General features: G+C 40.0%; 3 protein-coding genes across 3 annotated transcripts; all 3 read right to left on the bottom strand.

Moving 5' to 3' along the window:
* Nucleotides 1–22,535: 22,535 nt before the first annotated feature.
* Nucleotides 22,536–27,250, bottom strand: syt19 (synaptotagmin XIX). Its single transcript, XM_076262214.1, has 7 exons — nucleotides 27,119–27,250; nucleotides 26,530–26,712; nucleotides 26,296–26,372; nucleotides 25,211–25,708; nucleotides 24,851–24,970; nucleotides 24,607–24,718; nucleotides 22,536–24,199 (listed from the first exon to the last, which is right to left on the bottom strand). The coding sequence occupies exons 2-7, from the start codon at nucleotides 26,696–26,698 to the stop codon at nucleotides 23,892–23,894; spliced, it is 1,284 nt and encodes a 427-aa protein (XP_076118329.1). The 5' UTR covers nucleotides 26,699–26,712; nucleotides 27,119–27,250; the 3' UTR covers nucleotides 22,536–23,891.
* Nucleotides 27,251–27,573: 323 nt separating this feature from the next.
* On the bottom strand, nucleotides 27,574–32,917 carry LOC143099117 (C-signal). The gene is made up of 6 exons (XM_076262204.1): nucleotides 32,664–32,917; nucleotides 32,175–32,226; nucleotides 31,900–32,087; nucleotides 29,134–29,292; nucleotides 28,862–28,972; nucleotides 27,574–28,262 (listed from the first exon to the last, which is right to left on the bottom strand). Exons 1-6 carry the CDS (start codon nucleotides 32,808–32,810, stop codon nucleotides 28,149–28,151), a joined length of 771 nt encoding a protein of 256 aa, XP_076118319.1. The 5' UTR covers nucleotides 32,811–32,917; the 3' UTR covers nucleotides 27,574–28,148.
* A 4,586-nt stretch (nucleotides 32,918–37,503) lies between these two features.
* got2a (glutamic-oxaloacetic transaminase 2a, mitochondrial) lies at nucleotides 37,504–50,927 on the bottom strand. The gene is made up of 10 exons (XM_076262203.1): nucleotides 50,782–50,927; nucleotides 47,929–48,085; nucleotides 47,542–47,670; nucleotides 47,275–47,334; nucleotides 46,750–46,911; nucleotides 42,939–43,043; nucleotides 41,981–42,131; nucleotides 40,906–41,071; nucleotides 39,760–39,910; nucleotides 37,504–39,241 (listed from the first exon to the last, which is right to left on the bottom strand). The coding sequence occupies exons 1-10, from the start codon at nucleotides 50,862–50,864 to the stop codon at nucleotides 39,119–39,121; spliced, it is 1,287 nt and encodes a 428-aa protein (XP_076118318.1). The 5' UTR covers nucleotides 50,865–50,927; the 3' UTR covers nucleotides 37,504–39,118.
* Between the last annotated feature and the right edge of the window lie 19,226 nt (nucleotides 50,928–70,153).

Raw genomic sequence — 70,153 nt, 5'->3', positions numbered from 1 at the left:
CACCTCTCTAAATTAGCCTAACTGACTGCTCTCAATAACAAAAACTTGATCTGAGACTCTTCCAGTGCAGTCTTGTTAAGGTGCTGAGGCATTGCATTAGCTCTGTGCCAGCTGGTCACCAGCACTATGCATGTATATGATGAAATGTACTATAAGGAGAGGAGGAGTGCCCCTGCATTATCTTTATCTGTCAGTGAGATACAGACTGCATGATAGAGATAACAATGTTAAGCCTGCTGGAGATGTTCAGACCATCTCTACCCTCTCACCTTTTAACAGAAATGGATGTCAGATAAGAATCCCTTGTACAAGTACTGTACATGTGGGTGAGCAATCAGGAATAGGACGCTCCAGGATGAGTCCAGAGATGCCTTCTCCTTACGTTTACAGAAGTGCTCTCGTACGTTAAAAGAACTCATCTCAAAAAGAAAAGAATGTGCAAAACAAATGAACACATATAGCTGAAGTCTAGGAGGAATTATATAAAATAGTGGGAAGAGTGAGATACAGGCATGTTATGGTTTGCTCTCCCCATGCTGTGGATGAGGTCCCTCCACAGGGCAATGCCCTCCTGTGACCCCTGGACCCCAGAGACAGCTGTGTGAGACGAAGGAGGCGATGTTAACTGCAGGTGGCTATCTCCTTCTCAAACAGTGGATGCAGAAAGGGAGAGGAGAGGGGGAAAATCACTCATTTCCAAGGCCTTCCAGCTCATTTTCACATGCTTAGTTGCTTTACTCTCTCTCTCTCTCTCTTAATTGGTAGACCGGGAGGGAGGGACAGCCTTAGATGAGGAGAAGATTTGGAAACTACCTCTGCTTCCAGGAAACCGGGGGATGGTAATGTGGCCAAACTGTTGCTGAAGTTAAGACGCTTTGAAACAAAAAATGATGCACTGAAGTTTTTTTTGCGATCATTAGTACCTTGTGCACATGATTTATGTGCTTTTAGAATACTTTTTTCTATATTCATGCAGTATATTTACAAAATGATGAAAAGGTTGTCCCCACATTAAACTTCAACCCTTAGCAAACAGCCCAAGAATCAGAAGTACAACACTCTTCGGAGTAGACCTGTGTTTATGATGCACAAATACTCAACAATAATGCAAACACTTTTGTATCTGCTCCCAGTTTTTTTGATGCACACATTTTTTTATATATATATATATATATATATATATATTTTTTTTTTTTTTTTTTTTTTTTTTCAAATGTTGCTTACTAGTCCATGTTAGTGAGCAGTGTGACTTTTGACTGTATAATCTAGCCACCTGGCAGGTGTGGCATGAAAGTGCTTATCTAAAGATGTTTTTTTTTTTTAACACAATGCCACATCATAAGTTTTGAGGGAGTGTGCAATTTGCATGCTGACTGCAGGAATGTCCACCAGAGCTGCTGCCAAACAAAATGTAGGGAAATAAACCTTTTGTTTTTGTGTGCATTTAGATCCCTCACTTCTAGTCACGATGAAGTGGAGTGAAAGCTTATGTGTTCTATTTTTGTACTTTATTTTTGTAGTGTATACTGTGCATGCTTTCAAAATGACTCCAGCATAAAAAGGGCAGTTATTTTAGATTCTCCTAATTCAGTCAAAGTGTCCCAGATGTGTTTGTTACGGTGATGATACAACTTTTTCAACAATGTTGCTGGCCTATCACATGACAGGTTCCTAGTGTTATGATTGTTATGATTGTGGTAAGCTGCCCACTGATGATGGAAGTTTTGGAACCATAAATGTTGCCTGAACAACACTCGGCAACATCACATGGCAACACCTAAAAGTGGTGATACGTGGGTCAACTTTCTTGGCAATCACATGATCTCTGATTGAAGGTCTGATTGGAGAAGCGTTGGAGAAACATTTGGTAAAATTTGGTTCTTCAAAATTTCTCCAGATAATAATATGTTACCCAACACCAGTGGTTAACTGCCTGAACCACATTGTTCATTAACATACCCTCTGACATGGCCTCTAAAGGTTGCTGTGAATCACCATGTTTAGTCTGCAGTGCCAGAAGTGACATGCTGTTATGTAACTGCTGGTATGCCACAGGACCACATGGTCTGCCATGGGGCCAATGATGTTGCAATGCAGGTCTGATAAACTGGGATGTGACACTGGCAGACAGGCCTAGTTATACTCTTCATTTCCTTAATCAAATATTTTGTACAAATGCAGGCTACCTAGGAAAGTACATTTGCACAAAACATTTGATTACTTTGCAGCTTGTCATTCACACAATATGTCTTTGCTATTGTGTGATCAATGTATCTCTAATTTGATATTTTGGTATTACTGGTTGGTATGGCACTAGTGACAGCTGTTAAAGTAGAATTCCGGTGTGATTTTGACCTAAAGTGTTTTGAAACATGATACCGAGTGTGAACGTATGTCTCATAGCCCATCTCGGCTTGTCCCCTGCACTCCGAAATCTGGCGCTAGTTAAGTGTGCTTGCAAGCACACTTATTAGGGGTCCGAGCAGCGTAGCTGCAGGGACCCTATTGTTTCTGTACCGTTCATTTTTTGGCCAAAATTCTGTAAAAGTCATACTGCAGCCTAAACCGTAACTCCAAAACTCTTGAAATTTTCAGGTATGGTTACCAGTTCCCCCCTCTACCCATAACCCAAAATTTGGGGTACTGCACCCAAAGGTGGCGCTATTGAAAAAAAAAGTTAATTATGCTTATTTCTCCTTACCAGATTCACCTAGACTCAAAATTCTTTCAGAATATTAATCTCTAAACTCAGATGCATCTTTTTGGCCCTGGTCTTATGGTCTACAAATGTTTACTTTTTCCACAATTTCATGGAAAAGCCAAACATTATAAAAAGTTTCACACATCAAAAATAATCGAATCTTCACCAAAATTCTCACAGACAATGTTTAGACCAAGCCTCACAAAAGTTATCGCTCAGAATTTTGATATTTTGTTCCATTTCAGAGATATAGGCCAATAAAGTTAGACCACTTAGGCCTTTTTTCCTAGATCACCTATATTCCTATAAACCGTAAGTCCTAGAAACTTGACATTTTCAAGTATTGTTACCAGTACCCCCCACTACCCATAACCCAAATTTGGGGTACTGCACCCAAAGGTGGCGCTCTTGTCAAAAACGCTTATTTCTCCTTACCAGATTCACCTAGACTCAAAATTATTTCATCATATTAATCTCTACATTCAGATGCATCTTTTTCACCCTGGTCTTATGCTCTAAAAATGTTTACTTTTGCCACAATTTCAGAGAAAAGCCAAACATCATAAAAAGTTTCACAGGCTTCAAAAATTATCAAATCTTCACCAAAATTCTCACAGACAATGTTTAGACAAAGCCTCACAAAAGTTATCAAAAGAATTTGGATACGTTGTTCCATTTCAGAGATATAGGCCAATAAAGTTCGACCACTCAGCCCATTTCTCCTATATCACCTATATTCCTATATGAGTAAAAAATTTTTCTTGGATAACAACCATACAACCATCATTAGGTGGATACCATTAACAGTGCACATTTTCAGATATGTACTCTTTTTTATAAAGCCCTTAATTCTATTGTCAAATGTATGCTAGGAATTTTCTTGATGTTGTGTGTTTGCCAACACACATTTTCACCATTTGAATGTGACTGCTCAATGTGTATGATTGTCAGTGGCTGAGTGGGATAATGCCTAGTGCTGGTGTTTGTTAGGTTGAGAGTTCGAATCCTGCTAGAGCTTGAAGCTCAAGATGCACATGCTATTGGTTATTGAAGATTGACACCATTGAACAGCACCTGAATGACATCAGGCAATTAACATTCACACTCATTAGTTGCCAAGAATCAGAATGCCGACACACTCTATGACATATAGGGGAACTTCTTTGTTTACTATTTTTCCTTCATCATTAAGTCTATCATATTTATATTTCATTCATTACTGTTCTTCTCTATAAATGTCTAATTGCCCCAGAATATCCAAAAGTTTTCAGGTGTACTCTTTCAGGAAAGCCCTTCATTTTATTGTCAAATGTATACTTGGAGTTTTTCTTGTGTGTTTACCAACACACATTTTCACCATTTGAATGTGACTGCTGAATGTGTATGATTGTCAGTGGCAGAGTGGGATAATGTCTAGTGCTGGTGTTTGTTAGGTTGAGAGTTCAAATCCTGCTAGAGCTTTAGGCTTAAGATGCACATGCTATTGGTTATTGAAGATTCACACTATTGAACAGCACCTGAATGACATCAGACAATTAACATTCACACTCATTAGTTGCCAAGAATCAGAATGCCGACACACTCTATGACATATAGGGGAACTTCTTTGTTTACTATTTTTCCTTCATCATTAAGTCTATCATATTTATATTTCATATACTGTTCTTCTCTATAAATGTCTAATTGCCCCAGAATATCCAAAAGTTTTCAGGTGTATTTTTTCAGGAAAGCCCTTCATTTTATTGTCAAATATATACTTGGAGTTTTTCTTGTGTGTTTACCAACACACATTTTCACCATGTGAATGTGACTACCCAATATGTAGGATTGTCAGTGGCTCAGTGGGATAATGCCTAGTGCTGGTGTTTGTTAGGTTGAGGGTTCGAATCCCCGGTAGTGCTTTAGGCTCTAGCTCGAATACTATTGGTTATTGAAGATTCACACCATTGAACAGCACCTGAATGACATCAGGCAATCAACATTCACACTCATCAGTTGCCAAGAATCAGAATGCCGAGACACTCTATGACATTCAGGGGAACTTCTTTGTTTACTATTTTTCCTTCATCATTAAGTCTATCATATTTATATTTAATCTATTAGTGTTCATCTCTACAAATGTCTAATCGCCCCTCCATGCTTGGAGTTTTTCTTGTGTGTTTACCAATACACATTTTCACCATGTGAATGTGACTGGCCAACATGTAGGATTGACAGTGGCTCAGTGGGATAATGATAATGCCTTGTACTGGTGATCCTTAGGTTGAGAGTTCAAATCCCACTTGAAGCATTAGTGGGTTGTGGATGTTAGCATACTACAATAGAATGCTGTTGGGTTGTGGAGGATAACACACTATAACATTACAGCTACTTGTCAATATGGACTTGTAGTGCAAGGCAAGTATTACTGTATAATTATAAGCTGTAGCCTATAATTATTTGTTATTCTTATAATATTTGTCATTTCTTATACATATTTAGTCAGCTCTTCCACTTGACAGAACAACTCTATATCGGTTAAGGATGTCACGCATGAAACAATGCTGCAGAAACATGAAAATACGACTTTGAGTTTAGTAGGCTATAATTTTCAGTTCCTGTTTATCTATTGCACAATGGGTAATAATTTAAAGGAATCATGTTGCAGTCTTGTAAATAGTGACCCTGCAAGATCCCTAGTCATTGCAAAATCATAGTCTGTGACTTAAAACTCTACTACTTGTCTTTAGATGTGAGAGGGTCTGAGACTGTAGTCTTTCAAAAATCTTTTCCAAATCTTTGCAAATCTTTCCAAAGTTTACCCGCTGGGAAACCCTGTAGCTCCGGAGCAGGGGCTCAGACCAGGATAAATTGTTTGCTCGCCCTCAGTTCGCTCTTTTGTTCATCTCAACCCAGCACTCCAGTGTGTCCTGCTCTGTGTGCGTCTTTGAGTTAACGTAAGTCATCACTTTAATCACCCTCACTATGACTTTTGTGATGTTTATCAGTTTGTAGAGTAGCTCTGCCATCATGTGTAAAGTTAAGGTCTTTGTTTGTTGGTTTGGTGTGTTGGAGTCCCATGTGAGAGATGATTAGGTGATGTTGGTTGACTTGGGATGTCAAGTATTGTTTAGTTGTACCTTATATAGCCATATGATTTCAGTTTATTGTTCAAATGTCAATTGGTTTGTTTGTGAGTTGGGATCTGTACTGATTTACCCCATTTCACTGATTACTCCATTTTCTGTTTGTTTCCTCTTTTATGCAGCACACATACAAGTAAAGAACAAAAGAACAGATGAATTGAAACTCAAATAAAGTTAACTTGTGTTGCACCGAAACCTGCCATCTCCGTGTCATCACTCCATACCATTGAGCCTTCTGAGTCACACCATTGAACAGCACCTGAATGACATCAGGCAATTAACATTCACACTCATTACACACTGCTGGTGTTTGTTAGGTTGAGAGTTCGAATCCTGCTAGAGCTTGAAGCTCAAGATGCACATGCTATTGGTTATTGAAGATTGACACCATTGAACAGCACCTGAATGACATCAGGCAATTAACATTCACACTCATTAGTTGCCAAGAATCAGAATGCCGACACACTCTATGACACATAGGGGAACTTCTTTGTTTACTATTTTTCCTTCATCATTAAGTCTATCATATTTATATTTCATCCATTACTGTTCTTCTCTATAAATGTCTAATTGCCCCAGAATATCCAAAAGTTTTCAGGTGTATTTTTTCAGGAAAGCCCTTCATTTTATTGTCAAATATATACTTGGAGTTTTTCTTGTGTGTTTACCAACACACATTTTCACCATGTGAATGTGACTACCCAATATGTAGGATTGTCAGTGGCTCAGTGGGATAATGCCTATTGCTGGTGTTTGTTAGGTTGAGGGTTCGAATCCCCGGTAGTGCTTTAGGCTCTAGCTCGAATACTGTTGGTTATTGAAGATTCACACCATTGAACAGCACCTGAATGACATCAGGCAATCAACATTCACACTCATCAGTTGCCAAGAATCAGAATGCCGAGACACTCTATGACATTCAGGGGAACTTCTTTGTTTACTATTTTTCCTTCATCATTAAGTCTATCATATTTATATTTAATCTATTAGTGTTCATCTCTACAAATGTCTAATCGCCCCTCCATGCTTGGAGTTTTTCTTGTGTGTTTACCAATACACATTTTCACCATGTGAATGTGACTGGCCAACATGTAGGATTGACAGTGGCTCAGTGGGATAATGCCTTGTACTGGTGATCCTTAGGTTGAGAGTTCAAATCCCACTTGAAGCATTAGTGGGTTGTGGATGTTAGCATACTACAATAGAATGCTGTTGGGTTGTGGAGGTTAACACACTATAACATTACAGCTACTTGTCAATATGGACTTGTAGTGCAAGGCAAGTATTACTGTATAATTATAAGCTGTAGCCTATAATTATTTGTTATTCTTATAATATTTGTCATTTCTTATACATATTTAGTCGGCTCTTCCACTTGACAGAACAACTCTATATCGGTTAAGGATGTCACGCATGAAACAATGCTGCAGAAACACGAGAATACGACTTTGAGTTTAGTAGGCTATAAAAGAGATGGCCACCGAAACCTGCCATCTCCGTGTCATCACTCCATACCATTGAGCCTTCTGAGTCACACCATTGAACAGCACCTGAATGACATCAGGCAATTAACATTCACACTCATTACACACTGCTGGTGTTTGTTAGGTTGAGAGTTCGAATCCTGCTAGAGCTTGAAGCTCAAGATGCACATGCTATTGGTTATTGAAGATTGACACCATTGAACAGCACCTGAATGACATCAGGCAATTAACATTCACACTCATTAGTTGCCAAGAATCAGAATGCCGACACACTCTATGACATATAGGGGAACTTCTTTGTTTACTATTTTTCCTTCATCATTAAGTCTATCATATTTATATTTCATCCATTACTGTTCTTCTCTATAAATGTCTAATTGCCCCAGAATATCCAAAAGTTTTCAGGTGTACTCTTTCAGGAAAGCCCTTCATTTTATTGTCAAATGTATACTTGGAGTTTTTCTTGTGTGTTTACCAACACATTTTCACCATGTGAATGTGACTGCCTATTATGTCGGATTGTTAGTGGCTCAGAGGGATAATGCCTAGTGCTGGTGTTTGTTAGGTTGAGAGTTCGAATCCTGCTAGAGCTTTAGGCTCAAGATGCACATGCTATTGGTTATTGAAGTCACACCATTGAACAGCACCTGAATGACATCAGGCAATCAACATTCACACTCATTAGTTGCCAAGAATCAGAATGCCGACACACTCGAAGACATATAGGGGAACTTCTTTGTTTACTATTTTTCCTTCATCATTAAGTCTATCATATTTATATTTCATCCATTACTGTTCTTCTCTACAAATGTCTAATTGTCCCAGAATTTCCAAACGTTTTCAGGTGTTCTCTTTCAGGAAAGCCCTTCATTTTATTGTCAAATGTATACTTGGAGTTTTTCTTGTGTGTTTACCAATACACATTTTCACCATGTGAATGTGACTGGCAAAGATGTAGGATTGACAGTGGCTTAGTGGGATAATGCCTTGTACTGGTCATCCTTATGTTGAGAGTTCATATCCCACCTGAAGCATTAGTGTTAAAATACTGTTGGGTTGTGGAGGTTAGCATACTAGAATAGAATGCTGTTGGGTTGTGGAGGTTAGCACACTATAACATTACAGCATTACAGCTACTTGTCAATATGGACTTGTAGTGCAAGGCAAGTATAACTGTATAATTATACGCTGTTTATCTTATTGACTCCGACACAGAATCAAGATTTGATCCAATCCGATAGCTGAAATCCGGTAACTGAAATCCGATAACCGAAATCCGATCACGTTTCTTTTGAACAATTGTGCCCAAACAATCAAAGCATATGTAAAACTAAAAAGCTATGCTATCATGTTCGTTTTGCTCGGACCCCGTAAATCACCGCTTGCGGTTATATTTATTATTATTATTCCCGTCTCCCTTAATTTTTTTCTCCCTGTGCCTAGGCCCTTTGAGACAGAGACACCGTTCCAACTTTAAAACGTCCGGGCAGTACCGGTGTAACTTGCTCGAGAAGATGACGTCAAGTGGGCGTGTCGTTCGTCCGCCATATTGGATTGAATAGAAAGCGAAACTAAATTTTCACAGGTCACAAATTTGGTCCGAACGCCACGAAACTTGACGTACATCATCATTGGACCAAGCCTCACAAAAGTTACTAGAAGGATTTTTGATTTTCGAAAGCGTTTGCCCGTCACAGCCAAACGAAATCGGCGGCGAAGCTCCGAAACAGGAAGTCGTCCATATCACAGGAACACTGTCACATATCGATACCAAATTTTGTATATGAACTGGGGACTCCAGTGTGAGGGTGCATAAGCTAAAAAAAAAAAAGAAATATTCCAAAAGTTTCCATCATTTGGCAAACCACCCACAGGTATTTGGTAACTCTCCCCATTCACCTTTACACCATTCACCTTCTATCACAACGCCTTCCGAGTATGCTCAATCAATGCCTCTGGGTATCCACAATGTCTCCGGGCAACCTTTAACCTGACTCCGCCAGATGGATTTGCTCCGCATATCCATCTGGGAACTTTTCATTGAAGAACTTTTGGGAAGGGGCGGATATACTGGTTAGCTGATTGGATAAACCATCTGTCTATCACCACCTTTGTTGGTTATCGACGGGCCAAATCAACCAATTAGATGAACAAAGTATTCTTCTAATGCCGTTTAACATACAATTAAGTTAGGTAACGTGACAAACGTTAAGATGTTTTAACTTACCATTTATGAACCTAATCAACGACAATTCCCATCAAGTTTTCACGGTAGGCCCTACACTTCTGAAGAAAGTATATTCCTCCATTATGAACTGGAATCAGCCGTGGAGGATGTCTGTGTCGTTCATTCCTCCCAGCTGCATGGCTGAGACTCATAGCTTCACAGTTTACCCAGGAATACTTTCTAATTTGAATAAAACTTCTCTGTGGATGCCGTCCGTTGCGTCACACCTCAACCCGCCTCAAAGCAAACGCTGATTGGACGTTCGTTTGATGAACTGCTCCAAATTTTCTTTAACGGAAAGTATCCAGACTGATCTGCGAGTGAAACCCTGAAGCTCGCGAAATCAGGACGGTCTCACGAAGCTAGGCAACCTTGCCCAATCATGAAATGCTTGCTCTGCCATGGGATAGTATGGACTTACGAACTGAAATAGAATGGAGAACGGTAGCTATATATAGCTTACATAATAGAGTTGTTTTCACATTGACGGTATTCAAATAAAATTTTTCATTATTGTTACATATCATGATGGGAGAGTATTATTAAAAATGTTACAAGTATGCAAATGCATATGTTTACGGGCATTTAGGTTTTACTGTGTTGTTTTGTTGTAAAGACATGCAAGGCATTCTGGGCCATGTAATAGACAAACAGCAGACAAACAGTCGGCAGCGTTAACTTGATTTCCATACGTATTAATATGAATAGGTGTTTCTGTAAACCTAGGGACAATAAACAGCTATCTCTGTTACAAAAACGAGCTGGTAATCGCTCATTGAAGAGGGAACTATGATAAAAAGATTTTTTTCCTCAAAGCATGGATTTGACGACAGTACAAGCAGGAAATACCTTGAAAAGACTCTCCGTTTATTTGATGTTTCCACAGCAACGCAGCCTTCAGAGCAAAGATTCTAGAAGAGCTTCAGGGAGACACGTTTTGAGTTCGTGGCCATTGGCCAAGTACCTAAAATATCGGTTTCCATGTGTATGTGCTGGATGGCGTGCTTCCTTTATGAAAGTAAGTGTTTTATAGAGTTACAGACATAATGAGTCATGTTGTAGTGGTCAACATAAATGTGCCCCTTCTGTTATTAGAATGCTAAGCGGAGATTTAAAATCATTAATTTCTTGTGTGGCTAGAAGCTAGCTAGCTATGTCAGGGAGGAGATATTGCTGTAACGTTAACGTTATGAGATTTATGTTGCTTGATATGCTTGTACTCGTTACTTCGTCACTCGTAACTTTAGGACTCCTATTTTTTTTTACTAAGAGTAATTCAGGAAGCATTTTAGCCCTAAGTAGAGCCTGAGTCTGTGACAGCTTAAGCGAGGACTAATAAGACCGATTCACAAACAATGTTTTGTGGTGCCATTTCACGTCGCGATGTTTTGAAATGCGTCTAGCTGCTAACAATCACGAGGGAACATTTTTGCATTGTAGGCATTATAACTAAGGGATGCAGTAACACCACCAACAACAACCAAAACTAGCCTACTCATTGTTTACATGTACATTAAATGTAACGTTTCATTGTGAATCAAATTAAAAGATTCTCCTCTTTGCAAACGTTGGCATAGGCATATGGTGACAGATTAATTTAATAATGCTGCTGTATGAATCACGGTAAGCACGAATGAAGTGGCCACTTCTTAATGGGACTCACTGTATGGAAGTAGGCTAAGTAAAATAGAGATGTTTAAGTTAGGATATGCCCGCTTGACAACGGCAGAGATAACTGTGGCCTTTGGCCATAGCAACCATCCATTTAGAACGACTGGCCTTCATAGCAACCAAGGATCTTAGCTGTGATTCATGTAGCTACAGTATGCATACAATGTGATGCAAAGTATAGAAAGGTGATGAAATATACAGAGACAGGTCAAGAAATATAGTGCAACGTAGACAGTAGTATACAGTTGATTTACAGAAGGTGGTTTAGAGTAATATGAATTAAATATAAATATGTGCAGTGTATTAGCAGTTATCTCATACAATAAGTAGAATAATGCATGTAGATGTAGCAGTAACAGTATAATAGTAGAAATAATAATATAGATATAGGCAGTGTATTAACAGAATATAATAAAACAGAATAATTATGGATATTCAATTTGACAAATATATAACAGAAATGTGCATAACATACAGCTATGTGCAGTGTGGAAACAGTGTCATTGTAGTGCAGAAACAACATCATAAGAGTAGTAAGAATAAGTCTATGTGCAGGATGAATAGTATGAAGATCAGTAGAATAACTATGTATAAATGTAATTACAGTAGGCCTATGTACATTTGTAAATAAATAGAAAACTATGGGTGAGAGGGATAAATTAATTTTATTTAATCGTAAAAGTAAATTGCATTCAATTAAATTGCAATAAAAAATCTTTCCAGTAGGCCAAGGCCGTAGCCATGATGTCAACATTGGGGGGGACCAAATCTGTGGTCCGGTGTGAATTTCAATAACAGAATTTCAATACATTTCCTGCCATGCAAAAATATTATTAAAATCACAAACAAGTCATTAGTTAAGTCAGTCAATTAGGATATACCAAACTTTTGGCGGACATAGGCATGGATGGATTATGAACCCCTGGGCATAGATGCAAAAAAAAACCTCCCCTGTTAAGATAGGGGGGCCCGGGGGCATACTTCCCCGGAAGACTTTTAAAAAAAAAATGACCCTTTATATTGACTTCTGAGTTTTGTGGAAATAGAAGAAAAGGGCGGAGAAGCAACTTCACACAGTCTTAGGCTTCAGGGCCCCCTGAGCTCTTGGGCCCAGTAGGCCCATTCAATAATCCATCCCTGGATATAGACCTGTGGTATGACTCCATTTGTCTCCAAAATTTATATTTTAAAAGAAAATACAAACTAGAGTATCTTTGATAACCTCTATATTACACTGAATGCTTACTCATAGGTTTGGACCTAGCCCAATCATATTTTGTATTTTGATTTTATTATTCTGGCGGCTAATCACACAATTTTAAGGTTGTTTGAAAGGGATGGGATTCAATATAGGCTACTAAGACAGGTCCCTTTTCTGTCTGACTCACCTCAAGTTACCCTATGCATTATAGGCTGGTTTCTGACAGAAATTATGTTTTCTATTAAAATGTAGAAACACAGCCTTTATTTGGTGAATGGAGGTGGAAATTTCTTTCTTTGGTTAATGTCCGCGATTCACATTAACTGTCTATTAACTATTAACATTGTAAAAGTTTTTTCAACTTTTGTGCCGTCGCCACATTTGAGTGCTACGTTTTGCCTGCATGGATGCGCGATTGAGTGCATCTAAATGTAACATGCAAGATGCAACAGCCATTTCTAAGAGGCTTATAAACCTGCTCATTTCTGACATTAGGCCTACTACTAGCATATGAATGCATTATTTATGTTGTAAGACATGTGAAAGAAATGAATGACACAGGCACGCACAAATTCAAATGAAAGGACACTACGTTTCACTTTCGCTATCATTGCGAGAAAATAGGCTACAATATGGAAAATGCTTCAAAGTTACCTTTGAGTCTGATCAGCTTCAAAAATTAATGGGGTTTCCTTAGACAGTGCTACACCTTTCCAACAAGTTTTGTGAGAATTGTACCGGTATCTTTTGCGATATTGTTGACAGCCTGCACCGCAGTAGGGTGCAGGAAGCTTTTGATAGCGCACGCCTCAAATGATAAACGCAAAACCTCCAGGACAAACCACTCACAGTGTACTCTCTGAAACTATGAATAGGTCACTAATTAGTGTGTTATTTACGTTTGATTGCATTTCAAATGGCGGGACTTGTTGGTTTCCTGTAATAGCCTATAGCGTTTTTTTCTTTATTTTTTTGTATGTCCGAATATTGGGGGGGACATTTTGGTCACATCTGAATATTGGGGGGGACACGTCCCCCCCAAAGTGTATGGTGACTACGGCCCTGCAGTAGGCTTTAATGTCACGCAAAAAGTACAACCAAAGCTGAGCTTGATCAACTACAACGTCTAAAGAACCAGAACTTCAGTGTAGTTTTTTGCTGGGTCCCAGGCCATGTTGGTCTGAGGGGAAATGAGAAAGCGGACAGTGCTGCTAAGCAAGTCCTCAATGAAGAAGTCACAGATGTCAAATCCGTGCTCCAGACCTTAAACCTATACTGAACTCTTACATCACAGATAAGTGGCAATCTGAATGGGATTAATGTACCAACATCAAGCAAGGAATGTGAATTTTGGCACGTTTTCATGATCCACTGGGTCATTATGGGCCACACAAAATACGGTGTTGCTAAAATTACTCCTATTGTGGCTATTAGAGACATGCGTTCATGAGTATTCAGCTACATTTAATGAGTTAAGTAAAATACATTCACACACAAAAAAAAAACATCACTAATGTTGTGGACATTACTTTATTCTGAGATACATCAATAGGCTCAGAAAAACAATCCTAAACAGACATAAGGTCTTTATCCATATAGATTATTTGTCAAATAAACCAGTAAAACAGAATTAGGGGATGGAATATATAACATTCACACTCATAGCTCATATTTTTAAAATAAATCAGTGAAAAAGTATCCTGACAAACAAGCAGCATTTGAATTCCTTAGTCATATTTCATCATTTCAATTCTTCTAGGTTACCTGATAGCCCAGTTTGAGAGGTGCAAGACACGTGACATTATTTATTTTTGCAGCCAATCACTGCTGTTGTTTTATTTTATTGATTTGATCTTAGTCATAGAAGCTAAATTCAAAGGCAGGCCACAGGTAAAATCCAACGAGCCGCATTCACCCCGCAAGTCAATAGTTGAATAGCCCTCTCCTAGAGCTTTTGCGGTATTGCCACTGCTCCAACACTGAAAGGCACTGTTAGAATGCTTGGATCAAGCCAGGTTCAGCATAGCGTATGCCACTGTCTGCTCATGTTGGTGACCGGACCAGGGCAAGCAAACTTTTGCAGTTCCCGCCGGAAATGCAGTCTAGTTTACTTACAAGACGATTTATACAGACAGTATCTTCACGAAGTTTAGCGTTTGCAGCCATCTTGAATTTAGTCACGATAAGTCGAGCGACGAGTAAGAATGAACAGGTATGATAAGGGATCAGATTCCAAAAATAATTCTGTGGAAATGCATGGATTACAGTTTTTTCCAGTAGCAACAACTGGAATCCATGCATTTCCACGGAATTATTTTTGGAATCTGATCCCTTATCATACCTGTTCATTCTTACTCGTCGCTTGACTTATGTGACTAAATTCAAGATGGCTGCAAACGCTAAACTTCGAGAATACTGTCTGTATAAATCGTCTTGTAAGTAAACTACCAGTGCTTTTTCAAAGTTCTCAATGTTTCGTTTTAAATGTCAGGGCCCTCGGAAGTCTACCAATGAAGTGTGGAGATACATTGAGCCTCGTAAATGGTGTAAAACAGTGATTTATTTGCATGGCTATGCCGATGCCGAGGCACCACCATTGACCGCCTTGTTGGTAGCATCGGCTAACTAGCGCCAGATTTCTGAGTGCAGGGGACAAGCCGAGATGGGCTATGAGACATACGTTCACACTCGGTATCATGTTTCAAAACACTTTAGGTCAAAATCACACCGGAATTCTCCTTTAATGAATGTTGGGGTTTCACAATGCTCTCTTTTTTTTGTTTGGCATAGGACTAAAGGATAAGATTATATACAGGTGTATCAACAGGTGTAACAATGCATCTAAATGTTAGATTTAGAAGTCAGATTTTTACTTAAGCTGAAGTACAGAAGTACTTGCTTTTAAAAATACTATAAGTATTCAGAAGTACAAGTATTTTTTATTGTATGTATTCATGTAATGCAGGGGTCTCAAACACCCGGCCCGCGTCCGGCCCGCGACGTATGTCAAAATAATAATGTAATCCGGCCCTTGAGACTTTTTAATTGTGACAAACAACGATACTGATTAAAATAGACGATAGTTCCAAATACGGTGACAAATCTCATTTGTACTCTGCTCCACTATGTGCTAGACATCCAGAGCTTCATTCAAACCCAAAATCGCTGCGCAAAGTTTTCAGGAAATACTTGTATTACAACACAAAGACGTGCATTTGTAATGACGCGGAAGCGATGCAGGCCATAGTGTTACATAAATTGAAGCAGGTGCATAGGCCTACACCAAATGTTGAAAAACGTTTACGTGTGATGAAGTCTTAGGTAGGCTATGTTATTCACCTATTCTAAGTCTGAAGGAGAATATCCTTATGGAGATTATGATCAATCGTCTATGGAGGTGCGTCTGCGTGTATACGACGGTGTCCACTAAGCATACCATGCTTATTTCGACCCTCTGCCCAACATAGCTTGGAGGTTGCAGTGGTAATCGTAATCGCTAGTAATAGGGCTCTAAACTACAAAGTCACCCGCAATATGATGCGAACTTCTGGGTACTCAGATTACCCGCGATAGGAACTGATTTGACCAGAATACTTTATTGTAGGCCTTGTGGTTTAGAAACCATATACATCTTAGGTGTTGGTATACATCTTAGGTGTTTTCCTGTTAATTTGTTATGTGGGTAATATGAAAAAAGGAAAGTAAACCTGCTCAAATATGTTCATCCAGTATTTATTGAAAGGTGCATAATTTGAGGTGCTTGCCATCCAGTGGCAAATTAGATGGGTAAATTTACCCCCTTCATAAACTTTTGTTTTACTCAAAGATTTTTACATTTACAGTAGGACTTTATCTCTGACCACTTTCAAGCCATGGCCTTTTGATATAAAAATCCAATGGTGTTGCTTTCTTAACCCTGACGCCTATTGCCAGGTTATGAGAGGAAAATATTTTTATTTGGTGTGAAACACACACATACCTGTTTTTATGCTTTTCATTTGTTTTATAATTTGTATTCATATTTATTTTATCATTATTTTATTTATAAGCTAAGGTTGCTAGCACAGGTGTCTAAAACTAGATAAAAACACTTGCACTTTCTGTTTGCAGTTTTGTGTGGTATTTGAAAACTTGCATTTTCAGAAATAGCCGGCCCTCCAGTCAGATGACGTTGGCAGAATTGGCCCCCAGCTCATTTGAGTTTGAGACCCCTGATGTAATGTAATGTTTATTTGGTCAATACTGTACTAGGACATAAATCATTTGGTCACTCATAGGACTTACATCAAACAAAAACATTTGACCTATTTTCATAACCTTGCAACTGTTCAAATGCAATGCAATAGTATAATTTAAATCATTATTCATTCTCTGTTTACAAATCTAAAAACATTTTAACTGCCGAATACAAAACCAGATTACATTTTGAGTAGATTTATCGTTTAATGATGTACGCTAAAGATCTAGCTATGTTGTGAATGTCAGGTGATTGTCTATTTTCATTCCAATTTCACAATGATCATGGAGGATAACCTGGTTAACACCAGACCACTTTTCAAGTTTCAATTGCAAACAGGCTTGTGTAGTTATCCCAGGCTACATGGAGGATGTTCTGATGGAAAATCTATTGTCAAATTGGACTATTGGAAAAAAAATTCAAGATGGTCAATCACATTAATGCATTCAAAGACTCAAATGTGGTTTAAAGTAACGGACACTTCATGCTCATATTTCAAATGGAGTCAAAAGTACAGTATGTGTCTTTCAAATGTAGTGGAGTAAAAGTCACAAGTTTCAAAAAATATGAATACTCAAGTAAGATACTCAAAATTCATACTTAAGTACAGTAATCAAGTAAATGTACTTAGTTACGGTCCACCCCTGAACAATTGGAATATGAATGAAGAAAGACCTGCATAATTTATTTGTGGGACACTATCATATAAATAACAGGAATACCAGGTCAATTCACCCATACAATTGTCAGAGGATTGCTATGAGTATAGAAGGAAAAATATCTGGCAGAGGAATTTTAAATTGATGCTCTTGAAACTGACTATTTAGTATCTTTGTTAGGTTTTGGGGTATACCGATGAAATGATAGTCTGGGTCTGGTGGTCTAATAACATTACAGTGACATCAGTGAAATCCAAATCATTTAGTCAGTTAATGTGTGAAAACAGCTGGATTCTACAAGCCGAACGAACACCCATGGGCAAGTTTTCATATAACGTGCGTCACTACATGTTCCATTTACAGTTTTTCTCAGTCGCTTTGGTGCTTTTTTCAGATCAGAATGAAAATTCTCATAACTATTAGTTCAACCTCCACAACATTTAGTCATTTGTGCACATCACAGTAGCAATTTCTCCTTCCTCTGAACAAATTGCAAATACTTTTGGACATGTATCAGTTGCTTTCATACAATTCTCTGCTGTTTTTTAACATTATCATTTGCTTATGTCATGTCAGTCAAAATGAACTATACTTATGAATGCTGAATAGTCGTTCCCAATAAAACTAATAGTCTTCATTTATTTGCTTGAGACATTACCTACAAAATTGTTGAACTAGTTATCAAATTCTGTCACAATGCTGTAGAATTTCAAAGAGCATACAGTAAAAATATACGTATTCAGTGTCTTGTACTCACTTACTCACCTAACTACAGCAATGTGTAACTTTACTGTAGTTTTCAAATGGCTGTACAAGTAGTGTATAGTGCTGTCTTGAGCATGTTCAGGTAGTGTCACAGAGTTCTGATTTTTTTTTTGCATTGGAAAACACTGAGAGAACTGTCATAATGAAAACATGACAAAGCCATTTGACCAGGGGCGTAGATTTGCGTGGGGACCGAAGGACGTGTCCCCACCAATGTCAAATTACGACTGAAATGTCCCCACCAATATTCAGGTTGAAATGGGGGGAAAAGCGCTCACATGCGCTACACAAAGAGTTACAGTTTTTCTCAGTCACTTTGGTGCTTTTTTCAGATCAGAATGAAAATTCTCATAACTATTAGTTCAACCTCCACAACATTTAGTCATTTGTGCACATCATAGCAATTTCTCCTTCCTCTGAACAAATTGCAAATGCTTTTGGACATGTATCAGTTGCTTTCATACAATTCTCTGCTGTTTTTTAACATTATCATTTGCTTATGTCATGTAGGTCAAAATTACAGTTTTTCTCAGTCGCTTTGGTGCTTTTTTCAGATCAGAATTAAAATTCTCATAGCTATTAGTTCAACCTCCACAACATTTAGTCATTTGTGCACATCATAGTAGCAATTTCTCCTTCCTCTGAACAAATTGCAAATGCTTTTGGACATGTATCAGTTGCTTTCATACAATTCTCTGCTGTTTTTTAACATTATCATTTGCTTATGTCATGTCAGTCAAAATGAACTATACTTATGGATACTGAATAGTCGTTCCCAATAAAACTAATAGTCTTCATTTCATTGCTTGAGTCATTACATACAAAATTGGTGAACTAGTTATCAAATTCTGTCACAATGCTGTAGAATTGCAAAGAGCATACAGTACAAATTTACGTATTCAGTGTCTTGTACTCACTTACTCCCCTAACTACAGCAATGTGTAACTTTACTGTAGTTTTCAAATGGCTTTACAAGTGCTGTATAGTGCTGTCTTGAGCATGTTCAGGTAGTGTCACCGAGTTCTGACCTTTTTTTGCATTGGAAAACACTGAGAGAACTGTCATAATAAAAACATGACAAAGCCATTTGACTATCTTGTTCATAAACGATGGTGTCAAGACTTCTCATTTTGATGACACTGACAGTTTCATTGACATGAATACCTGCTTTTGAGGAATGGACTATCCACTTTGAGCAAGTGACGTGCTTTTGCAGGTCATCCACTAGGTTTTGCAGTTTGCACTAATTGTTTTGAGAAATGCACTAACTGCTGTGCAAATGTTAATAGTGATGTGAGAATAGCACCAAAGCGACTGAGAAAAACTGTAACATAAAATATACCCCTTTGAAAGGGGGTCCTTTGACTTGATCTAAAATAGTAACATAGCGCCCCCTGCTGTTCTTTACATGACCAGGAGGTTGTTTGACAGAGGTGAAAGCACTAACCTGTGAGGAAGCGAGTAACACACATCATACCACTGGTCTGCATAAAAGCCATAAAAAAATGCAGCTCAGAAATTTGCCTATGCCACGTATTTATAGCCCTCATGTCACTTGAAGCCTATGCATATAATTGCAAGCCATTGCCTGACACACAAGCACATCCTTTAAATTATGTAGAGCCAATTCTGTGTTGTATGTATGTAGTCATAGCATTGTGTATAAATATTCATCACCAAGACAACATCAAAATGGCAATAAAAAAGAGAAATACTGTCACTGACCAAACCTATCTCATTATTAACTGTCTAGTCAGTGCCACCTAGTGAAAGTTGAGCATAGTGGTGTTTGGAGAATACTCAAAGGCCCTTCCTTAATAACAAACACACCCACACCCATACACACGCACACACACAGACACACATACCCCAGGAGAATATTTGGATAGATGATTATATTGAACCACATACAGCCATTTCATCCAGCTATAGAGGCAGATCTAGTGGTGCTATTAGGATGATGTCAGTCATTTTTTTTTCTAAATCATTAAAACCTTTATACTTTCTCAAATAGATATCAGTATCACATTCCATATTGTTGCAGGCCAGGTTGTTCAAACCCAAGGCTACTCACGTGCTCTTCAATACCAATGAACATTTTATGATTTTATTTGAATCGTCATTGTTTTGCCCCCCCCCTCCACCCCCCTCATCCTACTCCCTTGTCAGAGCTATTAATTCCACCACAGCCTCACAGTTCACTAATACTTTTATGCTCTCTCTTTCACCTGCTGTCTTAGATTCTCTTTCCACCTGCACAGACACTGAGGATCTACTTACTCTTTTTAACATCTTGCCTTGCCACTCTTGATTTTGTAGCTCTTTTAAAACAAAAGCGGTGTAAATCCAATAGGTCAACTACTCCTTGGCTAAATTCCACTACCTGTTCGCTCAGAAAGGCTTGTAGGAAAGCAGAGCGAAAATGGAAAAAAGATAAATTACAGGTCTCCTATGATATATTTAGAGAATCTCTTAAGGCTTATCAAAACACTGTCAAAGCAGCAAAGGCAGCTTTCTATGCTGATCTTATTCACAAAAATGCTCACAGACCAAAAGTGTTGTTTAACACAATTAATTCTATCATAAACCCTCCTACTACAATGTCCTCTCTTCCTGTTACAACAGAAACCTGTGAGATGTTTCTCAATTTCTTTATTGACAAAATTGACAACATAAAGTCTCATATCTCACCCTCAATTTCTGATCCTTTGTATCAGTCTGTAGTTTGCCGCCTCCAACAATTCCAACCAGTCTCTTCCTTACAGCTGTTAGACGTGGTCTCTCATATGAAGCCCTCTTCTTGCCACTGATATTCTTCCATCTCACCTTTTCAAAGAAGCTTTTGCGGCTATTTGCCCTTTTATCTTGAGCATTATTAATAGCTCCCTGGCTAATGGAGTGGTACCCTCTAGCTTTAAACACGCTATTGTGCAACCTCTCCTGAAAAAAACATCCCTTGATCCCATTGATTTGAAAAATTATAGGCCCATTTCTAAACTGCCCTTTCTCTCTAAGATCTTAGAAAAAGTTGTTCCGTCACAGCTCTTCCTATTTAAACACCTCTAATATCCTTCACAAGTTTCAATCTGGTTTTAGACCACTTCATAGTACAGAGTCTGCCTTACTTAAGGTCCATAATGATCTACTGCTCTCTGTTGACTCTGGCTCGTGTGCCCTATTGGTCCTGTTAGATCTTAGTGCTGCTTTTGACACTATTGACCACAAGATCCTTTTAAAACGCCTGGATGTTGAAGTTGGTCTGCAAGGCACTGTATTAAATTGGTTCAGATCTTACTTAACTGATAGATCTTTTTCAGTGCATTTAGGCAATGCTTCATCATCATCTGCTCCCATTAAGTGTGGTGTCCCCCAGGGTTCTATTTTAGGGCCTCTATTATTTTCTTTATACATGCTTCCCCTGGGCTCCATTTTCAATCAATATAATATTCGTTACCACTGCTACGCAGATGATACCCAATTTTATATACCAGTGGCCCCTGAAAATTCCTGCTCATTGACCAACCTTTTTTTTTGTCTTAATGACATTAAGAATTGGATGGCTAACAACTTTTTACAGCTTAATGACAGCAAAACAGAAGTAATCATTTTTGGATCACCAAATTCAGTCAACAATGTAATCAAGGCTCTTGGCCCACTGTCTGTTAACCATCACAGTGTGGTCAAGAACCTAGGTGTTTTCCTTGACTCTTCTCTGACTTTTAATAAGCAAGTCAACAGCGTTGTCAAGGGAAGTTTTTACCAACTTAGAACTATAGCAAAGCTGAAGTCTTCTCTCTCCTACAGTGATTTAGAAATCCTTATACATGCCTTTATTTCCTCTAGGCTTGATTATTGCAACTCACTTTATGTAGGTGTAACTAAATCTACTTTAAATAGACTCCAGCTGGTCCAAAATGCTGCAGCCAGATTACTGACTGGATCTAAGAGACGTGACCACATTTCACCTGTGTTGGCTAAACTGCACTGGCTTCCTGTGGAACACAGAATTAATTTTAAAATTCTTCTGTTTGTTTTCAAAGCTTTACATGGTTTAGCACCTCAGTATTTATGTGATCTTTTAATTCCTTACTGTCCTCCTAGACCTCTTCGATCATCTTCCCAGTGTCTTCTTTGTGTTCCTTCTGCCTCTCTTAAATCAAAAGGTGACAGAGCTTTCTCTGTCTATGCTCCCCAGCTTTGGAATAGCCTTCCTGATGTTGTGAAATCCTGCCCCACTATTAGTAGTTTTAAATCCAACCTAAAGACCTACCTCTTCTCCCTAGCTTTTAACACTCCCTGACTCCCTCACCTCTCCCTTATTTTATATGTTTATATGTATGTATGTATGTATGTATGTATGTATGTATTATTACTATTATTATTATTATTATTATTATTTTATGTAAAGCACTTTGGTGCAATGCTATTGCTTTGAAATGTGCTATATAAATAAAATTGACTTGACTTGACTTCAATACAGGCTGTTTAATAGCTTGGTGATACATAACCAAATTCAAACAGTCGTAAAGATAAAGATGAACACAGACGAAAAGAATGACATAAATGGTGCAAACAGTTTCCAGTAAACACTAACTTAGTGCATGCACAAGTGTGTGCTGAAGTCAGGAGGACTCCATACAAATGTGGCAAAAGAAGTTAGCCATGTCTCATATAAATGCAATGTCCTTAGATTAGTCCTTGAGCCAGAGGGGTCGGTCGGTACCATCTGAGGGGAATAAGTCTCATAGTGATTTTTGTCAAGGTATTCCACCCTAGAGTTAGAAAATAAGTTAAAGCATTGCATCGGTAGTAGCTTTCTGTGTGTTATCACCCTGTTTATATCTATTATACGCTTATGAGGGGATATATTATAGGTAAATAGGCTAGACATCTTAACTAATAGATATCCCCACAAACCTTCCGCAGCTGATTATTTACATGATGTCAATATTTTTTTGTATAGGAAGTTTTCTGAAATATTATGTATGCATATGTAAATGAGCCATTATCTAATGAAATATGCAATAATTGGCATACATGTAAAGTATAGATATCCTAACATTGGATAAAGTCAGGTACATAGCTATGGCAAAGGTATGTGTTCATACATTTGCTGAAAACCCATGTTATATCTTTTATTTACTTTCCATACTATAGGTCACAAATCATATATGAACAATCTCCTCTATAAAACCCTCCAGCATGTAGGAGTATATCTGGAAACGTACAGTTTAAATTAAAATTAAAATGGCAATTTCTGGTTCAAAGTTGTGAATATGGCAATAATAGATTTTCTTTAATGGCTATTGGCAGTATCTATTTAAAATAACCAAATTCAAAACACCCACTGTAATAACATTTCACTGTCCAAAATGAAAAACAAAAAGAAGAATTTTGAACTTGACTTTATCCAGTGTTTCTGTACTTAAAATGTATGCAAATTCCTGTATATTTAATTAGATAATGAGTCATTTACATACTTATACATAACATTTCAGAAAAGTTGCAACACAAATAAATATTGACTTAATGTACACTCAGCTGTGGAAGTTTTGTGGGAATATCTATTACTTAAATTTTTTAGCCGATTCACCTGTAAGATTTTTCTCCATAGACGTATAATGGATATAAACCGGCTGATAAAACACAAAATGCTACCAAAAATGCAATGCTATCACATTTCCTAATTCTAGGGTGATATATCTTGTCAAAAATCACTATGAGACTTATTCCCCTTGAATGGTACCGATTTACCAAAGTTAGGGGATCTGGCTCAAGGAGTAATACAGGATAAGACAGAAACACAAATAGTTCACTAGTTTCATACATACAGTAGATGCCACTTTGCAATTGGTTGGCGAAGCGAACGCATCATCAGCTTCCAGTGTTCATCCTCTGACTGTCTCCCCTTCCCTATTGTTAGTTGGCCAATCAGATGCTTCGATGATTTCTTCCCAGGGTTCAGTTCATATACACTGACCACGATGGTGCAGTCCCGAACCGGAGGGTCAGGCAGCACGAAAATCATGACCTCGTTAAAAACGGTCACGTCCCACCGGGTCTTGGGCGCAGTTTTCTGGTGGCGGAGCTTGCACTGGTTGCACTGGACACTGGTCCGGACATAGAGTGCTGATATCAAAGTGCAGGGAAAGGCATCACATCATTAGGCAAAGAAACTTTTAAAAGTGTGCCAATACAACCCTAACCACACATACAGTAAGCTGATTATTGTGCTTTCCTTATGTAAACAACATGTTCTCACAGACTGATAAAAGGTTGGTAGAAATAATGTTTTACAATCAAGACATATAACTTCCTTGAATTTCCCCTTGGGGATCAATAAAGTATCTATCTATCTATCTCCATCTATAAAACCTGCAAGTGACAGTAAAGCTATTTACTAGCCACACACTGTCCAGTACAATTCAGAATGAGAAGTTCTATCCTGCATATCTTGACAGACTTGGTTCACTTGGTTGTTACTGCCTTCCTGATTCTGACAATGTGGTTAACCAGTACAGTGGTCAAACACTTACCTCTGTCTGTTCTGCTGGACTTTGAAATTATCCTGATCTTCAGGATACCCACTTCCACCCTCTGTGATGTAGGCATGTACTTCAGAGAGAGTAGCACTTCACCAACCAAGTCCTAAATACATAAAATAACACAAAACATGACATTTAACAAGAAAAGCTGCATTCAAAAGCTAAAATGCAAAATACTTATTCTAAAGTGTACTTTTAGAAGCTACCCAAAGGATCACTCACATACATAACTTACCTTTGTGGGTCGTTGTAGATCCTGCCACATCTCCAGAGGATATGAAATATTCAAATTACTCAACGGTCTGCGAACCTCCCCCAGAATCCCATGCCTGGAATACTTATCAAAGTCTCGAACCTGGGCAGAAACGAAATAAAATAAAAAAATAAAAATTGGTAAAACTGCAGCCTACATTGTGGATTAACACTATAAATAACTTCCAATTTCCATAAATATAGGGAAACATTTAACTCATAGCAACTTTCTAAGGCAGAAGCAGGAAGGTATGCAGACAGTTCATGCACAGTGGCAATTAGATCATTGAAATGGACATTTTGTGTGTATGAGGCCATTCCATTCACAGCTGTGAGGATGTACCTCCAGTTTGACAGTGACACGGTGCACCTCCTCCTCAGCCAGGGAGCAGGAGAACTGGTCCCCGAAGGCCGGGCTGCTGCTGTTCTTCACCAGCCGCGACTGCCACTCGTGAAGGACGCACTGCTGTGGCCGGACGCTTACGGAGCTCTTCTCCTTCCTCGCCGTAGTCCTCCTCTCCTCCACCTCCTCTTCCTCCTCCTCGGTGTCTCCTTCTTCGTTCGCCTCGTTGGCCCACAGCAGACGCACGCGCACAAAGGGGTCCACGCTGTGGCTGAACTCACGCAGGGGCAGCTGCCGGGCCTCCAGGACGGTCACCACCAGGCGGCCCTGCAGCTGGTCGTAGTAGAGGGAGAAGCGCAGCGAGCCGCGCATCTGCGGCTCGTCCTCGCTCTCCTGGTCCTCCAGGCTCTCCAGGCTGCCGCTCAGCATCGAGGCCGGCAGGGAGTCCTGGGACAGGCAGCGGCTCAGCCTGTGCACCTGGTCATGGGCGAACTCCTCCTGTACTGGGGGACAGGGAGCTTGTGAAGACTCACACGAAATGTAGTGTGTGTGTGTGTGTTTGTGTGTGTGAGTGTGTGTGTGTGTGTGCGTGTGTGTTTGTGTGTGTGAGAAAGAGAGAGAGAGAAAGAGAAAGACAGAGAAAGTGTGTTGACAATGACATGATTGTGTTATATTCTGTATAGCTATATGAAATACAATATACAGTACATAAATATGTATGTTATTTTGTTATGTGTAGAAATAGTAATGTGAAGAAATGCGAATACAAAGAAAAGCAGACAGTTCAAAACCTCTGCCAATTCAAGACAACCTTTGAATAAATGAAATCCTTCTTGATCTAACTATTATGATTGTATTCAAAGTCTAATTCTGAGTCAAATTCTGAGTGACAGCACTGAAAGTCCTCTCAATATGATGACCGACCACACTTAATACGACCATGACGTTCTGACCGGAGTTGAAGTTAAAGTGGAGGAGAGGTTAAAGGGAAGTACAGATAAAGAACAGCAGTGGAACATGACGCTCAGTGGTATGAGGAGGTGAAAACAGCAAAAACTCTTTCCAGAGTAATCCTAATGCGTCACCTTAAATCTTGGCCTCTGACTGTCAAGATAGGAGCTTCTACTCTGGTCCAATTCATCTGCTCCCACCAAGCTGCTAACTGAAAAACAAAGACAAGATAAACAAACAAACAAACAAAAGTTTAACCAAATGTTAACTAAACATTAATGCAGGTTTAAAAGTCTGACCAGAACTGCTTCCACTTCAAAATAAAAATACTACCTATGAATCCACTTCATGTAATGTGACTCACTCACCTGAATCCTTTGAATAATGAGCCTTGGAACAGCATTTGTGAACTTGCCAGATAAGAATGCCCATTGCTATCAAGAAGAGCAGAATCGAGATACCCAAAATGGTGTACTTAATCTCATCTGGAAAGGGCATTCGAATGTCCAACTGCTGGGTGCCCGGGAGAAGAATCATTTTTTTTTAAAAACCTAAACAAAATGTGACACCATTACTGCTTTAAGTCAGTTTACTTATGCCGACTGATAACTTCTATTCAAATGCTATGACAATATTAACCGTTGGCATACACTGCAAAAGAGGCATACTGTGAGGAGAGAGAGTCTGAGTACAGTCCTTACAAGAACATAAACATATGACATTGGTGTTCCCATTACACTACATTTGCACATAAAGTGCAGAATTGATTTCTATGGACACTCTTCCATGCCATTTGAAAAGCCAGTGACTTTTCAGTTGAAAATATTACTCTTAAAACACAATACATCAGTTTCTGCTTTAGTTGTTAGCCCTGCTCATATATGATCTAAAGTAATATGCTGCAGTTCAACCCCCTCCCCCCTAAAATTCAGAATATCCATAAATGAAGTCTACTACCTTTTAAGACATTCTCCTCCGTCCGCTAATGCTTCTCCATCCTGGTACAAACATTCTGCACTCAGAACACCATCTCACAGCAGTCTCGGGGAAGGCACCACCTGACTCTCAGATTGCCCCTGGAAGAACCAGTCGGAGAACTTTCTAATTGGATTCCACCCCCTCTCACTGGCCGTCTTTCATGGTGTATGAACACACACACACACGTGCGCAGTACAGAGGCGGGCCACAAGTCTATAGACAGCCTCGACTGGAATCCAGTGACACTATTTGCAAAAGTGTTCCTGCGTGAAAGTTATCACTGGGCTATATCCAAATACCCAACTGTCTAGTGATTAGATAACTGAACAGCAAAACAACCTTAAAATCTTTTACACAGGTTATAGTGCTCTGTATGGAGAGGTACACACTACAAGAATCCAAAGTAGACAGGAAGGAGATGAGGATACTGAGGATTTAATCTTTATTATTTTTTATTGTTTCCTTCTTCCTCATTCTTCAAGACAAACATTCATTCAGCGCACAGGTCATTCAACACTAGTCACCTGGTGTGTCAGTGCACTGAGCAGAAACAAATACATGAAATGTTTCTATTCCCATACCGAGCAACAAACACTTTATTGTTCAACAACACATAGTTCCATATCTGGAATAATACAATCCAACATATATATTACACAGTTGTTCAAACTATAAAGACTTCATCCTCATACAAAGGTAAATATCCTTTAGCATTATTACATAACATTTTGTTTGGTTTTGAGATGCTGAACCTTCAAAATATGAAAACATAAATATGTTTTAATGGAGGATTATGCAACACAAGCGCATCTTTACTGCACCAAACATGATTTCTAGGAATCCCACTGGATTCATACTTATCTACAATTTCCTTAATTCCCAAGAACTCTATACATGTAAATCTGATCCAGATCAAAACATGACACACTTAACAAACTCCTGCAACTAAGAGTACAAAAGCAACGCATAGCATAAATATCCTACAATATGTAAACCTATTTTCTCTAGATCACCATGGTAATGGCTCCCCTGTGTAGTGTAGAAATGACCCATGATCCTTCGCAGTCAACTCTCCAATCACGGACAGCACTGATGAGATACTCTCCTCTGTACTCAGTGGGGCCTACAAACAAACATACAAACACAAAGGCAACATTTACCAGACATCCTACTATCTGCTGACATTCTGACTAGTTAACACAAAGCTACATTAGACTAATCAGCTCATATATTTCCGGAGGAGCATCAGCTGGGTTGTAACAGCATGTTCTGTTATGTTCTGCTCCTTTCGTGTTCACTCAGACACTGAATAACTTGTTTATGCCCAACAGGGCAACTCTTTATTCAACTTTGACACATAAACCCTTCAGCATTTTAATGTGCTCATTCACTAGGTGCATCAGCCAACCGGCGCTTTTAAATCACGCAATATTTACGGGGAGAAGACACATCTTTATGCCACATCACTTGTCTAAAAAAGAGGTGACAGATTAAAACAATAACCACTACAACACAGCTGACGCTCCACCAGAAATATACCGGTACTGTATGTGCTGGCTGAGAGCCCTCCGTGGCATACAGTCAATTGAAGCACTCCATATGAAAGAAATACTGTATTACTTAACTATATATATTACACAAACTGATCAATCAACATAAGTGACGGCTTTCTAAGTTTATTGATCACATATTGATATCCGTGGCCATTTAAGGACTGTTCACCTCTTGCCCACCCATGTCTGTGCGGACCCAGCCAGGATGCAACGCCATGCACAGAATCCCATCATCCTCCAGGTCCACTGCCATACACCGGGTCACCATGTTCAGTGCACTCTAATGCAAGAGAGCATGTGTTAGATTAGGTATCACATATGCTAATGCACATACATGAAGGCAGTAATCCATAGTAGTGGAACACTTACTGGTACTCATTCTCTCTCTCACTCACACACACAAACACACACATATACACACACACACACACTGAGGTGTACCTTTGATGTCCTGTAGGGGTACCACTTGAAGGTGTTGCCACGGTCGCCCCAGTTGAGTTCCACGGAGCCCAGTAGTGAGGTGATGTTGATGACCGCAGCCCTGTGAATGCCCATGCCTGTGCCCTTGGCAGCAGCTCGCCTCAGTAGAGGAAGGAAAGCCTGGGACACAGATCAAACCACGGCACAAAGTATGACTGTGCAGGCAGGGCTACACCACACACCTACTACATGAAACAGCCACTTTGCAGAGCACTGTCCAGTTTCAGTCTGAATATGTCTAAAAGAATATCAAGTTGATCTCAATTTACTTATCTGCAAACTCCCACATAGAAAACAGAAGGGTTCAACTTAGCATGGACATTATACAATACAACCCCATTTTGAAAAAAGCTGGGATGTGTAAAATGTAAATAAAAACAGAATGTGGTAATCTGCACATCTGGAAAGGCTAAATTAATGCTGAATACAGATTTTGAGTAACATGCTGCACCAGACGCCTTTGTCAGACCTTGAATATTTCAGGAAAAGCATGTCAAACTGCATATGTAACAACACCGTCCAGACCAGACACACTGGGTGCATCATGGAATTAAGAACATACTGTACTTAGGAAGACACCAGACTACTGAGCAGCTAAAACCCTATTTGGGGCAGGAATGGGACAAAATTTCAGTTCACAAACATTTACAGACTGTTGTAGAAGAAGGGTGAAGCAACACAATGGTCAACATGCTCCTATCTAGGGCTGAACGATTTATTGCATTTGCGATAATATCGCGATATGATGAAACACGATTTTCAAACCGCAAAGGCTGCGATTTGTAATATGTGACGTCACCAAAACGCATTTATACTTGCGCTTGCCGACGCACCACCGACTCTTCTCACCGACCACTGAAGAAGCAAAAAACGTAAACAAGAGGACCAGCTAACAGTGTCAAGAAAGGTCTGATCAGTAGAGCTACTTTGGTTAAAAATAAACCTCTTCATTACCTTTTGCTCAAACCTACCATGTCCCTGGTTCTAGTTCATAATTCCCCTGTGCTGCTACTCTGGCTGGTAACTTCGTTCACTTGTCCAGCTGATTATTAAAACTCCACGACTGTTTAGACTGCAGTGGGGACTTTGTTTACTGGAGTACAGTGACAGTGGGGGCATTTGCATATCCAAGGGGGTTGGCGGCACAAACATTTCATCTCACAGGTAATGAATTGATGCATAATGTTATCCGCAAGTAGTTGACACAGCTAACCACCAAAAACCCAGCTGTTCTAACATTAGCTTACCAGCTAAGCTCTAGGCTACATACATGCTGCTAACTGCTGATAACTTTGCCTGTTTAAAGAGTTTTGTCTCCGCAATTGGCTTTGTTGTGATATGAACAAACTAGTTAATTTGCATGCATGCGTATTGCGCTGCGGTGTTGATGATGCTAACCTTTAGTTAACACCGAGCCGAACGGTCATTCGGCCGCATTTATTTGCGCTACAACAATCTAGTCTAGTTTGTTCCGATTCACGTGCAAGTAGCCTACAGAGGAGAGGAGCGGGTCTGTGTGTGTGTGCGTGCACGCGCGCGCGCGCGTGTATGGAGAGCACAGGACAAGGAGAAGCCGTGTCAGTGCCACTACATGTAGACCTATTTGTTAACTAACGGAAGAAGGTCATATCTACATGAAATAGAAACGAATCAGAATCATTAAATGTTTACAAGGCTGGAAGTTCAACAAATATAGGTCTACTAATGTGATTAAAGTAGTTAAATAAAAAATATTTCATTCATCAATCTTATTCAATGACCTAATGCCATCATAACATAGGTCTGGGCTCCAGGAAACAGTTTATGTTTAACTTATCTAATTTTGTGTTGGTCATACTATAGAATAATATATTGCTTGTCTTTGTTGAATAAGACAGAAGATAAAGAGCTTAAAAATAATCGCATATCGCATCGCAATCGCAATATTGGTGAGAAAAATCGCAATTAGATTTCTTTCCAAAATCGTTCACCCCTACTCCTATCCCAACTTTTTTCAGACGTGTCATTGGCATCAAATTAAAAATGAACATATATTTTCCAAATAACTATAACATTTATCTGTTTCAACAATTGATATGTTGTCTATAGGGTTTACATGATTTGCAAATCATGGCATTCTGTTTTACTGTATGTACATTTTACACAGTGCCCACATTCTTACGGAAACGGGGTTGTACATAGCAAGGTTCTAATAATCAAAACTTAGGAGATCTCATGGGCGGCTTCATATTTGGGATAAGTTAAATCAGAGACTTTCTAATGAGGAGACACAGCACTCAAAAAATCCTCCATAGAAATGCATGGGTCTAGTTTGTAACGCCAATATGGCCGTTGTCTACACATATCCCACCCTTCCTCGGCACAACGTCGACATGTGAATACATTGAGCCAATCATGTGGTGTGATGTGAATACATTCAGCCAATCATATGGTGTGTTGTGAAGACATCGTGCCAATCATGTGTTGTGAACTCGCCACTGGAGCAAGATTGGTGTCGTGAAGCCTTGTGCACGCGCATTTCTGCCAAAAAGGATGCCCAAAGAGTGCCCAAAAAGCGTTGCAATATGGCCGCCGAGTGGAGGGACTTGCCTAAAAGGACTTTGGTTAAATGACACTCAATCCCACTAAAAGGTCAGCATTTTCAATTACGTTAGAGTATAACTATAACAAGTCAGAGTTAGAGTATAAAACAAGATCATCCTACTATTAAGGACCAGAGACACAAACCTTGGTGATCATCAATGGGGCCACCGAGTTGGTGTGGAAGTTATCCAACATTTTCTCAGCAGTAACCGTCTCAAAGTTGGCCACTACATTGATGCCAGCATTGTTGATCAAACAATTCAGTCCATCTTCTTGCACCAACTGGTCAACCTCTTGCGCTGCTCTCTCTATACTCTCCTGGTTTACTACATCTATTACAAGAGTGTTATGTCATTGGTCATGGTAAATAAGACAAAACACTGTAATGTAAGTAGCCTACTGACAAATACACAACTTACCAAGGGGGATAATGTGAATACTGGGATATTTTCCAGCCAAACTTTGCAATTCCTGTAAATGTAAGGTTTAAAGAGTATAGATTAACAACACTGTCTGCAACAAGCCTACAATGTGCAATTTGACATACAGTAAGCCTAGCCTAGTAGACTGAATGTCATGTGCGTGCTGATCACTGAAAATGTAATTTCATTGCTGATAACAACATACACAAATGCAAGTAGGTGCCTGTCTCACATACATCTACAGTACTTAGTCTATTCAGTAGGCTATAACAAGTTTAGACCCAGCTGCATGCCCCTGAGGGGCTTCTGCTACAGTGGTCTAGTTGTAGGCTACACCTGTCACGGAGAGGACGGGCGCTGATGGACCTTACGTACGAAGAAGACCGATGAAATGGGAAGAAATGTTTTTTAGGCTGGTTCAAGGAGCGCGCCTTCAAATAATTATTAACTCAGCCTTTAATCGAAAATGAAAATGACATGACATACCTGGGCTCCGGCTGGATTACGGGCGGTTGCTATAATTTTTCCAGGAGAGAAGTTTCCAGAAACCAGAGTCTCTACCATCTGCAAACCGAGGCCGCGGCTTGCTCCCGTTATCATTATCGTTCGACAGTTTTTAAACGCACCGCTCATGATGTGGCCTTTGTCCGTCTTTCTAACACTTCTGAGTGAATTACTGTAACGACTGAAGTGGGTCACTACCTGTCACATGATACAGGATCGAGCAACCCGTGCCTGCGCAATGCGCATTTGCAGACTACAAGGAAGCAGAAGGGCTCTGAAGGAAGTAATAAGAACCACTAATCGTCGGCTCTGTTTACTTCACGTACAATAAATATATTACAACCAGAGACGGGCTCTGTTACAACGTTTGCTCTTCCTCGAGCTACTCAGGGTAGCCTGGGTGTTCCCATGCTGCCTTGCGCGCGATTTGAGAAGTGCTCAGGGCCCTGGAATATCTAAAAGCACTGTTAGCGGCAGGGATGTAGTGGAGGCTAAACACAAGTAAACGCAGTTTATCACTCTGATAATTTCAGAAATAGTTTATCCACCTCTCATGAGTTTATTCACCAATTGCAACTTTTAACATTCAAAAATCACACTGTATTATCCACATTCACAATATGTACACTCATCAACAAGAACCATTTAACACCTTTGGTATGATTACATTGGACAGTAACCTGCACCATCATCAAACATGTTCTGAATGTTTAAAAAAAATCGGACACCGCATGGCGCACAGTAGGGGTATTTCCGTAGGATTTTTTTTGCTATTTTTTTTTATTATTATTATTATTATTTGCTGTATTTGGGGTCCTACTGTTGAAAAATGACGGGGTGCAAATTTTCTGACCTCGTTTTGCCCTCCCACCCCCACCCCCAAGGAGGGCGCTTTCTCACCTTGGCCAGGATACTGACCACACACGACTACTAATAATGATCACATGTTCACAATCTTGGTGTCAATTTAGGGGTTATTGAGGATGCTGAGTCCCTTTATGACAGTTTCATTGTGATCAGAAGTTGTCATGACTCATTTTTTGCAGTAATAAAGGCAAATCCAATGGGGCAAAGTCGCTAAACAGTAAGTGAGCTCATATCTTGGGAACACTTTCATGTATGTTAACGAAACTTGGTCACATGACAACTGACCCCCTCCCAAGGATACACAACAAATTTGGTGTAATTCGGCCACTGGGGGCGCTATAATTAGCGAACCTGCGTTTAAGGGTTACAGTATGATGACGTAGGGTTAGCAAACAAATTCCAATGGCTAGTCATACTCTTCATACTCATATTGATGATCATTGCAAATTTTCCCCACTCATTATAAACAATGGGCCATTTTGGATTTTCCTTAAAGAGAAACTAAATCATCAGCAGTCACAACGTTATTTGGCCCCCTCATTGCTGCTTGCCAATTTTTGTCAAAGATAACTATTTCAACACAAGATATATGTGTTTTAATTCTGTCTAATGACACAAAGCTGAGAATCACATTGCTAACAGACAGAAGATACAAGAAGACAAAATTATCAAATGATGCCATTTGTAATGAATGCCAGCTAAAAATCGGAGAGTGGGGTGAGTTGTGCCAGTTTTTACTTAAAGTGACTTTAAAGGGAGGCCATGATAGTAATGCTTCCAACTACAATATGAACATATATTTCAGGATGTGGTGCATCTCTGGGAACAATCACTTTCAATCTGAAATATAGTATTGAAGAGATATAGCTTTCTGAAAAAAAGTGGTCTTGTGGCACAACTTGCCCCCGGTGTGGGGTAAGTTGTGCCTTTGAAGAGAATGCATTGGGGTAAATTGTGCCATCGATTATTGAAGTAAAACAGTATATTTTGATCTCAGACACTGTAATGCTTTATAAAAGCTAGACAAATTCAATACAAAATTACTCATTTTAGGTTTATTTAAAAGTTATTTTACATCAAAGGCCAATTTTCTACAAGCCTATTGCGCCACATGAGCACATCAAAGGTCATTTTCCGTTGTCACGCCAGTTTCATCCATGTTATAGATCTTGTGTGGAAGGAAGTCATACCTAAAATGAGATTAAAGTGTTGTTGATCAGAGAAGTTTACAGCAGATGGTTGGATGTGGTTGTGTAGATGTCAACTCTGCCACTGCTACTACCTAGAGATGATGTTCCCCCTCTCCTTCCCAGGCTTCTTGGTCAGTTTGTGTGTGTGTGTGAGAGAGAGAGGGAGAGAGAGTATGTGTGTGTGAGAGAGAGTATGAGAGAGAGAGACAAAGAGAGAGAGAGCTCTACCAACAGAGGTTGCTTCAGGAGTGCGGCATGACAAATGACGGCGTGCTTTAAAGGCTCCAAACCAATCATATCCTAGAAAATATTTTAAGTATATTACTAAGTTTATTAGTATTATTAGCCTACCTCTTAAATTGTCCCTTATTGAGCCCTTGAGTCCCTTGTCTTTAGATAAGTTGAAGCTATATGCTCTAAATAAGTACCCAATTGTGTTTCTCTTATCTGCATTGAGCATTCCTGGAGAAATAATTGTTAAACTTCCCTTTTACTTTTTCCCTTTTTATAAATAAATGCACACTTAACCAAACCTGCTTTTTCCTCTCTGATCCAGCTGGCAGGGATATCGATGTCATTTATTTTTGCATACTCAAGAGCAAGTTCACAGAATTTCATGGGACTTAGACCGTGAAACATTACTGCTAGTGCCTTCATGTTCTGCTCCTTCTCCATACAGTATGCCCTGCCTGTCTTCCTCTTATAACTCTGTGGCATGATGGTATATTTCTATTTTTGGTCTAAAATCAAGAATGTCACATAGTTTTAGTGATAAAATGTAAGAATAAAATGCACAATTACAATAAAATAATATGTTTAAAACATTATTTATAAGTGGGGGTGAGTTGTGCCACTGGCACAACTTAACCCAGGCCCTTTGGCACAAATCACCCCAACTCCACCATTTTGGAAAAAATGCATCATCCATCAGATTTGAGCTAACATCATGCTAGCTGTATAGACTCATAATGTAGCTTACCAAAGCACTAAAACATGTGTGAAATATTTTCAAACTTGTCTATATTATGACACAACAATCAAAAAAACATGATCATAGAAATTTTACTTTGAAAGGCAAAAAAAATTTTTTTTTTTAATTAAATGTGCTTACCTCTCATGCAATGAGGTTCTCTTCTCTGCAGGATGATTGAAATGGCTGAGTCTTCAAAAATGTGTGGTCACATGACCAATTTCTTCTATGGTTCCCTAGAAATATGGGGTGGCACAACTTCCCCGCTGGCACCAATCACCCCTCTCTCCCCTATATAAAAATCGATGAAAATCAATATCGGATGAAATGAGAAAATATGATCTTTTTTTGTAAACAACTTCAGTGTGACAAGCAGTATGACACATAAATACCCCAGAAATGTTTCACTATCAAACAGTATAGAGTGTATAGAGTGAAGAGTGTGCGTTATATGAAAGTCTCGATTTCAATTTGAAATCTAAACCGAGATGAGACTGGAAAAAAAAAATCACATGTAAAATTCTAGCTCTCAAAATAAGGTTGTTCTTCAAATCCAAAGGATAGGGGAAAATCTTTAAAAGGGAACACAAAGAAACTCTGAGAATCACATTGCAAAGATTCAGACAGAAGATACAAGACAAAATGTGTGTGCAAAACCCAGTGCAAAACACTCAGGTGCACTTATCACAGACATGGAATTCCCTATACTCCTCTTTGCAAATGCTTTGCTGGTGACTGTGAAAATGCGACCAAGCATACTACAAATGAGGATGATGCTGATGAATGATCGATTTATGTAGAAGTATTTCTAAAGTGTTTTATTTCCTGTTCATGTTTATGCAACTTTACATTAATAATTAGTTCATTTATCAATTAGTTCATCAATTAGTTCAGTACTTAGTTAATGTACACTGCCTTTGCAGTAGAGCTACAGTACATTTTGTATTAGTTTTATTTCAAAGATGTTAAATGATTGATTGCTTTATTAGCTATTGTAAAGGAAAATATCAGATTGTTCACCAGATTGATAAAACACACACACACACAAAAAACAACAAAAAAGTATCTAAACACATGACGTCACTGAGGCCTTTAGTCTCTAACTCTTTCTAAAGGCACTATATCTAACAAAGTTATTATTATTATTATTACTACTATTATTATCTAAATTACTCTTCAAGTTTATACTGTGTATTAACTTCTTGAGTGCACATAACTTAGAGTGTATATAATCAATTTGACCAAAAAATATGATAAAATACCCTAGAAAAGCCTAGACCTCTACCAAGAAATGAGAGATAACTTCTGATCACAGTGAAACTGTCATAAATGGACTCAGCATCCTCAATAACCCCTAAATTGACACCAAGATTGTGAAAATGTGATCATTATTAGTAGATGTATGTGTGCAGTCATTCTCCTGGCCAAGGTGAGAAAGTGCCCCCCAGAGGAGGGTCAGAAAATTTGCACCCCATCATTTTTCAACAGTAGGACCCCAAATAAAGCAGATAAAACAAAAAAATCAATTTTAGCAAAAAAATCCTACGGGACCATTATTTCAGGACAATTTGTACCCCACTATTACTGTGAACACATAATTCATAGTTTACCCACCTCTTATTTTACCACTACACCCCTGGTTAGCGGTCGTAGAGTATCAAGTTCAGATGCCATAAACTATTCGAAATACCAACAATGCATTGCCATGCGCAATTTTGCAATTACTGTCTTGTAATGATATATTATAATGAGGGGTGTATTTATTCTTCATAAAAAAGAATGCACAGGTATAGACTCAGGTATATAATATTATAATTTTATTCATACTTTATGTTTACAGTATTTTAGACATCTTTCACACATTGAACAGAATTTTACTGGTGGTGGTAATATACACTTTGTACGTTTTTTCTGAGTCAAGCAAAGGTTTATTGAAGATTAGTTTTGAGAGGGTTTTTCCCATCAGTATTTTGTATATGTGGATAATGGACCATTTATATGATTCGATTTTTTACTTCTATATTAAGATAAGCAGCATGTGGGAAAATGTTGAAGCTCATCTACAGTAGTAAATGTCCCAGGTCCCATCTCATCAACAGTGCAAAAGCAACCCCTTCCAATCTAGTGCAAAAATTAAAGTAAAGTAACACTGAACTAAAGATGCAACACAATCAAATACTAACTGTTGCTCTCTCAGAACCCTGATGAGAAATGTTCACATCTTAAAGTCTGACACAGAAAACAGAAAAGAGTGACACCATGATAGTCTCTAACATACTGATTGAAATGTGTACCACTTTCCCATTCACACCATGCCCATTTTTCCACATAATGAGGAGACATTCACCCATCAGACCTGGGTCAAAGTCATGCATCAAAGAGATTTTACACTGATTTCTATAGTGAATTCTTAACTTCACCTTGAAGTTAAGTGTGAAGTATCCGTATGTAACAGCTGGGTTCTGGGGCCCTTTTGAAATGTTTGCTCTGCTCTTGTTCGTTAAGTCCTTGGTGTGTTCTGCCACAGACACCACCACATACAGCCAGCGCTCATAAGTAACAAAACATATGAAAGGAAAAGCTTTGAAGCACACATTGTGGCCATTCTGTCATCACAGTCAGTGAATTCATAGAGCGCGTTGTGTCCTCTTGTTATTAAGGAGTGTCATGACTCCAGTGGCATTGCATCAATGTCCCATTTATAGTTTGTCACTGGGAAAGGCAGAGTACGCTACTATTGGTCTTAGGCCTGTGTTCCAAACTGTTCTCTAGTATTCAGTTCTAGAATCGAGAGGGCAAGAACCAGTCATACACATTTACAGTAGTAAGAGTCAGATACATTTTGGAGGTGTTTACGGATTACTTCTTGAAATTCAAATCGATGGTTTGGTTTTGCAAACCACTTAATAAATATTTTAAATATATTCTTTGTAACTGAATGTATATAATTTTTGGTAACAAATGTTCAACATAATTAAATCATAATTACTCCAAAGACAGGGAGTCAGAACACAATCTGACCATTTGCTAATTGACTCATTGTGCTTGTTAATATCCTTTTGGAAAAATGCATAATCAATAAAACCGTTGCGAGCCCTCTGCTTTAAAATAGTCTGTCAAGTGCTGTCAACAAGAAGCCTTTGGAGGTTTCAGTGCAATCCCACATTAAAACCTACTGTAGGTCACTGACAAATGACAAAAATGCCAATCAAATAAAACTCAAATGAAATCTAGAATTTTAAACTATTTCAAAACCTCCTAAGGAAAGATGTGTGTGAGGAGACAGAACTGATTTAAATATAAAGGCTTTTAAATGACATTTTTTCTTTCTCTCTTTCTCTCTCTCTCTCCTGTTCAAACTCTACAGCCTCCTGTCTCCCATGAGGCAGCTACAGCTGTGGCTCGACTCCTCACTTGGTGACGGCATGGATGCCCTGTGCCAGGTAGCCCACATTTCCAGAGGTCACTCCGGCCATGGAGATGCGCCCATCCTTGGTCATGTAGATGGAGAATTCTTTAGTCAGGCGCTCCACCTATGAAACAACAGGGGTCATGTGAAAATAGCAGGAAGACTAATATACAGTAAGGGATAGACAGTTAAAACTTATGATGGTACAGTACACTGTCCAGCTTGCAAACTTCACATTCCTGGCAAAGCCTCTGCATTCTACATCACCTTTCCACCCCTCAGAGCATGTGCTTACTTGCTTCTAGCCTAGTTATATTAAAAAGGCATGTCATATAAAAAATGTCATATAGGGCAATTCCACGGAAAATTTACTTTTTGTCACATCCATAACGCCAGTCAAATGCCTTGCCATTCATTCACATCATACCATACCATCACATTTTATTGGTGTTATGGATGTTACAAAAAACATAATTTTCCATGGAATTGCCCTTTAAGATCTATTATGCAAGTATATAAACATATGAGAATAAGATAAGGGTGTAGGAAAAATGACAGTTCAAGTCTGGTCAATGAGAAACAAGAGCTCCAGGGGATCCGTGGCGACCAGCACCACGCCCTGGTCCGGTATCTGTCCCTCACTTGCTCTGGTTTGAGTCCGGTGAAACAGAACATGCCAATCTGGTCAATGACGTGCTGCCAGTTGTGGGAGGAGCCTTCCTTCTTCAGATTGGCCACCAGCTGCTCCCTCATCTTAATGATGCGGTTGGCCATGCCCTTGACCTCCTCCAGCCTGAGAGAGAGAGAGAGAGAGAGAGAGAGAGAAAGAAAGAAAGAAAGAAAGAAAGAAAGAAAGAAAGAAAGAAAGAAAGAAAGAAAGAAAGAAAGAGAGAGAGAGGGGCACATAGTTCACATCAGTGTGGATTCAGCTCCACTGGTCCATGATAATCATAATCACCAATATGAGAATCATGGGTTCAGTTTAGGGGAAGCATATTCCCTCTCCATTCCAAATGGATACATTCACGGTGCAGGAGGTGATATTAGATCAATGTGCTCAAGGACTCAATCAATACAACAGTACAGCCTCCTTCTCTACTGAAGGCACAACACCAACATTCTAATGCCAGGCTAACAGCCAGACATGCAGACATTAGTTTAACTTAATGAGTAACTTGTTTACTCACATTATCTCTACCATTGTAGGTCAATTTTAAAAAGAAAAAAAATATCAACAGGCATGTTATGTACAAAGTTCATACATTTTAACCAATATATTTCCATGACTGTTTTGCAAATCTTCATGACTATATATTCCTATACTATATAAACAATGCAAACAAACTTCAACTGAAAGTCGGTGTCCAGTCGGCTGAAATATTTTCGGTCCATGCATGATGAAACCATGACAGGGCAAATTAGTCTATGAAGTGAAGTCAGATATTAATAAACTGGCATTTTTCCTGGCAATGCGCAAATTTACATCTTCTGTCATTCAGGTCAAAAAGTCTGACGTTAGCCCACGCAGTGACTACGAAGGAAGTCTGCACCCCGATGTGTTTTAATTTTGTTCAAAACGAGGCAAATCGATTTTAAATTAACTTTTCCAAAACTTTCTGGGTGCATTTATTTTTCAAAAACTTTTCCAGGCCTGGAAATGGTCATTTTTTGAATACCATGGCTTTTCCAGGTTTTTTCAATGCTGTACAAACCCAGTGTGTAAAGTCCTACAGAGGAGCAACTGGTTGTAACGCAATGGGTGAAAGGTGGTGCTGCCAGCAGACTGACCACTCCTTGTTGAGCTCCGGTGTGTTGAGGATGGTGGCGGCAATGCGGGCTCCGTTCATGGGGGGGTTGGAGTAGATGGGCCTGATGAGGATCTTGAGCTGGGACTCCACACGCTTGGCCTCATCAGCATCCTTGCACACCACGGTGAAGCCTCCGACACGCTCACCTGCCAGACAGGAAAGAGCATCGCTGCTTTACAGATGTCTACAGAGAGCCGTACACTGTCAGCGACATGAGTGTCTCGACACATTCTGTCACTAGCCCCCACACACTGGTGCTTACCCCACACATTCGATAAACAATGGATATGTAGATGTAAATAGGGGACGTACTGGGCTTCTCAAATTGGACTGTTTGCTCCCCTGCCTGTAATACCTGGTCATAGAGCATGGGCGAGTAAGAAATCCGTAGTTTCTGCATCACAACTGCTCTCATTTACTATTGCCCCCCCCCCACCCCCCAATCTATTTTCTATCTATCTATTCACCTGGATTAAGGCTGCACAATAATCGCGATCACGATCGCAATTGCAATGTGAACCAATGCAATCATCTAAGCACAAAGGTACTTTTGATTGGTAAGCTTCAGTCAATCAGGAATGCTGTGCTTCTCATGCCCTAGGCATGCTCACCAATCAGAAGTGGCACAACTTACAGCGACATTTGGAATATTAAACTGAATCAATTCATTGACATTCAAAAATCACAATTAGATATGTTCCTCAAATTGTGCAGCCCTAACCTGGATGATGCATAAAAATGTTGGACATAAAAGCTTTGCTGCAAAATCAGCCTATTTGTAGGGTTTTAAGAGCATGCTATAAGATCATGAGAAAAACCAGCCAAGGCATTTTTTCAGTACAAAACCTTGCAGACTTTGTAATAGTATATCAGAGAATGTATGACAAATGAGTAGGACATGGCCTTTTTTTAAAAAAGCTTCTCCTTAAAAGAAGAATCACTTGTCTCAAAGTCTATGGCAAGTTATTTTGCGGGGAAATCATGTCATAAAAGTGTAATACAAGAAATATAATCTTATTACACTGTATAACAACTAACCATACAGTCAAACTTACCATACAACCCCATGTTCTTAGCAAAGGACTGAGAGAGCACAATGTTGTGGCCCTGCTCAATGAAGTGACGAACAGCCCAAGCATCACGGTCAATGTCTCCACTGGCGAAGCCCTGGTAGGCCATGTCAAAGAACACCAGCAGGTTCCTTTTCTGTTAGGAGAGAAAAAAATAACATTTAGTGGTTGTGCACCAGAAACCACGGACATCTACAGCATTCATGCAAAAGTCCATCATGCAACTTCAGCTGTTCTCTAAATGCATTCTAAAGAAACAATACATGTAAAAATGTACTAGAACACTTAACTGTTCTTAACTATGGTTAATAATATGATTATGTTGGTCTAATGAAGCAATGAGGAATGCTCCTACTAAGGCCCTGTTTAGACGACAACAAAAACTGGTGATGTTTTTCTGCGTTTGACCCTGTCATTTACTGTAGACGCAAACGGAGGTTTTATCCCCCCGCAAACGGAGTTTTTAAAAACTCCGGGCTGATCGTTTTTTGGGGGAAACTCTGTTCATTTGCGTCTAAAGAGGTACAAACAGAGATTTATGATGACATTTTTAGTCAGTTCAAATGATAAAGAGGAAGTGATTCGTTGCTGTTGTTGATATTTTCGGGATTTTGATTGGCTAACATGGGCTTGAGCTCGTTACACTGACACATACAGGTTTGGCATGCTCTTGAAGGCATATACCTGTGTTAGTGTAAAGGAAAACTTTTCTGAAAACTGACAGGTGTGCACAATGTTATTTCTGAAAATGCAGTGGGTGAAATGTCCGTTTATGAAAATAGCCGGCCACGTGTAAATGTAGCATAAGTGTTATGTGTGATTTGACTCCCATCTCAAGCAGCAGCAGGTGACAACAGGGACAGCAAGCAATTGAACAGTCACAGAAAATCAGCTTTTTAAGGCGTGGGGGAATGTGCTAGACAACACCTCTGCCGATGGCTACCTTAATCAGTGCAGACATCTCCTTCCACTGCTCAGGCCTTGGGTCCACACCAGTAGGGTTGTGTGCGCAGGCATGGAGAAGGATCACACTCTTTTCTGGGATTTTCTGAGACGAAAAAAACAAAACACACCTAAGCATACCGTAGTGTACAACTGATACATTATCAACAACAGCTGTAGGTAAGAATGGTGTTGTCAAACTCTTAGTCCACAAAAGACTTAACTAAAATGGTCTGAACTGTAACCTAGAATGGATTCAGATGTATTATTGCAAGCACATATAGGGCTCTATCTTCCGTCCCGGCGCAATTGACTTTATATACTCGCGCGTTTGTCTTTCCTATTTTGCGGTCAGCGCATATTGGAATTTTCCCTCCACAGGTACATGCCTGTAAAGTAGGGAATTCGATTGCGCCCACGGGGGCGGTTCAGCGAAAAGACGGGGCGTGTTCCGGCGCAAACGTTCACTGTTGATATTTTGCAGTTTCAGAAAACAATTCCGCCACAGACCAGGAACTCCCTGGTCTAAAGTCTGTGGCGAAAATGCAGATGCTATTTTAAGGGCGCATGCATGACCACAGGCCTGCATGAATGAATGCGTTGCACACCAATCTACAGACACCCCCGTGCACAGACGGAAACATTCAAAGCCTTGATAATATTTGTCCATTTCCCGGTTTTGTTCGTGCATTGGTGACCTAAATATTTAGTAGCCTATATAGTACAACATCTACATGCAATATCTTTACAACAACGCCTAATTACGACCTATTAATCTGGACAACTTTACAGCCCTATAAAGGCTAAAGTTACTTTTAGTTTTGTTCCAATTTACCGTTGTGTAAGGTTTTAAGCACCATAATTTTGCCTACCTTGTTGTAGCCCATCTGAAATAACTCCAAGCTTTGCTATGTTCCCTCCATCCTTTCGTTATTTTCAAAAAACGTTTTATATCCATGATGGCCTTGAAGTCTTGAGTTAGTGAATTAGCTTAAATCAGCTTTTCATGTGCTGTTAATAACCAGCAACATATAGTACAAGAAAGCAGCAAGTATGGTTACAATTTCTGTATAATTTCTGTAGTTGCTGCATCCATTCATTGTTATTCTCTCTCCTGCTCAAATAAATGTTTTGCGTGAATTAAGTTGATGATAACGTGTTTACAAACTGCTTTACAGAAAATATTGTAAATAGTCTACTGTCACGCAGTTAATGGGATACTGTGCAGAGTGCTGCGCAACGCAACGCAGTGTGCTGCGCAACGCACACTTAGGCATAAAAAAAAAAAGGTTTGGTTCCTGTTGGTTGTCAGTTGAGGCCATGGGTCGGTAGGGAATTTTTTTTTTTTTTTTTCCCCAGTGGCAGTAAGGGATAGGTAGAAAATCAATCCCACCAGGATTTCGCGAGGTTTTTTGAGACTGTTGCGACTTAAAATGCCTGGATGGAAGTTGCGGTGATTTTAGCTGTTTCTTGTGGAGAAATTGCGGGAGTAAGTGAAAATTGCAAAAATAGTTTAAATTTAGGGCAATTAAGGTTAGTAAGACCAAAATCACACTGATAATCTTGATGCTTATTAAAAAGGATAATCAAAGGTAAACAGTAAGGATTACAGAAAATCAAAGTAGGCCTACTTTATTTGTGAAAATGCTTTGACTGAGGTCATTCACAAAGCATTAACTGTCCAAAAAAGACAGTCACCTATAGAGATGGCATCATGTCATATGTTTCAATACATTCATATATTTTGTAATTCATATTAAGTTCATATATTTTTAATAATTCATAGTATGTGGCCTGCATAATTACTAATAGCCAAGTAAGTATCTAGTAATTTCATATTGATTTAAACTATTTGACTACACTTCTGTTTAATGGCATTACATTGGTGGTGTACGTCTAATTGACTGCCTGCCCCTTTAAGGACGTGAGAGTAGCCTAAGTACATTTCTGAGTGGATTGGAAGGCTTGCATCTCACTGTGTTCGGCTACGAGTGTAAATCACTTTTTGCATAGTGCATTACGATATGTGGATGCAATTGGGAATGTCTTCTATGTCATTAGTTAAAATAAATGTTAAAAAAACAACTCGAATGAAATCATTCTTGGATCATAGAAGAGGTAAATGTCTTGCAATTTTATTAATTTCTATGATTTTGGTAGCACTACTCAAACTAAGCCCACAAGCTAGCAAACATGACATAAGCTAAAAGGACATATCCAGGTAAACGTTTGCCAATGGGTTGCATAACCTACTCAAAAATCAGTAAACCAAGTAGGCCTTAATTAACTTACTTTCATAGCCTAGGTAGGTTAGCAACACCAGGTTGAGAGATGCAAGTAAGCAGATCATTAACGTTAGCCTTCTATTTATTGTCATCAAAACTGTAGAGGAACGAACACGTTAGGGCAGTCTTTGGTGTCATATGCAAAAGGTGCAGAAGTAAGTGTGCCATCTGGCTCAATATTCTGCGCGAGGGACTGTTGTGGTAGGTGAAATTTCACGGTGAAACTACGATGATTGGTCAAATTTGCGAAAAAGTTGCGGTGTTTGGACAAAATTGCGAGTGCCTTGGTAAGTGACGAAAACAATCGTCTTCGTGAACAGCTGTGCATATGCTACTTTGTAAAAGAGAGAATACGCTCATCCCTATACATAACGCAAGGGGTAATTAATGTAATTATAGTTCGCCTTTTATTTGTGGATTTATTTAATATATTTAGTGTTATTTCTTCCCCAAGCTCATAAAATAAATTTGGGTCGCACATAAATTGACAGGGTCGGTCGGAAACCGGAACCCAAGAATTTTTTTTTTTATGCCTTAGCTCCTCTCATCTATACAATGTATTTCCCATTTCTGTAAACCATACATAATTTCAAAGAAAAATATTACCACTCGAGGGAAATCAGTGTGGTGTCCATGTGAAAAAATAGGCATAAATCTAGCGTAGCCTACACATTTTCACGAATCACTGATGTGTTGATGACATAAATTAGGAAATGTTAGAGGACTTAAGGAGACGTGATGTTGAACTGCATGCCGATGCCATTTAACCCAAATGCCCCAGCGGCAGCACGGGAGAGAAGAGATTAACTGACAGAAGATATGCATTGTCTATAGAGAGGTAATGTTAGATTACATTGTAAATATATCACCATGCATTCATAACCTCGTGATTCAGTGAGAATGATCCCAAAACATCGGAAAAGTATGTCTTTGTGACAATTCTGTTAACTAACTAGCTAACTGTTCCCAACTGAACAGTGATTATAGCGTTGTGAACGCTCCTGGCTGCGCCTGGCAAATACGCCACCATAATAGCAATCAGCTATGGAACAAGCGTGCCTGTTGTTAAAGGGAATGTGAGATGACGCTCTGATTGGTTTATTGCACGTTACGCCCAAACCACACCCATGATTAATGTAGCTACTTCAGACAACCCCATTTTAGATTTGCGTCGGGCGCAACAGTCAAATATCCCGCCGGTAAAATAGCATCAACGCCCGAGATCCGCCCACAAAGTGAATTGCGTTTTGCGCAAAGACACTTCCGTTTTAGACCATTAAAATAGGGCCCGCAGACTCACTGAAACAGACTGAAAATCTAAGGGGAGCTTAATTAACCAACTTCAAACTCTACTGCACAGCATTAGCTATCTGGCATTGCGCAGTCTCGCTTTACTCTTGCCTGGTCTCTTTCAATTGACAAAGTTAATCAAATTTGCAATGTGCAACCAAATTATTATTACTACACATAGAATATCTGGATTGGATCATGGTCCCTCGTTGAAATGAGAAGTGTTTGAGAACTTACAGAGATGTCATCCAGGGCTCCCTTGGAGTCAAACCCACAGGTGCTTGGGTCGTAGTAACGGTAGGCCTTCAGCTGCATTCCAGCATCCCTGAAGATGGGGGTGTGGTTTCCCCAAGAGGGCTTGGGCAGGTACACGTCACGGACTGAGGTATGGAAGCGAGACTGAGGGGACATACAGGGGAGAACAGATTTGATTTATTTATTGTTTAGTTGCGGATCCCCATTAGTTGACGCAGAAGCGGCAGACTAGTCTTCCTGGGGTCCAATTAAAAATCAGAACGTACAAATAATAAATTATCAATCACATATTGTACATTCAAATACAGAAGAGTAGCAGTGACGTTATAGTTATGATGATTTCGGTACTGTAAACTATTTTATGCTTCAGTATTTTAACCATAAACACACTGATGGTATGAGTATGTATGGTCGTATGAGTGCTGCTGATGATGATGATGATGATGAATGTTGATAAACAGGTGGGAAAGTGTACAGCATTAGCAAACAGGACAAAAGTTCACACACCAGGAAGTTAGCACCGATTCTCAGGGATCCAGTTCCTGAGATGGTCTGGACAGTGATGCTCTGTGTGAGGTAGTGGTAGAACAAAAAGAACAGAGGAAAGAAAACCACATTACATTTACATCTTGATCACACTACTCTGCCCTGAGGTTAAAAGGGGTGATCTGTACCAGTAAATTGCATTCACCTCATGTGACAAGATTATGGTTCCAATAAGAAGTCAGTGGAGTAAATTAGATTTTGGACCTGCAAAATAAACATCTTTCTCACCCTGTTACTCTTGAGGACCTCATTGTCAGAGCCAAGAGCAAGTTGGGCACAGGCCTTGTTGAAATCGCCGAAACCACCGATGGGCAGGTATTCTTTGTCCATCTTCTTTGTAGCAATCTGTGCCTCAGCCTGAGAATTAACAATTTCATGTTTATACTGGCATGCATTTACCCAAAGTTAGATACAGCATGTATTACAGAGGTATTACTTTAGGGCCCCATGTGTTCTTGGTATTACAAGGTTTGACCTCTACCTACAAACGAATTAGGGCGAAATCTCTGGATTTGCGTTTTTTTACAATGTCATGACCAAAGACTTTCTTGAGTTTGGAAACAATGTCTACCATGCATAGGGTACAAACAAAGTAGTGGGTAGCTAAAGTTGTACCTTACGGACGCAGCTGAGGACATAGGGCTTGCCCTGGTCATCACGGTAAGCTCCCACGCCCAGGTTCATCTTCTTGGGGTTGGTGTCGCGCCTGAAGGCCTCAGTGACCCCAAGAATGGGGTCAGGGGGGCCCATCTGCACCTCTGACCACCATGAGCTAAAACAATCAGAACACAAACACTACATTTAGAACTTATCTCAAAGGTCCAAAGAAAGCCAGCAGCATGTATCACTAAGTAGGCCAAATCAGATTGGACTTCCTCTACGACAATCCTCTACCTGCCAGCAGTTCAGTGTGTGTGTCCACACAAACTCTGGTGTTCAACACACAATCTTGGCACTGTAAATCGGGAACAAACACAGTGACTTGGGCCGAATCAACAATCCCAACACATAGCTTTAAAAGGATTGAAGGGAGGGGTGTCATTTGTCTGTACCCTTTTCAGCCAGGTTTAGCCTTTAACGAGGTTGATGGAATACCCCTCAGCTCTTGTGTAAACCAGTTCTATGTTGCTGCCACTAAGAAGGGTCTTTTGGCCACATCACGAGGGTGAAAAAAGGGCTGCTGAACATTCCACAATGAAAATCTTTTCACACACTCAGTTGCTGTAAGATGCACTGGCCCCTGTTCATTCCCAGAATAAAACTTGTAAATGAGTATTTCTATGTCGAAAGAGTCCATTGAACTAGCCTACCACTTCTTTATCACACCATTGTATTTAATCTACAGGCGTATTTCTTGAGATAAAGCCCCAAGATCCAAAATACCTTTGTGCTCAACTGTTGCTTGCTTTGGTTAAGAGGCTCAGCATGCGTGGGATTTCATGTTTTTAAACACCACAGAGTGGGCAGAAAAGTATTTTGATCATCTAAGCATAGTCAGCGAGTATAATTACGATACTTTCCCCATCATTTTCTGAAGACAATGATATGATTCCATCTCTAAGAATAAGTATGACATTCTGAAATCCACTCTTTTGCATAAGCAGTATTGCCATTAAACATAATAATAAATAAATGGTTTGAAAACGAGGCTGCAGAAAGGTAGCCTAGAAGCATCTCAAACATGTATTTGAGATATTTGAGTGGGACAGAAATTAATTAGGCCTATTTAGAGTAACTTGAATGTAATCAGTCATTTTCACCTTTAACTTCTGTTAATGCCAATGCAACAATCCTTGTTGAGTTCTCAGGTTACTTTTGGAGCTTCAGCTCCATGATGGCCCACTCTAAATATAGTATGAGCTGAGGACCAAGGGCTACTTCTGAAAGGGCAGGATGAGAAAAAGTATGCAAGGAGGAGTGTGCACTAAACAAAAACTTGATGAATGGGGTATGCTTTTTGCTTGCAAAATAAACAGAATGGTTGTTGCTGGTTGTAGGTCATTTTGACTTACTCTGAAATTGGTGCAAGGAAAGACATGTCCTATGCTTAAAACTTCCTACTCAGCATTAGTATGGTCACCTTTTTACATGGACCACGTGCAGAATGACCATATAGGCTCAGTGTTTTTCGAACTCCAAACAAATAATAATAATATTAATAATAATAATAAGTGTTTTTTTGTATAGCACCTTTCATACACAGAATGCAGCTCAAAGTGCTTGACATTTGGAGCATTTAACACAATAAATGGAGGGCATAAGAATGGCACAAGTCAAACCAGTAAAACTACTTACAAACCCTGCTGGTACTATATCTGTATTTGAAGCTTGCATGACCTGGGCATGTACAAATGTACCTGCCTCCATTCTATAATTGTGGGTACCAGATTACATCAGCTATATTATTTATTCATTTTGCCACAGCACACCACAAAGACATAGAAACATCCAAATGTAACGTATATTGTAGCAGCCAGATTCTGGATACCAACTATTCTGAAAACACCAGACACATAGTTCTACTGCTGCCTACATCACATGTCCAAGAGGCAGGTCCATCTGAGAATGATAACAAATCAAACTTCCAGCAGGTAAGCTTAGTCGAACGTGCCAATTTGTACTGTGAACAAGCAAGAGCTAAAGATCCTACAATCGGGTTAGCTTCAAAAACCTCCGTGGCTCGGCCTCTGAGGAGGATAAGCTTAATTTGCTGGAGTCTGACAGTAACGTTAACGTCAACTACAACGTTACTGTTATCAGCTAACGCTAGCAATCACCTGACCTGACCAATCAGAATTGTTTTCATATTTATCTGGTTATGTTGACGAGATATGAATATAATGTCGTTAAAACTGAAAAGATCCCTCCCGATCCAAGTTATGGCTCCTAAGCTCACTTACTCAAATACTACACTAGCCAGCAAGCTAATTGCACCTCTTGGGAAAGTCATTCTGAAGCCCTGAACAACCTTGGCGCAGTACTTCCATTAGCCAGCTAGGCCTTACTAGCATTTGCCATGGAAAGGCAGCATTCCAATGTCGTTAGCATTGCAGCTAACATATCCAAACACTCAATCATCAAGGTGAATAAAGTTCCCATTGACACCAAACTGAAACATTGCTGGGTGAGTGAGCATGTAACGTTTGGCTAAGAAACCTTACTTTAACTAGCAAGCTAATGTCAACTACCTATTAGACCGATTCTACACAAATGTGGTAATGCTGGTGCATTTTGTGCATCAGTAGTTGAAAGTGGATTATTTCCATGCAGTGGTAACTATATTCCCCAGCAATGGTGTTATTTGTGGTGTGATTTACCAGGTTAACCATGCTACCTGTCTAGCTAACATCTCATCTCATTTGCACTCTGATTGCTAGCATGGTAGCTACCAACTCAACACAAACCAACAGGCTGGATAACGTTAGAAGTAATTTCACAAGAACATGGTACATGAAGGCATCCACTTACCTTGCACGAATAGGAAACACTCCAAGAACAGGACTATGACCCCCAACAGCGGAGATAATCTTGCATGATTTCAAAAGAGCCATGGCTGTACTCAGTACTGTGGCAGGCAACTAGAGGAGCTGGGGGCACTGACTAAACTTACGTCGGATGAGACAGAGCCGTAACAGCGCTGCCAAGGACGCTGTGGAGAATGATGGTTAGTGCACCTGAGGCGGTAGGATTAGACAATAGTGTGTGTGTGTGTGTGTGTGTGTGTGTGTGTGTGTGTGTGTGTGGCGTGGGCGCCAAATGTAACATGCCTTATTTCGTGGACAGAATGACTTTCGTGTGACGAAATACATATATTCATTACGAAACCATGTTACATCGTAACGCCTTTTGTCCACGGAGTGCACAAATTGGTTTGCATTGTGTCCACGAAACACTGAAGAGAGCACATCATTTCGTGGACGAAATTGACTGGTGGCATTTTCCTTTCGTGGACATAATGCTGAATACTATGGCGTTCCATTAGTGTCAAAAATAATGCGCATGTCGACTAAATATTGCTTTTGTCAACTACTTATGTCCACTGAAGAAGTCTATGCAACATTCACTTTACGACAGACGTGACAAAACGGCCTTCGTTCATGTCATTGCTCACCTTACAAAACGACACCCCCTAGTGTTGACAGTGATGTTGTGCCATGACTCTGTTTTTGTAGCCTGGTCCTTACCGCCTGTGACTACGTTTCTCTTCGTCATACAGTCTGGAACAAAGTAATAATAATCTGTCTCCGTAATGGGCGGATGCTTATTTTGAGGTTTAAAATCATTGGAGTTCCCTTATTAACCAATCAGCAACGTTTGGTAATGACGTGTGCTGTGCGCCGGAGTTCAGGCTTTTACGCTTCCCACTTCCGCTTCAGGCTCTTCTGCTCTCAGTAGTTAACAGACCGCTGGCTAGTATGCAGGCTACCTGACCGCTAGGGCAGTCTCTTCGTAGTGGATATATCTCTAACTTGCGCCAGCCACAGACCGAGAGTTGTATACCAAAAGCGTCACGTCGCCGAGATTATATCAGCTCTTGTCACACGCCAGTTTTCCCTCTTATCTCTTCTCGCCACTTATCAGACGATTTTTGTTCTACGCAGCCCGGTGACTTCGTCGGAGCTTACTTTGTTCTCCACGGGCTGTTCAGACTACACTCTCGGATAAGTTGGATTGTACTGACGACCTACGTGTTATTTAACCTGGAGCTTGCCTCGGCATAAAACAACGCAGCCTACCTTGAGCCACGCTCGGTGACTGGCTAACGTTACTGTCCACAAGCACGGTAGCCTCGCCTGGAGCCCAGCTCGGCCACAGGCTAGCCTCTGTCAAACACAAACACGGAGCGGTTTACCTTGAGCCCAGTTCAGTAACCGCTAGTCCCAGTCAAGCACAATCACAGCAGCCTTATCTTGAGCTCCGCTCGGTAACCGGCTAGCTCACGTCAAGACACACCGCCTCGCCTTGAGCCCCGCTCGGTAGGGTAGGGTAGCTAGTAGCTAACATTCCATTCCTTAAGTAGGCCTATGCCGCATTGATTTTGTTAAGGTAATTTGAGAGTAGGGGGGAGAATAACGAGCAGCAAACGTTTATTTGAAAACATGATAAGTAGTGATGCATGTAGTAGCCTACAATTGTGCGTTTAGGTTTAGCTATCACTCTGATAAATCAAACTTTCCCCAAAGCCAGTTGGAAGGAGAGTTATAAGACGTCCTTGCCATTTATAAAATTGACAAGACAAGCCTCTTGTTCCTGCTTTAATTGCGTAATGCCCTCGAGAGTTGAGACAACTTCGTGGATAGCTTCTAGCGTCTCTTCCTCCGTCGCCATTGTTGCTATGCTGTTGAACTACAAGCAACTCGGCAGGCAAGTTCCGCGTCATCACTCAACTGTTCGCTGATTGGCGCGGTCGTATGCGAACCGCATACTGTCGGTTGGGCCAGACTACGTGTGAGGCTGGAATCAAATTTTGGCCGGAAGTACGTAGGATGGTAACACCAGGCTACTGTTTTTGCACATGTCGTCAAGTATGTCGACTTGCCTGTTGTTGGATTCTGCTGTTGTGCATATAGTCAGGGGGCCTATGTGGTTTCTGTGGGATTGAAATGTTAATTTTTGGAGAGTGGTTGGACTGTCTTTAGAGGTCATTGAACATGGAGAAATGATGTCTCCATTTTTTTTACCTGTTTTAACCCTATTTTTGTGACATTTCACTATAATTAACACCATAAATATTGCCTAAATCACTGGCTATGTTGAATAAAGTTCACAAAACAGTTATTTTATTATTTTCAACAGTATGATTGTATGTCAGTATTATGATTGTATGTCAAACAATTAGAGATAAGATCAATAACCAATCAGTTTCACCAAATACACAAACTCCATTGCTGAAAGATAGCAAAATCACTGAATCACAGATGAGACCTCAAACAACATTTAATTCATTTACATATACACAACATATTAGATCTCACCTCCACAATGTCACCTCCACAACTAGTCTACTAAACCCTATTTGTATTCACCTTCTTAAGACTGGTCTCCCCTTCCTGGATAATGTTTTGCTCTAGATTATAAATAATTCTGTCAGGGCATGTACCGCAGTCGTTTAAGACATCTGTTATTAACCTCTCCCTCAAAAAACCTAGCCTTGTATCTATACCGGTCCTCCTGGACCTCAGCGCTGCCTTTAACAGCATAGACCATGACATACTACTTAGGCTTGAAAATTTGATAGCCATCAAAGACTCAGCACTCGCTTGGTTTAGATCATAGCTTCCTAACCGTCAACAATTTGTACAGGTCCTTAACTCATTGAATGCCAAGCTGTTTTCGGGAGCTTTGTCCTAGAGTGCCAGCAATCTAGACCATTGTTGATGATTTTTGTACAGCCACAGCATATTCTGTGTTATAGCTATGAACACATACAATAGCTCGATTAAAAGGTGAGACTTTAAGCTCTCGGTGGGTGCAAACCGTGTATTTCTACACGCCTCTGTTCCTGAGAAATCCCAAGCTAAACAGTGGCTAGTTTTCATCAAAATCGCTGTTTTTTTCCAGAAATGGAGATATAACGTCTTTCATGAAATATGAAGTGTTGCCTGTTACTTACTTGTGTGAACTTTCCAGGAAGTGATCAGCGAGACCTGGCGAGACTGCCACCTAGTGATAGACCCACGAAAATGGCCTGGTTTTGACCTGACGACGTGCATGCGTCACTGATTCGACCCAAAGCGGCAACCGAGTTATGACAAAATGTCCAGATAAAATGTCCAGATTGTGCGTTTTCATGAGTTTCACGATCGTCATATATTTCATTTCCATTCATCACAGAGTTCCCAAAATCACATATAAGGTGTGTTAGAGTGTCTAGTTTCGTAATTGAAAAAAAAAAAAGCTAAAAACTTAATATTACATTTTTGGCACTCAACGCATGGGAAGGAAAAACGTAATATTACGTTTTTGGCACTCAATGAGATAATAAACCATCTACCCAGATTATGGTAAAATATGGAGTGCCTCAAGGCTCAGTACTGGGGCCCCTGTTGTTTAGCAGATGATACATAACTATACCTCTCCATAAAACCTGATGAATTAACCCCGTTAGACAAACTTGACACATGTATAAGAGCTATAAAGACATGGAGGACGAATAATTTCCTGCTTTTGAACTCAGATAAAACAGAAGTCATGGTTTTAGGTTCAAAAAGATGAAGGATATCCTATCCACATCACAGGCTACATATAGTGATCTTCCACTGACCTCATCCACAAATGTTAAAAACCTGGGAGTTATAATTGACCAGGACCTAGCACTAAGTAATCACATAAAACAGATCACCAAAACTTAATTTTACCATTACCAAGGAACATTTCAAAGATAAGGAAGTCCTTCTCCTTACCAGATGCCAAGAAATTAATGTTTTGTCATCTCAAGGATAGACTATTGCAATGCTATTGCAATGCTATTATGCTTGCTGTAATAATACCTGTCTAAAGAGCTAACAGTTTATTCAAAATGCAGCTGCTCACACACACACAAAATATGAACATATTTTCCCCATCCTAGCATCTTTACACTGGCTACCTGTTAAAAGTCATTGACTTCAAAATATTACTTATAGTTCTTGGTTGGTTGCCTGCATTGAAAGAGGACACCTCATGAAGACGCTCTTTTGTCTGCTTCTGACAGAAGAAGCCCTTATCTATGCTGGAAGCAGCTGCTGCTGAACAAGTGTACAGATGGACTAGATGGACTTGATGCAGTTACAGGTGTTGCTGCAGGTTCAGAAGATGGTCTACCACGTCTTTTCTGAAGACAATGATTTCTAGTAGCGAATCTTAGCATGCTGCAGATGCTCACTGTTACAGGTGGATTTGTAGCAGTTCCTGTGCCAAACTGCTTTGTTCTCTTGTAAGATAACTGCACTGTAACAATGTAATCGTTGGCTGATCTGTGATCCCCATCTCTATACTCTCTAATGGACAAAAACAAGAAATTTGGCATATGTCTCTAGTGATGGTTCATTCACCAGTCCACACATATCTGCCACTGGATACATAGCCCAAAATCTGTTTCTTTTAGAATATGTGTGCCATCACCTGACTAACAGAAAGACACACCCAGGGACGGACCTGGACACTTTGAGGCCCAAGGCAAAGGATCCCGAGGCCCCTCCGAGCCCCCCCCCCCCCCCACCACACACCACAACCTTAAAACTAAAACACACTTTTTTCTGTAATAATGGGACGCTGAGGCATACTGAAATACAATAAATATTTATTGCCATAGATGACAATCAAAAAACAGTAGTTAAAACCTTTGAAAGTATTACAATTATGAATGGTGTGTGTGTCTGTGTGTGTGTGAGTGTGTGTGTGTGTTGAAATTCTGGCTGTTAAATATACCCTTTTAACGCAGTTTGGATGGGGCATACAAACTTTAACAGAGCAAGCAGGGCCCGTTTTCTGTCTGACTCAGGTGACGTGAACATTAGCTACCTGCATGATAAAGTTTTCACTTCGCTGCTGCTTGACACTACCTTGCATGGAGACATATTTCACGTTAACAGTGGAGATGTTAGCAAAACTATAGCGTTTGGTAAATGGAGATGCAGATCATCTCCCTAATTAATTTCTTTGCGCAACAGCCCACATTATGCGCTCACTCCAGCGAGACGAGTGAAATAAGTGTAGGCCTATCTGTCATTGGCATCGCCATAGGCTATTTGCTACGATATAAGCTACTGTTAGGCCTACAACAAGTCGCGATTTATTAGGCTATCCAAACGCTATGCTGTTTTCATGAACATTGCAGGAATCCACTTCATTCACCTACCCACGAGTGGGTCAGTTTCACTTTCGCAAACACGCATACACATTGAATGAGCACTCATAGCCTATCACTTCCACCTAATGTTATGCCTCTATATATTTTATGAATTAAGAAGTATTTATTGATCAGGAAAACATTTAGTTTATTTTTCTTTTGGTCCGCGGTTCCATATCACCATTCAGTTGTGCCGCAAATTAACAGACAGAAGCACCGGGCATAATCTAGCCTAAATTCATGGCAATTTTTTTTTTTAATCCGAGGGCCCCCATTGGCTGAGGGCCCCTGTGCACGTGCACACTTGGCACAAGCCATGATTCGTCCCTGAATATCACCAACCATGAAGAACAGAGCACTATGTGCTTCAGGTTATTTGATATTCTAAATTCTATCACTGCAGGCTATCAGCCAACTGTCAATGGTAGTCAAGGATGGATTACTGCATGGGCCTACCAGGCCCAAGCCCAGGGGAGACAAGGAGTCAGGGGGCTCAAGCCATTGCATGGAATCATTGCCTCAGTATCAACACATCATATCAACATATAAGCTATGAATCTGATTGAATTAAAGTATTGGCCATCCCCAAAATGCACCAGAATATAGGAAATCACATCAAATACATTTTTAAAAATGTCCCCCGCAACAATTAGTGGGTGGCCCTTAATACATCTGGACCCAGGGGCCTGAAAGTTCATAATCCATCCATGCTGGTAGTGTCTCTCTTTCTCTTTCTTACACACACACACACACACACACACACACACACCTGTCTGTCTATCTGATCCTTTACCCTTTCTTTTCATCACACTTACATAAGCTACGAAAGGCCTTACAGACTTCAGCTGGTACTATGTAAAAGTCTATTAAGTCTATTAAACTTGATTTAACAGAGATCTCTGCACTTTGTGCTCTGAATGGGTGTAGACAAGACGCAATCTCTAATAAAGCCAAGTGCCTGTTTGTAACTGTTTGCTTTCTGTTTGGTGTGCTGTTAACTGAGTGCATTCATATTAATAACCATTCATATCAAATGCAACGGGCAGAGAAATAAAAACAGCTGTCCGGTGTCCGGTGCTCATCTCGATCGCGAGTCCGTGCGTGCGTGCGTGCGTGCGCGCACGATCTCTTATGAAGCAAAGTGCCTGGCTGTTTGTAACTGTTTGCTTTCTGTTTTTGTGTGCTGTTTACTGAGGGCATTCATACTAATCGTTGATATCAATTGCAACAGCCAGAGAAATACAGATCAATTTTACCAAATATGACCTAGGCTACACGCAACAGCCAGCGTCACGAGACTCTACTAATGTACATAACACCGAGCACTGTGTGAAGAAGCGCTTGCGTAGCTCAGTTGAGAAGTCGTGGCTACTTGAAGGACTGTGCCAGTAGCATCGCCGGTTCGAATCCGACAAAGTGCCGTGTTCACCGCTGTCACCCGTTTTTTTTACGCTACGCTGTCCGGTGGTCATCGCGATCGCAAGTCCGTGCATGCGTGCGTGCGTGCTGGCAAACGCGATCTCTAATAAAGCCAAGCCTGTTTGCTTTCTGTTTGGTGTGCTGTTAACTGAGTGCATTCATATTAATAACCATTCGTATCAAATACAACGGCCAGAGAAATAAAAACAGCTGTCCGGTGTCCGGTGCTCATCTCGATCGCAAGTCCGTGCGTGCGTGCGTGCGTGCGTGCGTGGATCTCTTATGAAGCAAAGTGCCTGGCTGTTTGTAACTGTTTGCTTTCTGTTTTTGTGTGCTGTTTAGTCAAGTCAAGTCAAGTCAAGTTTATTTATATAGCGCATTTCATACACAGAGGTCATTCAATGTGCTTTACATAAACAAAACCAAACAATAATAACAAATAAAAAGCATAGAAAGGCAATATAGTCAAAGAATAGTTAAAAGGTAAAGATCATAATAAAAAGAAAACATAAAACACAAGGTAAAATAATTTAAAAATAAAGGATAATTAGTAAGCAAAAAACAAAGGCAAAAGTAGTAAAAAAAAGTAATAAAAGATAAAGTAGAATAATTATCAAGGCAGATTCAGAATTTGTAACTCGGCACAGTTAGCAGAAAGCATCTGAGAACAGTTTGGTCTTAAGTCTAGATTTAAAACTGGCTGTTGGGGCCTTTTTGATGTCATCCAAAAGTTGATTTCACAGCTGAGCCGCGACAGGTGATATTTTTGAGATATGTGCTTCCTAGAGGCATTTTTTAGTAAAAGTTGGGAACAGGACTTTTTAACATAATTAAGGTGTGCTGAATCCAACTAGCCCTGTTCCCAAGCTGAATTTTGAGTTTATGACCATCGAATTAGCATAAACAAAATGGTTGCCAAAATGGCGATTTTGGGCACTTTCATTGGGCGGATGTCATTATACCATGTAAATTAATTCATATTGTTCACAGAAATCTTCCTTGGCCAATAGATCAAGGATACAGGCTGTGAAAAAAAGAAAAAAAATCTAGTATTATGCCCATGTTAATTACCTGAAAAAACCTTTGAAAAATGTTATTGTTAAAATTTTATAACTGAGCAGGCACACGGTATTTGACGAATGAGACTTATGTTTTCTGAGGGTCAAGAAAGATGTGTAATGATGAAATGTAAAGTTTAAAATTGTGGCCTACTGGTTAGGTCGTCGGGCTTGAAACCAAAGGGTTGCCGGTTCGATCCCCGACCAGTAGGAAAAATGTGGGTGGTGGAAAGGTTGAGCACTAGTCTCCCATGCCCACATCCACGGCTGAAGTGCCATTGAGCAAGGCACCAAACCACTCACTGCTCCCCGAGCATCACTGTAGCAAGGCAGCTCACTGCTCCAGGTGCTTCAATGTGTGACCTGTGTGTTCACTAATTCACGGATGGGATACATGCAGAGACCAAATTCCTTGTATACCCAAGTATACTTGGCCATAAAACCTGATTTAAATTACATTTACATAATTGAAGCGAATTGGGTTGGTAATGTATGTAGTGTCGGAGTAAGTTACACAGGCCTTTACCCATTTCGGTAATACTTTACGGTAAGGGTACATTAATTAATTCATGATTTATGTATTCATTCATTAATATCTAATTAATCATCAGAAATTTACTGAGTTCATAGTTTGTCATTTGTGACCTCATACATGAACACATTACTAAAGTATTAGGTTTTATGAATTATGAATTATGATGTATTAACCATGATCATGACTTTATCTTTCTGCCAAAAATGTGGTCATCACTGCTCAAATTCTGATTTGAACATAATTTTGGAGTTCTCTAAACACATGTCATTATTCACTACTTTATTTGAGGGGCCACAGACATGATAAATGCATGAGCAATTATCCTAAAATTCATGATAATCATGCCTCACACCTAATGCTTTAGTTGATGTGTTGTTCATACATGAGGTCATCATGAATGAGAGTATATGAATGCATGTCAATTCCTGATGATTCATAGGATATAAAGGAATGAAGTAATGCATAAATCATGAATTAATTAATGCATGAATTCATGATAATTCATGTACCTTTACCATAAAGTGTCACCCATATTTCTTCATAACATTTGTGTTAGTAAAATGATTCCATGTCCTGTGAATTAATAGCTAGATGAATAACTTTATAACTAGTGCAAGTTCAAGTTTAAGTTACTTTATTTGTACCCAGAGGTAGATTTTGTTTGCAGTATAGAATGCTTCAAGATAATTTGCCAGAACAGGAGCACAGAGGATGCCATCTTTATGGCAATTCACTCTGCCCTGTCCCTCCTTGACAATACCAACACCTATGTGAGAATGCTGTTCATTGACTTCAGTTCAGCATGCACCATTATCCCCTCCAAACTGATCACCAAACTCAGTGAACTGGACATCAATACCTCCCTCTGAAACTAGATTCTGGACTTCCTAACCAACAGACTGCAGTCTGTTAGATTAGATAACCTCACCCACTCAACCCTCACCCTGAACACTGGCGTGTGCTAAGCCCTCCTTTACTCCCTCTTCACCTACAACTGCATATCTGTACATGGCTCTAACACCATTGTCAAGTTTGCAGACAACACTAAGGTGATTGCTCTCATCAGCAACAATAATGAGACAGCCTGCAGGGAGGAGGTCCAGCACCTAACATCGCGGAGCACCGACAACAACCTGGCTCTCAACACCAAGAGGACCAAAGACCTCATTGTGGACTTCAGGAAGTCAAAAGCTAGCACACAAAGCCCCATCCTCATCAACAGGACTGAGGTGGAGCATGTCACCAGTTCATGTTTCTGGGTGTCCACATCTCTGTGGACCTCTCTTGGACCCTCAACCACATCTCTTCTTCCTGAGTAGACTAAAGAACACAACCTCTCTCCTCAGATCCTGGTGAACTTCTAAACCTCTACGGCTGCACCATTGAGAGCATCCTCACCAACTGTGTCACAGTATGGTATGGCAACTGCTCTGCCTCCGACTGGAAAGGACGGCAGAGGATGGTGAAAACTGCTCAGCGCATCACTGGTTCCTCACACCCCTCCATCAAGCCCCCCCCCCCCGCCGGTGCCTCCTTGCCTGTGCCTGTTGAGTTGTCCATTTCGATGGCAACCTTCACAGGGACAACAAGGAGGCGAACATTTTGCCCCTATCCACCCATAGTATTCTATTTATATTTATAAATGTACACACTTTATTACACTTAAACATAGAGATATTCTACTGATATTTCTACGGTTGTTCGTGATTAGTTCAAAGGAACTCCAATTATTTTAAACTCCAAACATGTGTCCCACCCACCACAAAGAAGATGTTTACCAATGAAGTCAGGCCACACTCTTTGCCAAAGAGGACCGTAAACATAGTCAAGAGTATAATAAGGTGATTATAATGCTAATTAGCATAATAATAGTTTTTTTTGCATTTTTATATTTTTCATAGCCTTTACTTTTTATTTATTGCCCACAGGAGATTTCTGAGATGCACAGATGTGAACAATATTAATTTATTTACATGGTATAATGATGCCAGTCTGAAGAAAGTCCCCTAAATCGCCATTTTGGCAGCCATTTTGTTTATGCTAATTAGATGGTCAAAAACTCAAAATTCTGCTTGGGAACAGGGCTAGTTGGATTCAGCACATGTTAATTATGATAAAAAGTCCTGTTCCCAACTTTACTAAATGCCTCTAGACCCATATCATAGGTGCCAACTCTCACGCATTGGCCGTGAGACACACGCATTTGATTAATTTCACACGCTCACACGCCACACCCCCGATTTCTCACGCTGAAGTGTCAACCCGGTCGGTCAGATGCCTGAAAAATGAGTTTAGCCTATCTATAGATCTACCTGTTGAGCCACGATTATGCTTTCAGAGACGGTGAGAGGGTTCAAGAGCACCCCCTGTCTGTGGAATTTTCTAAATTTTCTCTCATTTGCGATGCTACTTCAGAAGCCATCCCAGGCGCATCCCCCCCCCATTTCCCCGGTATGCTTTGAGTATTATTGAGTATTTTTCACGCTGAAGTGTCAACCTGGTAGGTTAAATACCTGGCAGATGAGGTTCAACTAAACTAAACCTATACATATGATATCACACATCATGTGAACGTGCGGAATCTAAGCTTTCCAATGATATTAGCGCCAAGTTGCTGTGATAAATGGTTCGCGAGAGAATTAACATTGAACCGACGTGCAATTTAGGCTAATCATATTTGCATTTACCCATTACTCTCGGTTTAATATTTCACTAACCCTTCACACAACACGTGGAAAACCCTATTTCACAATAAACAGCAAACCTACCGAATACGAGGATATAAAGCATGCCTCTGTGCAATAAGTGGTTCCAGAGTAATCCGGTTTTGAAATTGCAATACATTTCTACATAGCCTCATTGGGGCGAAATTATAATGTATTCTAATGTTAACTATTTGTCAGTAGGCCTACATACATTTTTGTAAATTGCTCAGCCATAGATTATCCCACTATCATGGTTCTTATATTGTCAGGTTCCAGCCAATCCCATTACAGATAGATGAATATAGTTATATTGGCATGCTTCCTAGTGACATTAATGCAAAAATATTGTAACGATATGATAGCGAACCACACAGTTGTCCAATCAAAAGGTTTAATCACTGGGAACGAGAGCCGGGACACAGAACCCAATGCAAACAGGGCAGGTCAAGCACGCACACACACTACACATACAGGGGAGGACGCAGCCTCCCACACAAAAAGGATCACACACGAGGGAGAACTAAAAGGGAAACATGTTACAATAAAGACGCTAACATTGCACACAAAACTAAGGAGAATAACGACATAAACCCCCCAAATGTTCGCTCTCGTATCCCAGGATCCCCTGCGCGGGAGAACGCTAACACTGTCTTTTGCGCCGACGTTACAATATGAAGAAAATCAAATAACGAGACACAAATATTGATATAAAGCCTGACATAAGCCATATGCAAACATTCACATCATGCAGATATGGGTACATCCTGAAAAAGGAATAGCATGTAGGCTATAGGCTATGGCCATTACAATGACCAATATATTATCTTAAATAAACTAGCTGAATAACACAGGTGACCACTTCTGCATAATTTCATGGAGTGCTGAAATGTACACACATTTCTGAACTGTGAAATGTAGCATATGTTTTTGTGGTTGTGAACTTATTGCAATATCACCATAACTATTCCACCTGTGTGTGCATGGTTATAATTCTGAAGTGTAAAATAGCTTAGGCTACAGCACAAATATTTCCATAAAAATAAGCAAGTCTGACCTCTGAATTTATTTTGAAAGTGCATCTGATTGATGCAAAATATACAAACATTTCTTAAATTCTTACAAAACACCCACCCACTCTTTAAAATTGTTAGTTTGGACCCCCCACCCCCACTTTTGCCGTGTGAAATACCAGTGCTGTTTTCAGCATCTGTTTAGTGCTTCATTGTCATTTTCATTGGATTCTCCCATTTTCGCGTAAATCGCTCATAAACTTTTTTTTTTTTGTTACACGCATTCTCCCATTCCGCTTCTGTCACACACACAGTGACAAGCGCCAAATCCCCCGCAGTGTTGAAGAGATCAGTCGTCCCCCTCACTTTTGATAAGGTAAAAAGCCTTATAGGTATGCCAAATAAATAATAACCTATAGGTTTGCGCTAGGGTATGTAAAACTCCCCATTAACAGCATCACGTCACTAACCACAGCTAAGACTGCACAATCTCTATTCACTCTGTTGGATATCTGAAGCCAGTTTGTCTACTTAGATACTGTAAATCCTCAAATTATGGCCGGGGTCTTAAGACAAAGTACAGGCCTTTAGGGGCAGGATTGTATTCGAGACAGCCCTTTATTTCTTATGCAAGTTTTATTTTGAGACATGCGTTTCTTGGAGCGGCATACTGGTAGGCCTTCTAAAGCATGACATTTTCGGTTTAGTTTGATATTTAATTTACTTTTGGACTGTTTGATTATATTGTTAAATGTTGGGACTGATGGGCACTGAAATCTGGGGAGGTATTTGATGATCACTATTACGTTCCATGTGTCGGGATTTCAAACAAACCATCCGCGGTGCTGTAATGGAAACCTTATTGCATAGCCAAGTAGCCTATTGAGTTATTTTTAAATTATGCATGATTTACTTTTTATTAATTTCGTAGGCTGGCTTTATTTTGTTATATAGAAGTATCTAAATAACCTGTTAAAATGTACCAGAATTCAGGAAATTGCATCTAGTCCAAAAAAAAATTTCTGGGGGAGGACCCCCATACCCCCCGCTGAAATGTCCCGCCCACTTTCACAATGCCTCCGACACCGATGGTCCTAGTAGTAGGCTAGATCCCTTTGATACCAATGTTCATATAACTCTGGGACCCTGGTCCCAGGGATGGATTACTGCACAGGCCTTCCGGGCCCAGACCCAGGGGCCCAAGGTGTCAGGGGGCCCAAGCCTTTGCATGGAATGAAGCCCAAGCCTTTGCATGGAATCATTGCCTCAATATCAACACATCAGGATGTAGGCTATGAATCTGATTGCATTTAGTATTGCCCATCCCCAAAATGCACCAGAATACAGGAAATCACATTAAACTAATTAAAAAAATTCTGGGGGAGTACCTCCAAACCCCCCTTCCACATATACGACAATTAGTGGGGAGCCCTTAATACATCTGGGCCCAAGGGCCCGAAAGCTCATAATCCGTCCATGCCTGGTCCCTACACCTGAGAACCACTGATGTGCGTTTTTTTTACTGTACGGTATAATGCTGAATGAGCCAAACAAAAATTTATGCAGCAAAATTTTGGTTGGCCCCACCAAATCTCACTCCAAGGTTTTTTGAAAAGTTGGCAGCCCTGCCCATATACAAGGACTTTTTCTTGAAATAGCACTTGTCTATAGCAGCTAAAAGCTGCTTCACCATGTTTAGTTCTAACAGTAGGTTTTACTAGCAGGTTTTTCACCTGGGACCTGAGAGGATGCGAAGGTGTGTACTGCTGAAGCATGTCTGACAGGTATTTAGGTCCTGCTCCATTTACTGATTTATAAACAGTGTTGGGAGTAATGCGTTACAAAAGTAATGTAATTACTGTAATATATTGCTGTTTGCGGTAACGCGGTAATGTAAGGCATTACAAAAAAAAAATTGGGTAATATTTACTCGGTACAAACTTCCGTAACGCACGTTACAATGCATTTTAACCCCAAATTAAGAGCTTGTTTTGTTTTGATACATATTCGCAAACACCACCTGCGAGAACAACAGACAACAATAATCGGCGCAAAATAGTAGAACGTATCTCCTGATACTGGTTGAAGATGACTGTGGCTGCAGCAGACTCAAAGTCGGACTCTATAAGCGCTTTCAGACATACCGTAAGTGTAAGACCGGAGGTTCTGCCGGTGTTAAACGGTGGGGCCGTATATCTGAACGACATAACCGGTCATATGGAAGTCCGAATTCACCCGGTGTTTATACTAGGGGAGACCGGGGCTGGTTGGAACAAGGGCAGGTTGAGACACTGTTAATATCCAGGCTACTAGAGGGAGCTGCAACAAAATTCCAACACTAAACTGACGGCCTTATTGAGTAGAGTAAACTCACGTATGTAACTGGTCTCCAGGTCATTAACCCTTTAGGTGAGAACAACTTTTTGATTTTGTAGTGTCAAAACTTAGAATATGCACCTCCCACTAAATACATCCTAGAAGGGTAATAGTTAGGGATATATAAAAAATATTAATTATAATTGATTGCTAGGGGACTCATCTATAATTTAAAATGAAGTTTAAAAACCTGAGGTGACCGATATTAGCAGGCTAACAGCATTGGTGCAAAAAAGTTTGACCTAATGTGGGCGGGGCAGGTTGGCACACTGATTTTGGGGTTGGTTGGCACATACATTCTCTATGGCTATTTTGTGACAAATCTATAAACTTTGTATTTTACACATAAAAACATCATCAATCTTTATTTTAACATTGTTATTGTAATTACTGAACATAGTTTTACATTTGGAAGCATTTCAGACATTTTTAAACATTTGAAGTAAAAAAAATCGGTAGGGACCAAATTGGTCTTGACGGTGGGCCCTACTGAAGAAAAACACACAGAAAAGAAATCAGCAAAGCCCTACAGGTAGCCCTACAGGTAGTGAAAAGCAAAAGGAGTACTGCAAAGGACTATAACATAGGTGTTCCAACCAACCCCGACTACATGTGCCAACCAACCCCGTGCATGGGGCAGGTTGGAACACGTGCACAACACCACTTTAATCATATATAACTCAAAACAAGGGATAATTTGTTGACATTGAATGTATACATTTTGTAGCTGAGATCCCAAGCTTTCAGTTAATCACAATTTGACCATTTCAACGCATTGTAAGACGGAGAAATATAACCGAGAGTGAAAAGTGTTCCAACCAGCCCCGGTCTCCCCTACTCCCCCCCCCCCCAGTATTTCCTCCGGACATTATGTAAATGTGCTGTGTCTGAACGACAAGTAGAACATGCGGTTAAAATCTATGAAGGTATATTGGGTGCAAAAGTGGCGAGCACATTTAACTGCAGATTTTGCATGTGCACACTAAAGTCGTAAATGTGTAACAGTAAAGTTGAAGTTGTACATATTTTTTTATATCTTGTTAACACAAAATAGGGGCTACGGGTTCACAAATCCTTTTTACAGGTACACAAATCCTTTTTACAGGTACACAAATCCTATCCTGTGAGTCACAACTTTCAAGAGTCACGCACTCGACACTTTTGCTCCAATCATTGCAGCGCAGTAGGTGCGAAACACATTTGCACATCCGTGTTTCATAATCTGAGAACATGCACAACATTCGTGCATTTGTAAACCCAAATGTGAACTAATGCATCCGAAGTTGTGCATCTGTGAAATAATTTCTCATTAATAAAATTCTACAGATCGCTTTGATTTTCTTGCACGACTACAAGTCAATTGATACAAGTGCTCGAATCTTCTTCTACGAGTGACGATACTTTTGCTCCTGGCTAGGTGATATAATAGGAGCAAAACGATTTGTATGTGTGCACGTCGAGCGAATCGATCGAGAAAACAAGGCGGCCGGATCTGGATCGCGCTCAGACTACCATTGCCTGCTCATAAGGTAAGTAACATGATAATAATATGAAGAAAGTTATCTTGTTTGTTGGTTTACATTATCATGGCCGCTATGTTTAGCTTAGTTTACCTGCTTGCTAAATCCTCCAGTGCCAGATCAAGCTAGCTATCGCTAGATAAATAACTAGTTTAGAAGTACAGAAATATAACACTGCCCGTCCAAAATCGTTAGGACACACAATCTGACACAATCGTTCTGCAATTTTCGAACAGCTGACTTGTATCTTGCACGAAGACTATTGGATAGTGCAAGGCAAGTTAGCAATTGTTTGCTGTGCAGACATTATGAATAATAAGGTGGACTTAACACCGCACACCGCAACATTTTTTTCCTCGCTTTGTGCAAAGAAAAACTATAAATCGTGTGTCCTTCATTGATAAGGAAACATGCTGAGGTTACTTACTTTATGAGCAGGCAATGGTAGTCTGAGCGTGATCCAGGATCCAGATCCGGCCGCCTTGTTTTCTCGATCGATTGCTCGACGTGCACACATACAAATCTTTTTGCACCTATTATATCACCTAGCCAGGAGCAAAAGTCACTCGTCACTCGTAGAAGCAGATTCGAGCACTTGTATCAATTGACTTGTAGTCGTGCAAGAAAATCAAAGCGATCTGTAGAATTTTATTAATGAGAAATTATTTCACAGATGCACAACTTCGGATGCATTAGTTCACATTTGGGTTTACAAATGCACGAATGTTGTGCATGTTCTCAGATTATGAAACACGGATGTGCAAATGTGTTTCGCACCTACTGCGCTGCAACGATTGGAGCAAAAGTGTCGAGTGCGTGACTCTTGAAAGTTGTGACTACTCACAGGATAGGATTTGTGTACCTGTAAAAAGGATTTGTGTACCTGTAAAAAGGATTTGTGAACCCGTAGCCCCTATTTTGTGTTAACAAGATATAAAAAAATATGTACAACTTCAACTTTACTGTTACACATTTACGACTTTAGTGTGCACATGCAAAATCTGCAGTTAAATGTGCTCGCCACTTTTGCACCCAATATACCTTCATAAAAATCACACCTAGTGAGAGGGCGTGTTGGTGACGTTTCTTTCGTGCGTCCATGTGGTTAGATCTGACTTAAATGCCAGTGTTATGATGGAGTGCAGTGACGGACTGGGATTAAAAAACGGCCCTGGCATTTTCACCAACCAGCGGCCCACACGAGGACGCGCATGCATGTGCTCGAAACACACAGATATAACTTCACATGCACGGACATAACACGTTTGTAGCCCCATTGGTGATGAACTCTAACTTTAATATGCATAAAGACTGAACCAAGAACATGAATATATCAATGCAAACCTCCAAAAAAAATTAATGCAATATGAAAATGAAAAAAGAATAGCCTAGAATACATGGATTTCTATGTAACGTCACGAAAACATGCGTGCGCAAGAGGCAGAAAGCAGCATAGAACAGTGCTCTCCATGAAAAGAACAAAATACGTTTTTGTGCTGAAAATTGCACCAATTCGAAATCACGATGGTTAGAGAATGTTCAATATGTTCAATATCCCTAAAGGAATGCATGTCTTCGCCAAAAATGACAAAATACGATGTTAATGCAAATAAATGGCAAACTCTGAAATATAGCCTGAAATGAGATGCTATTATCATTGAGACAACAGGGGGCCAGGGGTATATAAAAAATTACGATTGTAGCTTACAGCAGCCGACTATTTAAGTCAAGTTTATAACGTTGTGGCAAGCGTCTTCTACCCCATGGCTGCGCGCGAATGTAGTTTTGTTGATAAACGGGAAACCCATCAGAGCAGCCGCTCCACAAACGTGTCTTAATTAACGTCATGCATTATAGGACCTCTTTCTCTGTCGCCATCAGCATAAAGGCCTCCAAATTATCCTGTGACAATCGTGTCCTTAGGCGATTCTTGATGAATTTAAGAGTGGAAAAACTCCGTTTGCATGGCACTTGAGTAGGCTACATGACACACTCTAAAAAATACTGGGTTATTTTCTCAACCCAAACGCTGGGTTGAGGCTGTCAGGGCATTTTTGTTTTTACTCATGTTGGGTTATTTTCTGTAACCCGGAGTTGAGAAGTCGTGGCTACTTGAAGGAGTGTGCCAGTAGCATCGCCGGTTCGAATCCGGCAAGGTGCCGTGTCCACCGCTGTCACCCGTTGTTTTTACGCTACGCTGTCCGGTGGTCATCGCGATCGCAAGTCCGTGCGTGCGTGCGTGCGTGCTGGCACGCGCGCGATCTCTAATAAAGCCAAGTGCCTGTTTGTAACTGTTTGCTTTCTGTTTGGTGTGCTGTTAACTGAGTGCATTCATATTAATAATCATTCATATCAAATGCAACGGCCAGAGACATAAAAACAGCTGTCTGGTGTCCGGTGCTCATCTCGATCGCGAGTCCGTGCGTGCGTGCATAGTTCGAATTACAGGGGGTACTGGGTGGTACTATAAATCCCCCCCAATGAAGACCCAGTACCCCCCAAATAGACAAAAATATCAGTTTTGGGGGGGTCAGATGTTTTTTTCTGATATTGTGAAAAAATATCATTACAGTTACAATACAAGTCAACTCCTATTTTTACTGTAGGAACATTTTCATGTAAAGCGATTTCAGACACCCTTGTGGACCATACCATTTTTAATCACCGTTGCGCTAAGCAACTGAGATAGAGAACGACTTCAACTTCTCAAGCAAGTGTCAACATTGAATGACAAAACGCTAGGTAACTTCCTCCAGTAGGCTAAATTCGGTTTGCTGCTGATGTGCATGGGTAAATGTAAGTTGCTAGCTGACGTCTAGCTTGTTGAAAATGTGTTATTTTACAACCTTCATTTATAAACGTGTTTTGTTCTTTCATAGCTCATGTCACGTCTTCATACATTGAATTACTGGCTAATTATTTGCTACTTACCCACTGAGGCTAGTAAAGTGGACCTTGGTTAGTTACCAAGGTCAGTTAGCAAGATAGGCTAATTCTATTTAAATCAAGCTTTACATTGTGGTGAGGTAAGGAGATGAACTCCATAGCCTAGGTGTCCATTCTCATTTTATCTTGAATAAATTATTGTGCCCTTTTGAAATTAGTTTGGCACAGATCCTGTGTTTTTATATTACCGGTATCAGGGCTGCCAACTTTTCAAAAAACCTTGGAGTGAGATTTGGTGGGGCCAACCAAAATTTTGCTGCATAAATTTTTGTTTGGCTCATTCAGCATTATACCGTACAGTAAAAAAAACGCACATCAGTGGTTCTCAGGTGTAGGGACCAGGCATGGACGGATTATGAGCTTTCGGGCCCTTGGGCCCAGATGTATTAAGGGCTCCCCACTAATTGTCGTATATGTGGAAGGGGGGTTTGGAGGTACTCC

The sequence above is a fragment of the Alosa pseudoharengus genome, unplaced genomic scaffold (genome assembly GCF_046254945.1).
Source record: "Alosa pseudoharengus isolate Yale_2024_CS ecotype anadromous, Long Island Sound unplaced genomic scaffold, YU_APseudo_1.1 YU_APseudo_1.1_scf_10, whole genome shotgun sequence".
NCBI classification, from domain to species: domain Eukaryota; kingdom Metazoa; phylum Chordata; class Actinopteri; order Clupeiformes; family Clupeidae; genus Alosa; species Alosa pseudoharengus.
Note: the sequence above shows the minus strand (reverse complement) of the source record. Positions and strands in the feature narration are given on the sequence as shown.

Bases quoted from the DNA above. Each gene is read 5' to 3' on its own strand.
- syt19 (XM_076262214.1), bottom strand. From the start codon at position 26,698: ATGATTCTTCTCCCGGGCACCCAGCAGTTGGACATTCGAATGCCCTTT. The intron at 25,709-26,295 runs GTGACGCATTAG...CCCCCAGTACAG, and splicing joins GTCAGAGGCCAAGATTTAAG to GAGGAGTTCGCCCATGACCA. The intron at 24,971-25,210 runs GTACATCCTCAC...GTTTCTGCCCAG, and splicing joins GTGTCACTGTCAAACTGGAG to GTTCGAGACTTTGATAAGTA.
- LOC143099117 (XM_076262204.1), bottom strand. From the start codon at position 32,810: ATGAGCGGTGCGTTTAAAAACTGTCGAACGATAATGATAACGGGAGCA. The intron at 32,227-32,663 runs GTATGTCATGTC...TTACATTTACAG, and splicing joins GTAATCCAGCCGGAGCCCAG to GAATTGCAAAGTTTGGCTGG. The intron at 32,088-32,174 runs GTAAGTTGTGTA...CTCTTGTAATAG, and splicing joins TATTCACATTATCCCCCTTG to ATGTAGTAAACCAGGAGAGT.
- got2a (XM_076262203.1), bottom strand. From the start codon at position 50,864: ATGGCTCTTTTGAAATCATGCAAGATTATCTCCGCTGTTGGGGGTCAT. The intron at 47,335-47,541 runs GTGAGAAAGATG...TACCTCACACAG, and splicing joins AGGTCCTCAAGAGTAACAGG to AGCATCACTGTCCAGACCAT. The intron at 39,911-40,905 runs GTCAGTCTGCTG...TCTCTCTCTCAG, and splicing joins CCGGAGCTCAACAAGGAGTG to GCTGGAGGAGGTCAAGGGCA.